Raw genomic sequence first — 72,089 nt, forward strand, 5'->3', positions numbered from 1 at the left:
AAAACCCCAAAAAACGATGCTCTCCAGGTGATTCTAATGCATATTAAAATTTGAGCACCATTGAATTAGAACAAGGGTGAGACTACAGAGTGGAAGACCTGAAAGGAATTTACAATATACCTGGTGAGAAATGATAAGGTTATGAAAAAAAGTTGGGGCCATGGTATAGGAAAGGCACAGATAGATTCAAATGAGTATTTCAAGTGGCTGATTCAGCGTGGAATAAATTATCACTTGTGTGGGGGGTGATATCTGGTAGGGAAAGTAACAGTGATCTACAGCTTAAAAACGGGAATGAGGTAGTGGGAGGAATCACCCAAGAGAAATGCAGTAACCAGCCACCCAAGTCATCACATTGTCTCTTGCTCTTGAAACCAAAGTTTTGAGATGAAACTTGATTCTCTGCTTCTGCTGGCAGGTGAGATTGGAGTTTCCCCCAGCTTCAGCTGGTAGGAGGGGTTTGAATAAGATTGCAGGTCTCAGCTGCCCAGAAGTTTTGCAGGTGTTAATGGTGAGCCATGTCCTCCAGTGCTGCAGAGACACCATCGATTTCTTCTTCCCTGTTCCTGTCTTAAATTTGAAGAATGAGATACATATACCAGGATGAGTGAGTTGTGAGAGTAGGATTTACTGAAGAAACAGAAAGAGAACTCTTGCAGTCCAAGAGGGGACAGGATAGCACATTTTATTCCTTTGAGTGTGTTAGTCTAGGGGTTTTTATAACACTTGGAGTCACTGCTATTGGTCCAAAATTATGCTAATTAGGGTTTGGAAAAGTACTAAGTTCTTGGTCAACTCTTGAGTCCCAACTCAAGACTCAGGTCTGCCCCACTTTCATTTTCTAGCAGCAGGTCAGAAAACAGGAGGTTGAGGTTGGTGGATCCTCTGTGCTTGCAGGTTCTGGGCTGCAGTGCTATGTGGAGCAGGCTCTTGCAACAGGCATCGATAAAGTGCCCAGGCCTGGCTACTGAAGGGTAGTAGGTCAGCATACCTTGGCACACAATGCCTCACGACCTGTGTGCCTGCATGGTGGGCTCCACATGGTTTAAGGCCATGCTTGCCCCTGCACTCCAACCCACCCGGGTCCACTCTGCTGCTCCCACTCTCCACTGCAGATTCTCAGCAGGGACCAGTAGGCTGGCTACACAGCTTGGCAGCCCAGCAGCCATGCCACTCTGACTCTACATCAATGCTGGCTATTATGTAAGTAGATTCCTGCCTAAGAAAGCTGTCCATAAATGATCTCCCTGTCTCATTGCACAAGCCAATGGAAACCCTAAGCTTCAGAATCACACACACACACATGCATAACTTCTAGGTACAGGCTCTGCCTCTAAACAGTTATTCACCGTTGCTGTGTCTGTCACTCATTTGCCAATTCAGCAGTCATTTCTCCCTTTCCTATACCAGAAAATTGGCCAGGTCTCAGGGTAGGAATGATGATTAGCTAAGTTATTCATGGCTACTGTTTCCTTTTGCCTTTGATGGGGATGAGCATGTAACTTAGCTCTAACAATGAAATGGAAGTGTAGGTGAGTCTGCTGGTTCTGGAAGTGTAGGTGAGTCTGCTGGTTCTTCCCGGAAGAGTTTTCCTTCTCCAGAGTTAGTAAACATGCATTTGCCTCTATTCTCCTCTATTACTTTGATGTTGTCATGTGAAGGAGTGGTGCTTGGATGTCAGACAAACGTTAGAACTGAAGGCCACACAAAGAGAACAGCAGAGCAGAGGGATTCCAATGAACTTGCCAAACTTGGGCTAGCCTGCCTTTTGTCTTTAAGACATTCTTAGTTTTTAGTTACTTATTGCCAAAGGCATTCCTGACTATTCACCTTTCTCTAGGAGACTAATAGGACTAGCCTCAGCACACCTCCCAGCCCTGGTTAAATGCTGCTTTTAGAATGTCCTCATCTGACCCATCTCTTCACACACTAACTTTACCTCTGTATCCTCTGAAACCCAACTTCTGTGAACTGCAAACTCCCTTGTATTCAAAACCTCTTCATCTCCTTGCAGCAACTGACACTTGGTAATCCCCAAAGTCTCTGTTTTTTTGTTTTTGTAGATTTTCAAGTAGAGGCTGGTTATTTGTTTTTCTCTATGTAGGCATTTCACAGCACCTGTGGGGGTTGGTGTCTTTCTCTGTTTTCATTTCCTCTAGTTTTTGTTGTTGTTGCTTCTAACAATTGCAGCTTTTTGAAACATAGTACATGGCCTCAGATATACCCACCCATTTCTAACCTTAGTTCCCATCTTCTATCAAATTCCAGGACACTCCTTCACATTCTTTGATGTCAAAAACCACCCCCACCTTAATTCTTGTTTTTTCTATTGTTATTCTTGACCTCAACATATTTGATGATGTCCATCCAACACTCTATTATTTCTTAAACTGCTCAAATCTAACACTCTGTCCTCCATCCTACTCAGCTGTAATTGTGGGGAAGAGGAGCATCAATGGAACTTGAACAGAAGGCGTCTGTATAGACCCAGCCCTCCTTTGAACTATACCACGATGCCCTTACAGTCAATAATTATGGAGAAATCAACTACCACATCTCTGCATTCAATAATGGCTGACTCTAGTAATGATAACGGGTACAAGTTGCTTTTGTTATTGTCTGAAGGTCAGGATATTCTGGGGAGAACTATCATGTAAGAAAAATCAATAGCAGCCTTTAAAAAATGTCAGCGTAAAATGCCATTCAAAACAAGTATAAAAGGTTAATGCCATTTTGAGTGTTTCAAAATATATTATCAGATGAATAGAAGCTACAGTGACATGTTCCCCATAAAAAGACAAAATAATTAGCCAAAGCTACTTAAGCATCTGAAGAAAATGTGTAAGAAATTCTGTTAAGCCAGAATGTTTTTCATGTTGTGTGCTCAAAACACCCATGTACCCCAGGTGCAGTGGCTTCTTATCATGTATGTGAGCATTCAGTAAAATCACCAGGGTTAGCATTGAGCCCTTAGGTAACTGGAGGTCAGTAAGGGACAGAGTGTCTGGTAAGAAATTGGGTAAAGTGTTTTTATTTGGAGATAATGATGGAGTCATAAGTTTTCTAAGGAATTAAATGAATACGCAGAAAACAAGTTCAGATATGCCAGGGCATCCTGAGACAAAGGATTCACACTGATCTTGGATGGTGGTGTCTTTTTGGTAACCATGGTGAAGTCAGATGAGTTTAAACACTAAGTGTAGGGAATTGCTTAAGAATGAGTCAATAATGAATCTCCTCCCCTCTTTGGTAAAACTGGGCTGAAATCCTTCAAAGTCAGACTTGGAAATATATGCTTGAAAACTTCAGTCACGTAAGTTTCAGCTAGAGTTGATTAAAGAAAAAACAATCCTCAGTCCCTTATTTCTAGAGGAAAAAAGACAAAGGTAACATAAAACATATAAAAGCCAATAAATCCAATAAGTCTCAAGAGCAACCCGGATTTCATAATAGCATTGAGTAACAAAATACATTGATTTCTCATAAGTTTATATCCAAAAAAATATTTCTGCTTGAAGATTAATAGGTGTAGATTTCATGAAGGAGTTCCTGATTGTTTAATGTGAGCTGATTCTACTAAGGATAATAAACGTATTACCTCAATATACTTCAGCAACTGATGATGCATCAAAATCTTGCTTTGAACTTAATGGATCTCAGGAGAGAATTATTTCCTTTCTCTTTCCCCATCCAACCCTTTTCTCACTGATGTTCAGGGGACAGAAAACAGAAGTCATCTTGTATCTTGTAATATTCAAGATGGGTACTCCACAGAAGGAAAAGGACATCTCTTCTCTGTGGTGGCAGCAATGGTTCTGCACTCTGGCATTTTCTCCCTCCCAATGTGAGGATCTCTATTGCTAACTGCACAGATGTTGTTAAATGCTTATTAAGCATAAAAATTGAAAATAGAATTTACATGGGGTTATGATGAAACTTCTATCATTTGATCCATGGGGAATGATTAGAATAAAATCTTACATTATCTACTTTTAGAGAAATAAAATGCACAAATCCAGATAATCTTCCATGATGATCAGTTTATTGGTTCCAGAAATAGCCTAATACACATGCAATCATTCTTTTGGGTAGTGAACGATGGATTTGGTCAAATTCCTTGGGCTTCTATATCCCTAATGCAGCCTGATTCTGTCTCAGTCTCAGGCATGGGGCCAGGCTGGCCAAGAGTCATGCCATTAATATGAAGGATTTCTCCTTCAGTTTATTCTCACTTAGCCACTTTTGGGAAAGGTAAGCTGTTGAACTTCGTGCATGAAATGTTCTGGAAAAAATATATGTATATATATATAATACTATTTAAGATAAAGGCAAAAGGTAAACATCAAGTGATATTTATACACAATTATGGTATTTGTAATATTAGCTTTTAAAACTGCATGCAGAATTAGATTACTTCTTTTTGTAGGGTAACACATATTCAAGTTGCAAGATACCTTTTCCATGGTTGGGGATAGTATAGTGCAGACAGAATGCTTGTCTATTTGTATGTACACAGGTGTATATGTGTGCACAAGATATAAAGAGAAGCACTAACAAACATGAGCAGCAAAATATGAAAGCAAATTATTCTGGGTATATGCCAGAGAAAAGTACCTCTCCCACTAAGAGAAATACTTCAGACTGAAGAAAAGAAAGCAAGCTCTCACAATCTTACATGATTAGGAAGAGAATATTATTTCCCATTTACTTCATTTCTCACAATAGGTTGCCATAAAAGGATTTCTTAAGAAACTGAGAAGTTGCAACTCGAGCATCAGAGTAATATTGTCCAAATTTCACGGAAAAGTTTCCTCAAATTCAGTTAAAATATTTTTTTCTAAAAGAAAAAATAAACTCTTGCATGACCTGAAAATAACTGAAATGTTCTGATTTAAAGTTTCATAAAATTTAACCCTTCTCTATAATGTAGTTTAGTTTCTCTTCTGTCAGAACCTTTTTATCTGAATAGTTTTTCTACTTGGAGACACTGCCCTCTGCTGTATCAGGCACTTAACTGCAGAAGGATTTTTACTCAAAAGGATGGGGGTGGGGGCAATTACTCAAGTGCAAGACTTTATTTTGAATATACATATAATTCATTACATTTAATTTTCATGGTGAATAAACTATGTATGGAAGTATACAAGGAAAAATAAACATTAGACATACCTAAGGATGAAAGTATACAGGCAAAGACATTATATCTATGAATAGGTTTAGAAGTATCATAAGACAGTATCCATTGGATAAGACTGAAAGCCATGCAAAACATTTATTCAAACCATGACAGGCAAGTGCAATCATTACAAGATATAGTTTTCTGTGTACAAAAACGACATGTTCTTTGGATTGAAGACAACATAAATGAGTGGTGTGGCTTTTATGCCCAAGACAAAAATCTATAAAAGTTAAAAAGTGTGGATATTGTTGTACCACATGTGATAATAAAAAGGCCACAGATGGAGATCTTCAGTTCAGTTTACAAAGAAAATATTGAGAGGTAGGGTAAATAAAATACAGGGAAATGCAATAAAGAAAATGCTATCCCTGCCTGAACAAGGAAAGAGCAAATGCACAGGTATTCAAATATCAGCTCCACGTATTGCACTGCATTCTATTTTCTCTGTTAAAAGGAATTAACTGTGCATCAAATACAGAGCCTTGACATTAGGGCAAATTTAATTTCCTTTTTATTTCACAGATGAAGGAAAGAAGGAATAGAGAACTATGAATGCTCATCTTTCCATTCAAGACACTAACTTTTAAGGGTTTTTAATATACTGCATTTGGCACCAAGGGTATAGGGATTTGAAGGTTAATTATACCCAAGCGTTAGAAAGCTGAAGTTATTTACCATTTTAAAAATCAAATGCTTAAAGCAGGCTTTTAAAATTGAGGGAAAAAAAAAGTTGATAAGGAAAAATGCAGAAAGATGCTGAACAAAATCTTCTGGTTCTCTTTATAGTTTTGTTTCCCCTTTTATTATTATTTTTTTTCCAAATTGCATTTTACAGTAGAAATGCAGACCACTTTGGATAGATATGGCTCAATATTGCTTGGTTCTCTCCTCCTAAGACATTAATTTCTTGCACTCTATCGAACAGAAAACCATCCCTTCTACGGGCATGAACTTCTGCCCAATGAGGCTCTTGCTGCAGCAGGAGCACAGAAAGCACTCTGTGGTTGCATGCCAGCTGAAGTTGTTGTAGGTCACGCGTTGCACTTCTGGATCGATGGCATTGTGGCATCCTTGACACACCTGCTCAGGAATAATACAAGAGAAGAGAGGAAAGTGAGAGATCAAACTGACAGTAACATTTTCATATTAGGACACACTAACACGTTTCTTCAGATGGTAAATTAAAACTGAGAATGACTACTTCAGAAATATACAACTCAGATTGAGTGACCTTCTAGCCTTTTAAAACAATAACCCTTAATGGGGATCTAAATGGTGAGCACTGTGAGAGAGATAAGATGAAGGCCAAACGCATGATTGATGCTTCAAAGATGTCCCTATGTTGTTGAAGGTAGAAAGTCTTGACAAGTTCTAAAACAGTACATTTTGGCATATTCTATTAGACTGCACATTAGTAATTATAAAGAAGTTTATGATTTTTCCTTGTGCATTAAAGCTTTGAGGTGGTAATTTTACCAATCTTACTGATCACACAGAGGATTATTAACACCACTAATTTCTAGATAACAGTAAATTAAAATCATGTTCAAAGTAATTAAGGACTCAATTAAAAATACTGGCAGTGTTTGAGAATAATGAGTTTGCACTAAAAATATAACTTGTAGTTAACTGGCTTCTATTCTGTCATAAGATCAGTCATAATATGTGCAAATCTAATACTATATTAGAGTAACTATATTGTATTAATACTTATATCCCCTATATTATTCAATATTATGTTATACTCAAATATATAAGATGTACACATACACATACATGCATCAAACACATTATTTTCTTAATTGAACATGTATGTAAAAAAATAAAAACTAATCCTCTGACATCTTTAAAGCACTAGACAGTCCATGTGGTTTGTTTAACTCTTTTCAATGAATGTGGAAATACAAAATCTTTGTTTCAAATATTTTACAAGAAGCCAATAAGATTTTCCAGTATGACAGTGACTAATCCTGGTCTCTTAAGGAATTACTGAGTGATGAGGGGTAGGAATGAGCGAATTGAGGAGGGTCATTTAGTGTGAACCTCCTTAGTTGAAAAGACTTTAAAATGTGGCTGCTGCTTAATGGATACACTGGTTTAGGCAGGGAAAGGAGGCCTATTACACATTCATTGAAGACGTGCAATATATTTTCCAGATTTTTCAGGTTTACATTGCTTCTAATTCCAGAGATTAGAGTTCTGTAATCTACAAATTATATCAACTCAGTCTTCCCTGGAAAACAAGGGAGATCCTTTCTTTGGATGATGGATACACTATTCCTGAATACTACAGATCAACACTATAATTACAAGCACACTCCTAATTTGTAGCTGTACCATGTGAATAAGTGCTTTTGTGTATATTTAATTTTATAGGCTTATAATTCATTCAGAATGTGGTCTTACAGTTTCTTTATTTCATATTAATAATTCAATATTTTTAAACTTGTTCATACAAGTTTATTTCATACAATGTTTTAATTGCTTGCTACTTTTTCCTCAGTTGAGTAGTACTATTTGTGGACCTATTTATGATGAAGTAAAACACACATTTTCATTTTGCAGAAAAAAGATATAATCACTATTTAATTGCATATGGAATCAAGGAAATTATTTAGGTTAAAAAACAAATAAATACAGAAATGGTGTAAAGAATTTAGGGTTTGTGATTTTATAAATTTAGTTTTACTAATTTTATTTGATCACCATTCACACCAAAGTCTTAAGTATAATTCCAGAGAAAATTTGTAGAACCCTACTTCTTCAAAACACTCAAATTCACTAGACACCAAGGGCCTGGGTGCTGTATAAGCTTTCAGAGAAATGATGCACCCCACCACTTTCCTTCTGGAATTGAATTGGCTGTATTTTTAACCCTCTCATATTGTAGGGTTTTTATTTCCTTCAATCCCCCTTCTCTGGTTTTATGTCTGTATTTGCAGTGCAAATATCAGGAAAATTGAGAAAGTAAACCTTTTAAAAGAAATGATGCCTGTTATAAAATTAAATAATTTGAAAGTACTTTTGTTTATAAAAAATTATATCTGTAGTGTTTTCCTTCCATTGGTTAGACACAATGTAATGGACAGGAGCTTGAAACAGCTGCCTAAAGAACTTTGCTCTGTTGAAACATTTATTCAGCTCTTATTTATTGAGCACCCACTATATTGTTCTAGTATTTGGAACAGAACAGAAGAAGCTCTCAGAGAGTTTATGTTCTAGTCTTGAGAACAATGTTACACATCCTACCAAAAAAAAAAAAAAAAAAAAACATATTATGATCTCTCCCACAGAGAAACAGTTGCAAGACATTTGTAGATGTTTTAGCTAAGTAATATATTAAGCTCCATAGTGATTTAACCTCTTGTTGCCAGGTAAAAGGAAGGTCCATGGTGATCCCAAAGTAAATGAGAAACAAGAAAATAAGTCAGTTACTCAAACAGTTCCCAAGTGTAGACACTGATAATGTGTAAATAAAAGAGCAAATTCTTGAGCTACTTACAGTCTAGTAGAAGAGACAGGGGAGCAATATTAACAACTACATATACCCTCCCCTCTAGAGGAACATGGAATCTTGCTAGAGAGAAAGGGGTGGTTGCTGGGAGCAGGCAGTCAGAAACTTTTCAGAAGTTTTTACTTCTGAAAAAAAGTAAATCCTCAACTGATTCTGGAAAAATGTGTAGGCACAGTCAGGTAAAACAAGGAGCAGGAGGATGTACCAGACAAACTAGTAAGAGTGAGCAAAAGACAAAGAACAATGTATAAACTAAAGAAAGCAAATAATAATGTGGAAAGATACATCTAGGTTGTTATTGCTAATAAAAAGTGACAGGATAGTCAGGAAAACGCCAGATCTATTATACAAAATCTTAGTGATCACATTTGCATTTTAGGAAGATTGTTTCCCATAATTATGGAAGATGGCTTTGGAGCAAGATGAATAACAGAAGTGGGGGGCATATTTGAAAACACTATGATAATCAAAGTGACAAAAAACTAACATCTAAAATGGAATAGCTGTACCTGCAATGAGCTAAGATACACACTGCTGAGGCAGAGTCCAGAGAAAATGAATGACTATCTGGGGCAGTGGGTTAAAATTGGCTGAAAATTGGCAGTGACATCAAAACTGCTTTCTTTTTTTGAAAAAAAAAATAGCACCATACTCTTAAGAACTATATAAAGATGTAATTTTATTCCTTAGCCAGGAGTCTCCCATGCTTGATGGCTTACAGGAATATTTAACTATTACATTCTCCTACATATAAACAAATACAAGTCTATCCTTCTGATACTCCTGGCCTAAATGCCCTACCATATATGGTCAAATTTTTACCCATTATCTATGTTACCAATCTCTTGGCCATTACACAATAGCAGTTCTGTGGAAGCAGAGTATATGCAAGAAAAATTATACTCCCACACTAACTGAATGTTTGGCCCACAGAAATCTAAATATGCAGGTCAAATTTTGCTATACTGAATCAATTCAATGAGGGTTAAAAACAAAAAGAAAACAAAACAGGTACTGTACAACTTCCAGGTAGCAAAAACAAAAGTCCTAGTGGGTGGCCCAATAACACACTAGAAATCACACAAGTTTGGAGGCTAAAGTTATGAACAGTTGCCAGAAACATTATTTAAATGTAATCTAACCTGAACCTATGAGAATAAATCAATCTTATTCCATTAAGGATTTTATTTTTTCCATGATGGTTTTATTATCAAGCAGCACTTATAATCTACACTGTAAACACACAGGTAGAACGAACTATTTTGAGATGGTCTGTAGTCAGTGCATGTACTGTTTTTGAACTGCTTGGATGTTAACACCCTGTAATGGGAACCACATGGTTTCTATGTAAGAGAAGTGCTATCTGCCTGACATTTGTGAAAAGTTTCAAAAGAGGCATCACTCAGGTTCTAAAGCAGGCTGAGGCAACCATATCCCTAAAAGGCTTCTCACCACAGCATGATTCTTCACATAGCAGGGCTTGCATACAGGCTTGTCATTGACCATTACATATATTTCCCCCGCTAGGATGTTGTCACAGTCAAAGCAGCAGAAGTGTTTCAGATGCCAGTTTTGGTTTTCGGCCTGGGTGTACTCATTGCTGAATATAAGCTGGGAAGAAGATTAAAAAATAAGATAAATCAAGCATTTTTCTTTGTGCTACAGATAACAAACAAAGCTAGGTTCTTTAAACAATAAGGCATTTAGATTTACAAGCAGATCAAATATTTTCTTGGGGCTTAAAGTTTGAAAATGATAACTTCAATTTGTGTTTACATAGTTCAAATCAATATTTTGTTTCTGAACAGTCTTTCATCAGTAAACACAATTAAGACAGACACCTAGAATGCATAAAGTCAAAAGTTTCTTTCATTAAACTTCTTTGAAGGTATGAAGCAATCAATATTTGGTTAATTTCTGCTGTCTTCTAGTAAAACAGCCATATAGGGGAAAGGAAGGAGCCTGCATGCAGGCTGCCTCATGAAACAAACCTCATCACAGCCAGCACATCGTGGTTTCTCGCTGTCACAGTAATGTCTGCCACAGTACAGCTTCCCATTTTTCCAGAAATAAATCATGTCAACCAGGAGTTCAGAGCAGGTACTGCAGACAAAACAAGCTGGGTGCCATAGTTTATCATAGCCAGCCCTTTCAGCATAGATGGCTGGGTCACCTTCCTTCATACTCAGTTTGCAGCAAAAGCAGGACTAAAAGGAAAGCATCAAAAACAATCTGGTCATCAATAGACACAGTTTCCTCATCAGTGCCAGCAAGAAAACAGAACAATAATTTCAAGAGAAATAATTTCTACTGAAATTATTAATTTGTCCCTTCAGATAAGGTATTAATATTTCTGTAAAATGGAATCTCTTAATTTAGGCTATTCAAAGCTCTGTCTTTTGTTTCCTGAATTGAAGTCACTTATGGCAAAAATCTAATAGTAATTTCCACCTCAATTTTACATGAATTCTCTCTACATTAAGAGCTTATTAGTATTTTTTTTTCAGAACTGAAGCTTATTAGTTGGTGTGTTAACTGGATCTATGAAAAAGATGTTCCATTAAGTTTAGTTCTAAAGCTTTACTCATTTATGTCACAATTGTCTTCTACTTTTGAGTCATTAGACAAAGACTTCCTCTCTGGAAGCAACTTAAAATAAAAATACTGGCTGACATTGCCACATAAATTTAATAACAAGTTTTAGTCATGTTTTCACAGCAAAACTGAATTAATCTAAGCATGTATTATTCTTACTTATGAGAAGAGATAAGCAAATAACAATTTCACAGTTCTGTTTTAGCATGTTGTTTTCAAGCAGGATGCTAATGCCAACTACTGTGGGTACATAATATTCACGATATCCTTAGCAACAGATAGTCAGAAAACTTGGCTTTAGACATAAACAGAATGACTCTTTAAAATAAGTCTAACTCAGATTTTCATTTATCATTTACCTCTTCTTTTTGGAAAAAGAGGAAAGGCCCACCAAAAAAAGTTCTAAGAAAGGGAAAAGACCTATAAAATATACTAATCAGACCATCAATGTGACCATTCTACTTACATATTGGTTTTTTTTGTGCTCTGCAGATTCATTCTCCATGGTGCCCACTGTTATTGGGGTATTTCTGTCCCCACCAGGAATGTACATTTTGTCAGGTCCTTGAGTGTCCATCTCATAGGGAAGTTTGACATCTCCTACTCCCAGAGCCTCGTTCTTGTATTTCTTCACAAACTGTTCCATCTCCTTCACCTCTTTGGGAGATAACTCATGGCACTTGGAAGGGTCCTGGTCATGTGCAGGGAGCTGCTTTGCCAGCTGCTTTTTCCGGTACTGTGCCCCCTCTGAGCCTGCCACTGGCTGCTTATCCTTAGGCAGCATCTGCATGTACTGTCTGGCCTGAATGACAGGGACCAATGTTAACAGGGATAAGTCCTGGTGACTAGGCAGTATAATCTTCTATAATACATATCAGAAACAAGTTAATTAAGAAACAGTGGGTTTTATATATGGGTAGCAGTTCATCCTTATACTACAAGTATCTTGAGATACTAACACATTAAAAATGGTATGGTAAATAAATGATTTAGTTGTGTAATAAATATATTTTTCTTCATGAAATTAATTTTTTTCAGTTTGTAAAAAAGATTTGGATTACTATTGTTTACTTGTGCTAAATATAATTGGGAAAAAACCACAAACTTTAGAAAAACTTGATCAGAATGGTTTAATGGTCAGCAACATTTTTATCATATAAAATGTGATCTTATCATGATATCTACTTTAATGATATAAGTAACCTTTCTAAAAGACTTCCAAATGCTTCACTTAGTTGTCATAATTGTGGAAGGAGCCTGACACAAATTCACAATTTTTGGCCTTACATAGTAAAAGAAATAAAATGTTGAACATTTTTTGTTCAGTTCTAATGATGTAAGTAATTCCATTCTTTAGATATCCTTTATCATCTTACGAGAAATCCTCTTAAGTTACTTGAGTAAAGAAGTTACTAGATAACAAAACATGTGATTTCATTAATTATTAGGATTGTTAGACCACTCTTTAAAGTGGTAAATATATTTAGGTAGTCAAAGAAATTGCACAAGGGATTTAGTCTTACTTTCAAAAAGATTCTAATGGGGGCCAGAAGTGAAAGTAATAGAAGCTACAGAGAATTAATAGATATGGGGGTAGGTGAGGTGAATTAGGTCAGTAAAGAAATTATTCTAAATAAAAAGCCCAAGAACTTGGATAAAGGGACTCCTCATGCCCCTATTATTTACCAACGCTTGATTCTGGACAGGAGGAGCCCACTCATAGGTAACAGTATTGATGGAGACATTCTTCTTGGCAGCAACTGGATTGGTCAATATCATAACATTGCGTTTATACATGGGAATTCCATCTGATTTTAGCTTTGCAATCAGGGTGGTGTACTTGGTGTCTTCAAAAAGTTTTCCCACTTTTCGGTCCTCTTCATTGCTCAAGAGGACATCATGCTCTTCTTGGCCACACTTGCAATTACGGCATATTTTTCTATAATTTAAGAAACAAGTAGGAAGTGTTTAACTACAACAAGTCAATAATAATCAAGTATCCACATACATTTATAGTTCACAAAATATTTTTAAATACATGCAATATAATGGAATGTAAAGGCAAGTCCCTTTTTTGCAGGGGAGAGATGTGTATCCATAAATTTAAGCAAGAAGGAAACATGAAAAACCTATGATAGCTTTATAAACTTCAATAAGTGAGATTATGGCTAAAAAGTGCATGCTCAAGGAGGCAGGTCTGAGGGTAAACCCATCAGTGTACCCTTACCAAAATAAATAAATAAATAAACCAAACCAAAACTACCCAACAAAATATTTCATATAATATTGTATGTTAATATTTCAAAGTTGTTGTGTTGTTTTTAAGTGAGAGGAAGGGAGATTGATAACTTTGTTTAGCAAAGACTATAATCCTACATTCAGGTTTATAGGCTTTCTCATTTCTTTTCCTGTACAATTTCCAATTTCTTTTCCTTTCCATTCCTTTCCTGTCCTTTTTCCTTCCATATTTCTTTTTTCTTTTTCCTTTAAATTCCATAAGGGATACTAGTACACAGTGAAAAAAATGGGTCCAGTTTTTGCCCTCTAGAACTTACTGGTGGGGAGACAGAAAATAAAAATCTCTTATACACATACGCACACTTCTATAAGTGATATCTTTCCTATTTGTGACAGGAAAGATAAATAAATGTTATCTTGAGAGAGTAATTTTGATTTGAAGTTGGTTAGAAATGGCCTCCTTAAGAAAGTGACATTTAGGTATCAAGGATGTGTAAAAACATAGGTGTGAACTATGTATGTTGTGTTTATTTGGGAAGGGGAAAAATGAGAAAGAAAAGCCCTCACCCCCAACATTCTGGTAGAAAAGAGGAATATCTTCAGTGGTCCTGAATTAGAAAAAAAAAATAAACCAAAAACAACAACAATGAACAAACAAAAAAATAACCCTTAGGTCCCATAACCAGAGAAGGTTGGTACAACTACAATGAATAAAATGGTTAGTAACAAGATTATAGAGAGGTAGGCAGGCATGAGATCATGGAGGGACTTGTAGGACATATCAAGGAATTTGCCCTTCAGTATAAGAGCAATTAGGGGACACTGAAAGGTTTTAGGTGATACAATAACACCAGATCTATAATTTTAAATAATGCAAAGCCTGGCGCATGGAAAATGGTCGAGCTAGAACACATCTGGAAGAATGGAGACCAGTTAACATGTTAATTGTGGATGCAGTTTGGAAATGCATGGTTCTTAGTAACAATGATACTGCAACTATTTTACGAATGGAATTTACAGTCAGATGGGCTAACGCTTTGGTCGAAGTAAGATGGGTTATAACTTGAAGTAGGGTATTTGACAGCGGAAATGAAAAGAAAGATATTTTAGATCTTCTTGTATTTAACTCTTTAAACTCTGCATCTTGATTTGGATGTGGTGATAGTTTCTGAAAAAATAAGCACAGATTTTTGAGATAAGTTGGTAGAAGGAATATTTAGTTTATGAACATAATAAAAAGAGGAAAAGATTTGTGGTAAGGGATGGGGAAGGTTGAGGGGAAAGTCTTCAAAACTAAATTATTTATAAGTCTGAAATGCCTATGAGATGGTGAAGATATCAAGTAGATAATAGAAAATGTAAATCCAGGTGTCTAAAAAAAAACCCTGGTAGAAAATGAAAATTTGGGAAGCAAAGAAAAATACATATGCATCTTAGTTTAACAGATCACCTGTATCCCATAGAGAAAGTACAGAAGGAAAAGTTATTCACAGGTATATTGACTGACTATAAACAAATGCAATGCATTAGCACTAAAAGTGTTTAACCCACTGTGTTGCAGACAAGATGCCTATACAAATCTTAAATTGAGTGAATATGCCACTTGCAGTAAAATAAATACTATGTTTAAAAAGATCTTTTGAGAAAGTAATAGGTGAATGATTAGAGCACTTGAAAATATGTTTAAATTCACTGTGAAAATGGTATTAACTTTATTGGAAAAGTTACTTTTACTAAATGTTCAACTGAACAAATATTACATACATAACTGATATGTAATATAAGAAATAAATTCATGAAAGCATTTTCAAGAACAAGGTTCTCATTTTATCTTCAGGAATGCACTATATTTCAAATTATCACTATTCCAAGATAAAGACACTGGGACAATATATACTTCACAGTAATTTGCATACATTGCACTGTTGCCTGATTTATGTTATATTTTGGAAAAAGTGCTCAAAAAGGCCCAACAAGGATCCTTCACCTGGGAGTAAGTGAAGTTCTACATATACTTGAAGTGGTTGAGAATCCTAACCACACTGTTTTTTCTAACACTCTATTTACTGGTTATGACTTGTTGGTATACATTCAAAATATTGGATTCCGTACTATAGGCATCATGAAGTTTAAAAATAGATTCAAGTACCCTCTAATGGAAAAAACAAGTAAGAAGGTCATACGATTACAGATTTAGATACAAATTAAATTCTCATTGTAAAATGGTTAAATAATAGTCATTGTTGGGATGAACTACCTGTAATCACTTGGCACAGTTCAACAATGGGAAAAAACACACCCACAGTAGAGTCAATGTGTCTCAAGTAAAGGTGGTGGGTAGCTGTATAACAACTTTAATGGTAGTATGGATCAAAATGACTGGTTGGTTTCCAAATATTTTACATTTTCTAATAGAGGTAAAAAATGGTATTGGCCTCTGTTTACTCAAGTAATTAATGTGTGTATTGCAAATGCATAGATTATTTATAAATTTGTGAACAAAGAGAAGAAAGATCTCATGAATTTGTTGGATTTCAAAAGAGACATCTGCTTAGCATCCCTAAAACAATGCAATTCAAGAAATCATCAGGAGGAAGAAAGTGTAACACTCCTGAATCTGCTGCTGTCCAAGATGATATCAGATTAGACAAGAGAAACCATATTATTTTCAAATGTTAAAAACAACAATGTCAAAATAAGCAATGTTGTGCAAAAACAACAATGTATTGTCAAAAATGTAATGTAACCCTGTTTGAAGGGTTTTGTTTGTATCAAAAATAATTCTTGAATAGGGCAAGAAAATCACTTCTTTGTATACTGTGCAATATGTGAAAGGATATCATATTGCATGATGTCCTATTCTAGGATGGCTAATGTATGTAAAAGAACTACATTGTTCTAGTTTCCTAATTATTCTTGATGATCATAAAAAAATAGATAAGCCTCAAATTATGGTTTCGAATCTATTTTAATACATCTGTGTCAAGTTTGTTAAAATCTTAACAGAACCAAAAATTTGGGACATAATGGGTTAACAGGTTTTCTGGATTTGAAATTCATATAAGTCATGGGATTTCTCTACATCAGAAACAGGAAAAATGAACAACTAAAAACTTAAATAAATCTTTTTGCCAAATAAGAAATTATCAAATAATGATATTTTTTGTTTTCTTAGAACAAAAGGAGTTTCTTAGAACTCTTTTCAGTACAAAAACTGAAAATATTAGATATGACTTGCAAACAGAGGAGAAGGGGGAAAGAAGGGGAGAAACAGAAGGAGAAGGAGAGATGGTGAGGTTGATGGGTAGATATGAACAGATGTGGGAGCATGGAGAGCCAAACTATTGTCCCTGTGCACACAATAATAGCCAGGAATCTTTACTTGGTAATAATTTGTTGAAGAATTATCATACTTAGTATAGCTATAAAACAGTCTTATATTTGGTTATCACATACTCCCATCTAGTGGAAAAGAGCATATTATCCTACTACAGTATGGTCTTTATTTTTGTTCTTCAGTTTACAAAAATTATGGAATTACTTACAAAACTATCACATTGCTTTTGGATCAATTTAAAATTATGAGCTTTTGGAAAAGAGCTAGGGGTAGCAACTTAGTTCCCAATAGATCCTTCTATGGCATGCATGCTAATAATTAGCAAAGTGATAGCCACATCAAGGCTATGTGATGAATAATAGACTTAGGCGGGAGTCAGGTTTTAGAATTTTAAAAACGAACAGTAAAAAACACAGTCTGCTGGTTGCTAAAACATGAACTACGAAAAGCTATAGCATGGCTAAATAAATAGTATTTACTGTGAAAGTACAAGATATAAAGGGATATATTAATCAATGATACAAGATCCATTGCTTCAACTGTTTTATTTATTTTGGCCATTCTTAGAAGGACATTCTGAAGAAGACTGTTTCCCTACTCACCCGTTTATTAACCCAACCTATCTTTATTAAGCAAATAAAACAGGTTAAAACAACAAGCCAACAGCAGCAGAGATAAGGAGCAAAAGAAACCACTAAAAAGTCATACTAGGCCCAATTATCAGTTTTCTAAGTAGGGAAAATCTGTAATAAATTTATTAACAATTTTAAATCTAGACTACAGTGTAGCCTCTTTTGTACCCTCAACTCCTACCTGGTGAGCTATGGAACCAGGGATGGTAAGAATCTGACTTGGGTCAGAAGGGTCCTTTTAGCCATCCCCACTGCAGCAGCTGGAATGATCACATCCTTCCATTGCCCTACACTGAAGTTCCAGTTCCACAATGAAAAGAGCCACCTACAAACCACTAAGTGGGAAAGAAACTTATAAACTCAGGACCAGGCACTATCTACTGTGGAAATCTGTTATTATCATTTATTTAGTTTAAAAAATTTCTATTTTTTTTTTCTTGTGTGGCTTTAGTCTACAGTATCTTGTATGTGAGGAAACGCAAGGTAGAACAGGGGATTCAGAAGTAAGTTATTTCAAAACAGCCCTTTTTTAATTTTCAAAAAGCTGTATAGATAGACGGGGAAGCTTTAAGGTGTGGGGGAGGAGATTCTTTATACTACAAGTTATTTGTAGAAAATGTTTAGTGCCTAATAAGCACACACGCTCAATAAGCCAAAACTCTATATTCAAAACTTTCTGTAACAACTTGAGAGTTCTCAGAGTTAAAACCGAGGGAGAGAGAACCAAACAAACTACCCAAAGTACTGCCCCAGAAAAATAGAGATTTACAGCTTGAAGCTACAAGAAGTCAAGCAGGTATCTGTTAGCCTCCAGAAAGAGATGTTTTTTTGTTTTTTTTTTTAGTACCACTATTCATAAAAATTATTATTTTTCCAGGCCAAATAGCAGAAACCAGAGTGCTCTTACTTGCTGCCAGCACTCATAGTGATTTAAACGCAAGGCCATGGCACTGTTACAAACCGTAATTTAAAAAGGCTGGAAGCTGCCCTTTTGTAACAGGGATATACATATATGGACTTGAGTGTGGACCTCTGTTATAGAATTCAACACAAGTATTAATCCATTTATGGTGGGGAATTTTTAGTTTTCAGCCAGCTCTAAACCAATTAGAAATTCTGAACAGATGTTTGATGTAATCAAGTACTACTTTATTTTGTAAAACGCAACTGTTTAAATACAGGTAACGCAAAACAATACTTCTATTGCTTCTGATGACAAGTAATCTATGGTTGCCATTAAACCTTCAATATTAAATAACTGGGTAAATTCCTTGAAATTTTGAGTTTGTAAGAAATTTCATAAATAATTAATTCTAAATATTACTTGGAAGCATACCCAACAGAGAGCAGTTCTTATGGGTAGGGATTAGGCTTCCTCAACATTTTGTTTTCCTCTGTCCACTAATCACTTGTATATTGAAAAAGGGAAGAGCTTCAGTTAAAGGATCCCATTGTCCACAAGGATGTCTATGTTACAAAAACCCTTCAGAGAAGACAGCCTGGTGTAGTTCAAAGTTCAGTAGTCATGAAAGGGAAAGTGCATTCCAGTTTCTAATCTGCCACATGCAAAGTCCGTGATAGGAAGGTTTTGCAAAGCTTTGGATTCAAACTCAGCTCTGCCATCTATCAGCAATGGCTGTGGTGAGTTATTAGGAGGATTAGGTACATTCAGGTACATAAAGTGCTGTGGTAAGCAGAATTCTATGTGGTCTCTATGACCTTTGCCTCTGGCATCACTCCCATGTTTATGTGGTGAACTGGAATTATCCAGGTGTACCTAATCAAATCACTCAAACCCTGGAGAAAGCATATTTCTTTTCTGAGCTGGCAACAGCAGAGGAAGTCAAAGAGATTAGAGGTCTGTACCTCAGAGAAAGGATTCTAAGCACTGCTGGCTTTGAAGATGGAGGGAACTGTATGTCAAGGAATGTGAGTGATGTATAGATGCAAATTTGTACCTCAATCCCCCAAACACAAAGAATCAAATCCTACCAATAACAGGAATGAACTTGGAAGTAGGTTTTTCCTCAGAGCTTCAAGATAAAAGCCTAATCTGGCCAACACCATGATTTCAGCCTTTTGAGACCCAGGGCAGAGAATGCAGCTAAACATTCTTTTTATTCCTCAAAACTTCTAAATTAAAGAATATATGGATATTGAGTTAATACACGTTTTTATGTAGCAATAGAAAACTATTACAAGTGCTATAAAGGAAATGCTTGCAAATATTTCTTATTAATAACTCATGGGCAAAAACAAATCACTTCAGCTTCCTTGGGTTTTAAGTTCATAAATGAGTTTTGACTAGCAAATACCATTCTAAATTTTTACCAGTCTAAGAATTCATTTTCAGCCTTCTACAACTATGGTGACACACCCTGAACTGACCTCTTCCATTTACCACTCCAGTCTCCACCCTTGAGTACTCTAGGTGCCCTTATCAATGGGGTAAGAAGAGGCAGCAAGCAGAGATCAGAGTGATAAAAGAGTGAGCTCTGGGTATTTATCTCCTGGTTTCCTACAATGTGCTAAGAGGCAAAATGATCTCTAACTTGGGAATATGTGAAAGCAAGAAAAGGAGGTGAAATAGACGTAATTGTGTCCTCTTCAGATTCATATGCTAAAGTCCAAAATGCCAATGTGACTATAATTGGAACTGGGGCTTTTAGGAGGTAATCAAGGTTCAATGAGGTCATATAGATAGGGTCCTAATTTAATTGAACTGGTGGCCTTATTCAAAAGGAAAATCTTTTCCTACCCTACACACACAGAGAGAGAAACACTATGTGAGCCACAGTGGGAAGATGGCTAGCTATACCCAGAAAAAGAACCCTCACCAGAACCCATGGTGTCACCTCATCTTGGAGTTTCCAGTCTTCAGAATTGTGGAAAGACAAATTCAGGTTTAAGCCACCATTTTGTTATGGCAGCCCAAGCAGACTAATACACGGGGCAAGGGATACTCTTCAAGAGGTAGTCCTTGACCTGTGATTTTTTGGTTCCTGGTGGTTTGAGGAAGGTTCTGCCTAAGCAAAGGAAACATGCAATAAGGCACAGTAATTGCAGGGAAGAGCATGCATGAAGTAGTTGAAGCACATAGTGAGGAAGGAAGTGAGAAAGGCTGGAAAAGCAAGCAGAGGTGAGATGCTAAGGTCTGCCATCAGGGGCAAAGACTTTGCCTTAGGGATTAAGTCCAGTGGAAACTGAGGGTTCTTAAAGTATGAAGAAGTATATAATAGTACCCATTTCAATACACCTTCCTGGTGGTTATATGGAAGGTCAACTGATAAAGAGGTAGAGGCTAATTTAACTCTTATTTTGTAAATATGAAGCTCAGAGAATCCTGGAAATTAAGTATTACTACAAAGTTGGAGGTGGAGGCTACATGGGCAGGGACTCCAGGTTTACTTCAACCATAGCAGTTCTGTGTCCCTTGACTAGAACTTCAGTCTTCATTATATTCTGGATGATTAGTATAGAATATTTTACTTCAACAACTGTACTGAAAAATGGCTGCATCTGGAGGTCAAAGGCATCATCCTTTGGTCTTCCAGTTATAGTGAAAAAGTCAGGGAATGAAGAATCCTAACAGTGAAACGTGCCTGGACTCATGCCAGGAAGATGACAGAACTACTAAGAGATACCATCTGCACAGACTACATCATTGCCAGTGAGGCTGAGACCAAGGACCAAGTGTTTTAGATTCCCAAACTATACCTAATTATTAAGTCTGTGCGATAAAACTAAAATAAAAATGTAATATCCATGCCATAGAGATCTGTTCCTTACTGATATATTTTTTAAACTGAAAAATATCAGATTATAGTGATCTGCAATAGCAAAATAATACAGACCAAATGAAAATCACTATAAGCTAAACTGCTAGAGAGAAAAAGCGATTATCTCTCAAGAATGAGCTTTAAAAATTTCATTAGCAGTTTCTAGCAATTGAGCTTAGAAAGATTATTTTAAGGTCATAAAGTAAAACTTATGCCCAGCAGAGGGCACTACAGTCCTCTGCAAAGTTAACCAGTAGGCACAAGAGAAAGTGGTATACAGAGTAAGAGCTAAAATACAGTCTTTTGTGTCCTATCCTAACTGTGGAGCCTGTATCCATGGATTCAACTAACAACAGATGGAAAATATTTGGGGAAAAAAAATCATCTGTACAGAACATGTATAGACTTTTACAAACTGTCATACATCATAATTTCCAGGAAGACTGAGATTTCTGTTGTTTTCACTATTTAGAACAATTGTGTTCATTTCTTAAAAAAGACTTATTAGAAACTTTTAAAGAACCTAACATCCCAGATTGTATCCTGTTATATTCTCTTTTAACCTATATTGTACATACCTATAATGGCTGATGAAACTATTTATTCTCAAGATTTCTAAGGAAATTTGTATTACAGAAGTGGTTGTCAAAAAGACGTTAATTGTTACAAGACAGCTGACATTCTAATATTGTATAACTGATCTTTTTTTTTTTTTCCTTCTAGTAGGCTGATTCTAACCTAACTTTGAGCATACATGTGAACCACCATCATGGTCTTGACAGTTATTAAGAACATTTATATTCTTCATAAGAACATGTTTCAAATACTGGTTTAGATTTATATGATACACAAAACTACTTTTAAAAAAAACAAGACAAAATTTATTTCACATTCACATTTTTGATCCACTAAACCTTGTCTTTATTATACCAAGAGACTAGAAATAAAATGTTTATTTCTTAATAAAAAAAAATTGGAGTGATTGAAAAATAAATCTGCTGCTGAAAATTTTGAAGATACCAAAATTAAACTTTTTTTCTGACAACTAGTATATCACAATTCAGCATTCATATTTTATCATTGATTACAAAAAGAGATGAGATGTGAGAAGTTGGCAGCTGTTAAGAATAATTATTAAATTAATTAACAGTCCTAGAGAAACAGTTCAAATTTTTTGCCATTCAGAAAAAGCATATTCAGTATTTTAGAAAATCTGAAAGATAGTAAATAAACAATTTTAAGGAGAGTCATTATGGTTCAATTCACTTAATCAAACTTAATGAAATGAAGACATAACAGCTATATTTTTGATTGCCTTAGAAAATAACAGATCTGCATCTTAGCAACTGTGCCTGAAAATATGTAAGAGGCTCGAACTATCTGTGGAAGTTCTGCTTAAGAGTGTATGTTACTAATGTTGTAGCTTCAAAACATTACCTCCAGAAGTGCAGTTCAAATCCTTCACATTTTTCTTTGCATTTTAAACAGGGAGCTCCAAATCCTTGCTCATGACCTAAGCCCATCTATTAAAGAAGAAAAACATGGAACTATTATTATGTTTCCAAAAATCTAAAGAATTCAATAAATTATACTTTTAATCCATTTACCATTTCTGCTGATATAACTTTCAAACAAATCTTGTATGAGTATCACTTTGTTTAGCCCATGATGACACCCAGGTATGTAAATGGCAACTCCAAGTACATAACATACTTTATATTCTATTGCTTTTTATCATGAAAAGAAAGACATCAAAATAAAACTATGAAAAATCACAAATAATGAAAGTTAAAAAAAAGTCATAAATTTATGTCTTTGGTCACTATATGGCCTGGACACAGTAAGTACTGGGAATACACAGAGAGCAGAACTTTGAAAGCAAGCCTGGCCCCAAATGACACATTTGGCAGGAAATAAGGAATGTACGAAAGATATTAGGAATCATAACTAAAATAATGTTATTTTATATTGTGACAAATATAATAATAACAACAAATATTTATTTAAGGACAGGAATAGAATATCTTGTTATTTATCTTATTAAAATATTGCAAAACTTCATGAAATGGAAATGAAGTAGGAAATATTTTTCTCCATTTTAGAGATGATGCAATTGAAGCCCCAAAAGGTTACAGAACTTGCTTAAGATCAAAGTGTCAACAAATGGCAAAAAGAGATTTGAGTTTAACTTCAAGGCCTGTGCTCTCACACCAGGGAGAAAGAAAGTGGTGGTGGAGGGGGTAATACTGTTGCCTTTATTATAGCAAACCATTATTTTTTTCTGTGCTATAATTAAACAATACCAAGAATTCTTGGTATCCTACTGACACATGCCTAATAAGCAGAAGGGGTGGGGGTACAGATAGAGGAAGGGCACACATAATGGCAATGTAAGCACTTCTACCAAGCTATCTGGAGTGAAAAATATCAACTGGCTTTGCGCATCAAATCGGCAAGTCACCAATGACCAGATTATCACATATTTTAAATGTCACATCAATGATTGTGACAGTTACTAGCTTGTGACCTGCAGTGGTAATTCAAGTTCAATAAATACTAGATCTTTCTCAATGTACACCCCCCTCCCCATAATTTACCAGGTTGTGTTTATCACTATGCAACCTAAACCACATTGTGACTTGTTCCTTGGAAGATAAGCTGAAGTGCCTGATGTGCACAAACTGACCATATCCCCTTCCTATAACTATGGGCATATCCAAAACCAGTGGGGTCCACCAGCTGCTTAGGAAACCCATGTTATTTTTAAGTCACAAGCACAGTCTCTACAGAGACCATAAGATACTCAGAAGTACAAGAATCAGTCCAGTGTCCAGCATTAACTAAACCTAAGTACCGTTACCATGTCTACAAAACTACCAATTTTCAAAAGAATTAAAATTTTATAAATTATATGTATACCTACTATCAGCCCTAAACCTTTTTTTTTAAACAAAATCAAACTGTTTCTTTGTCATCGATAACCACAGTTCATAATACCAAATACATGAGTTAAAACAGAGGGAAACTAGTTATTTGAGTTTTCTGGTCTTCTGTAAGGGAACACAATTAAGAATTTTCTCCATTAAAATATCTTTCACGAATGAAAGGAAGAGCAAATCTAAAAGGGTGTGTATTCTTTTTCAACCTGTTCTAGTTTCCTATTATAGGAGAGTTAATAATCCTGAATTCACCTGGAGTATGGATTTATTTCATGCTGTGTTCTTTGCAGCTCCTACTAAATTCTTAATCCCAAATGAAAATTAAGATTAATCACACAACCACATAACTTAGCTTAAATCAGTGGCTTTTAATTCTCATATGAGATCCAAAATAAGAAATACATTTTATCTCATGACAGGCTTACAGGAGTGCACACATGCACATGCGTGCACACACACAATAACACATTTATATGTACAAAATACTATATATGTGGGTGTAAAATTCTGAGATTTACTGACTTATATAATATCTAGAGTTAAGCTTACTTTTTCTCTAAATAAAATAAAATCACCTAAACAAATTATTCCCCTGCTTTCAACCTGAGCCACCTGGTGTGAATAAGACTGGGTTTGTTCACATACACTGCACATGTACTAGAACAATATGTCTTCTCTATTTCTGAATACAACTTAAAAGTTCAGCTAATATAACTAGAACCTCCATTAGACACCACAGCTTTTACAATAAGGTCTCAGTGTAACTCACTGCAGACTGATGAAGTCAACCCTACACAGGAGCAAGCTGTTTTTTTTTTTTTTTCTTTACCCACATTTTATCTTCTTATAATAGTTACCAGTTTATGGTGACATTTCATGAATACCTGCTATTCTAAATGTCTTACACATTCTTATTCTGGATAGGTTGAGGCATCCCTCTCATGTGAAAGATCAGGAAACTAAAATCCAGAAAGAAGAGATGATTTGCTCCTGGTTACACAGCTAGTCAAAGGTAAACCTGACCTAAAATTCAATGTCTGGCTCTAAAAGTAGACAACTTTCTGAGAGCTTGATAATGGCATGGCTTGAGTAAATTAGGGAAGTGGAGAAAGTTTTTGAACAAAAGATGCTTGAATTGAGATTGAAAGGATGATCAGCATCTAGCAGCCAAGAGAATACTGTACACTCGACAGCAAGGGAATATCTCATTCAAAGGTCATAGTGGAAGTCAACAAGAGGGAAGCACAACAGGTGTAAGGACCAGCCTCTACGGCAGTCAGAAAGTTTTGTTTTATTTTCCTTTTTCCAAGGAAGAAAGTAAAACTCCTGATGCCTTCCGTATTATGTCTGGGGCTACCAGGTTTATCAGAGGAAAGACACCCCCAGAGATGGGAGAAGACTGGTAGGGAGGAAGCCCTAGAGAACAACCATGCAATTCTGCAACTGGGGCATTCCCAAGCTCCACTGGCCTACCTTGGCCAGTGGCCCTCAGGGCAATGGGTAGGGAGCCTGGGAAGCCCCGACCTGAAAAAGAGCAGTAACTTGAGAAAGTGGCTCAGTAAGCATTGCTAAAGGGTTCTTTCACTCAGCCCTGCTTAAGGGCCTACTTATTGTCCATACAGGCTCTTTACAGCAAGGTTTGTGAATGCCTGGAGAAAATGCAAACCCACACACTTTCATCCTCCCCACGTGCTCAGACACAAAGAATGAGAAGACCTTGGAAATATCACAGATATCAAGAGAATAAAAAAAGAATGGAAAGAGGTCAGGGCAATATGATATTTTTCTCCTGGAAGTAATCTTGATTAAAAACAAATACAAGAACAAGAACACCTAGTTTTCAAAACCATTGTTGGTAGCTAAAGCAATTACAGAGTTTCAGACTAGTTAGAGACTTATTTTCCAAGGAAAATTTTAATCAGAGAAATTATTTTATAGTGCATAGCTGCAAAGCTTAAACATCACTGACATCCAGTACTGAAGATCTCTAATTTTATGTCATATCAGGAGAAAACTTGGGTATGCAAATTCTCTTTATCAACCTGTTAGGATTAAAAATAAAAAGCACAATACCCCTCCAGCAAAAAGGATTTGTGATTCCCACTCTACTATTTCCCTGTTCAGTGAATATAAATGCTTCCAGACTGAATTATAATCTAGAATGCAGAGGCTAAATCCAATATAAATTACATTGCCCAGTAGTAGACACAGTTGTATAGGATGAGGAAAAGTTCTGCTCTGCTCCCATCCCAACTGAGACAGTTGGACTTCTACTAGTATCCCTTAGCCAAATATGTATCAGATGAAGGAAAACATACTAATTCTGTTCTGTAGTTTCAGAGTCAGAACTGCCCCAGGCAGCTTGTTAAGGCCCATTCCCAGACCTTTTGGAGCAGTATTAGAGAACCTGGGGTCCCCAAACTCTTCTCAGTTTCTTTTCAGTTCAAGGATGTGAAGCACCATCTGTCCTAAGAGCTCCACCAATTTCTATCCCTCTTTCACTTTGTGTTCAGGATTCCCTGAACCCAGGATCCAGAATTCTTCTATCTTCAGCACAGACTACATCATCTGGTTGGGGTCCTTCTTTCCTCAAGAGCAGTAGCTGTTATTCATGCACATCCACATCTTATAGATCAGTTTCTGCCCAGGTGTCTGTGTTGGAGAATTCATGGTAAGGAATAAGAACTGGGAAGGTGTTGCTTAAGATATCCCAGGTCCATACAAGGATATGTGGGAGGGTGTGGAGAAAGTGGTGAGCTGAGAAAGTGTTAGCTACTTTTTAGTCAAGGCAAGCTAGATGTTTAGTAGATGAAGTGTAGTTCCTCAGACTAGTGTAAACACCAAGATATTGTGCTTGTATACAGTACTTACGTTGTCAGAATTAGCTATCCCAGGTATAAGGAAATGATCAAAAATTACATGGTTAAAAATACTAGAGAATTAATATAACAGAGGCCTTTGAAAATGTAGAAAAGTCAGGAAAACTTTGGTCTGGTCCCAGAATATCATGGGTGCCACGTTCAGTGATTTTGTAAGTCATTTTTCTTCTCTGGGTTTCATCTAAATAATGAAGGAATAAATTCGACATTAAAAAAATTTTAATTCTAAAATTCTGCCTGAAAACCATGTGTCAGATTAACTTTATCTTAGACTGTCATCCAGCCTGGTCAAAATTTAATCACTAGAGAATGATTATTTAAGAAAGCTAATATATTAGCAGCTCTTGTAAGTCAGAACCATTTTGAATTCAGTTTGGAGGAGCAGTCTGTAAAGTACACAAAGTAAACAAGACTTAAGCTGAGAGGGATATAACTCAGTTCTGTTGTATATTACCATTCACCAGCAACTGTGATCCGGTATTCCCCACAGAACCAACAGTTGGTGCCTAAAAACACATGTTTTTCATAAGCACACAAGTACCAAAGCTGTCCACCTCATACAATTTTAGTAACACAATCTGGCCAGCATCAATACAAGGATATGACAGATTAATTTTTCTTCTTCAGTATGCAAGAAAACAGGTCCTTTGGATTGACTATATTTGGAGAAATCAGTTACCCTTTGTGAATACCTATCAAGGTCCTCTGAAAAAGCCAAATTACTCTACAATATTCACCCTGAAATAATAGTCAAGACAAACAGGACTGTTTAAGTATCCCGACTTCAAAATGGCAGGCTTCAAAAACTGAACTTAGATCTCCTGATCTGTGCCTCCAAACACCCCCTTCCCCCCACATATTTTAGAGCAAGAAATGGGAATGGTATCAGTTTCTCCATATTCATAATTTCAAGCAGCCAGATAGGCTGGCAACATTTCAAGTTACCCTTCTGACCCAGAAGAGGGAATTGTATGTCAGATACTTTAAAGAAAAAGGGAAAAAAGCACTCAAAACATCTGGTATTTCAAACATAGTCTGAGTTGATCTGGAGATAATTTGGATCTGGAAGATATTATGCAGTATTCAGGGTGAGGTCATCTGATTCTCTGATTCATGCTGTTTTCATAACCAAATTTCCCTCTGGAGCAAAGAATCATATGTGGTTACTAAATAAGCAAGTGTTACCAAGATTCTTTAATCACCTTGGAATGAAGCTGACCAAGGTAGACTATGTGAAATAAACATATTCTCTTTCTCTGGGATTGTGTGTGTCAATATGCATGTATATTTATCTACCTATCATGTACACATGTATATATATAATATACATATATATTCATATTACATTCAGATCTAGCCAAAATAGATTAATCTCCTGGACAAAGGAACTACGTTTTTAAATCCTGTTAGCACATGGCTCTTAGAAACCTAGTGCTATTGGTGAAGTTTCTCATTCCCTAATCAATATCTTTTGATTAACCTGTGACTCAAAATTTTAAACTGTTTGAAAATTATAGTTCATTACTTACTGCCCAGTCAGTACTATTAAGATTTCATTAAAATAAAGAGGGGGGGGGAGTTTTAAATCACTTAAATTAAAAGGAGAAACATCCTTCAACTTTTGTAGTTTCCTAACTTTCCAAGGTTAAAAATATAAAAAATAGTTTATTGTGATTAAGAACTATGATTAATCATTCCTAATAAAGCTTGTCCACCCTCCCATCCCTCCCTACTCCCTCTCTCTTCCTCTCTACTTAAAAAAAAAAAAAAAAAAAAAAAAAAAAAAACAAACAAACAAACAAACAAAAAAAAAAACAAAAAACTTCCTGTTTCTCTCTGGAGTCTGAAAATAATGAAGAAAATGTTGCTGCCACTCACCTGGTCATCCAAGTGGGGGCCTGAAAGCCATAGCTGTGTGTAGGCATGCTTATTATGTTCTAAATTCTGGAAATTATAGGCTGCTCCCTCATATCCACTCGGGTGTTCATGTTCAAACTCTCACATGTCATCCACACTCCTGATAGATCCCTTTGTGTAATATCATGTTGTTATTTCCAAAATTTTAATAAAGCCTGAAGGTAATCATAACACTTCCCTTTTCAGATGCTTCTATTGAGTTCAATGAATTCTACTTTTCTCAGCATGGCAGAGAAAGTCCTTTAAAACCTGGTACTACTCTCCCTCCACAAGCATTTACATTCCCCATACCTTACCCTAGCAGCTCTCAGCTTCTAGGGGTGCTTTTCCCTTTTTCAAGGTCTCAGCTCCCCTTTTCCATCTGCCCAAATTCTACTCTCTATTTGGTTTACTGGCCTGATTCAAATTCAGTCACTCTTCAACTCTCCCCTGCAAAATTCTTCTGATTCCCACAGATCTTGGTACAAATCCTATGATCTGGTCCTTCTTTACTGCACTGATCCTTGGCACATCAATTTATTATTGACGGTTTGCTTTTTATTTCTATTTCAATTCCTGATGCCAGCCATAGTGCTTGAAAATAAAGTTTTCTCTCTTCATTTTAATTATCATGGCCTTTACCTCAGGGAACTCCCATTGCTTTTCACAACAAGGACTCCGGAAGGGGTGAGCTGACATTTTCTGAGAACTCATATTGCCACCAGACATGGTTCTGAGTGTCTTACATGGATCATCTCATTGTATCCTCATAAAATCTTAAGATAGTCCAAGATAATACTATTGTCTATATTTTCATTCAGATGAAGGAACTGAAGGAGAGTTCTGCCTGTTCTTAACTACTAGTGCCTAGAGATAAGTCATAAAATGGAAAGACCCTACACTAAACAAATATGATTTAGTGAATCATATTTTAAAAATAGGAAGAAGTAGAATTTTTAACTTAAGACCAAAGGATTACAGAATAATCAATTAACAGTCTTTAGTTGTCAATACTACTTATCCAGAAGTTAAAAAAAAAAATAAAATCTCCACTGTAGACCTTAGAATTCATTTCCCTCCCTTTAGCTTTTCTGTGTGAGAAGAAAAAGCCGAAAGCCCTATATCAATCTCTATCATGAATCCATCATGAGCCAAATGCACTGAAACATTTTTGTTCACACACAATAATAAACAACCATAGACATTTCTGTTAGGAAAGAAAAGGAAATCAGTTATCTTTGAGCCTAAATATTTTATAATAAATTCTATTCTGAAAGTACTGGGTCAATCTTCCCAAAACTTAAATGAATTAAAATAAAATGAAGCCCACCCAATATGCCTCTATGTTTCTTAAGGCAGTAGGAGAATATGGTGAAAGAGGGACTGCCACCAAGGTAATCTATGTGGGCCAGAGATATAATCACGTGGTAGCACATCACCTAAGACAACTATATGAGTTTGATAAATGTAGAGTTTTGGTGGTAGAGGTGGTGGCAAAAATATCTCAACCACCATTTGTTAAAACGCTACTACCCTGCCAGCTATAATACATATATCATCTCAATTAATCCATAATAACCTATGGGAAAGGGATTATCATCACCATTTCACAAATGAGGAAACTAAGACTAGGGACACTAAAAGAACCTCACCTAATTGCTCAGGTAGCAAGTGGTTGAGATTTGGATCTTGGCATATTTTACTCTAAATCCTGGGCTCTTAAACATAAAACCACATTTATTTTTTATTTCTTCAAAATGGGACTTTAAACATATGTAATAATCTGAAGAGTAATATTCCTAATCTGTAACTTCTGTGAAACAATGAATTTTGATCTGAAAGACTGTCAATGATCCACTAGCCAGAAGTTCCTCCTTCCCAAATGAAACTGAGGCTGATTAGAAGGCACCTGAACGTCTGCACACCATCTGACCCCAGTGATTAATTCACACATGAGGATCCTCAAAAGAGGAGGGTGTGAGTCAAGACAATTCTACAGTTCCTGATGAAAAACAGGTCTCTTAAAATGTTATAATGAGAGAAAAGAATTTTTAATAATAAGAAATAAATATGAAGGAATAAATTATATCTGTTGGAAGGTCTTTATTCAAAACATGAACTTAATGTTACTACCAGAAATTCTCTGCTATGTTATATGGGAAAAAAAAAAAAAAAAAAATATATATATATATATATATATATATATATATATATATATAAAATTTAGTAAGTCAAACAATATTAATGAGGTAAAAATGAAATATCATTTTTTCATTTTTTCCAAATCACTGAATTTTTAGATATAGAAACTTCTGTGTGGGTTACAAACTACTCCAAAACTTTGGGGTTGAAAACAAAAACATTTATATCTCACAGTTTCAGTGGATAAGGAATTTAGGTATAGTTTAACTAGATGGGCTGTCTCCTGTTTCCTCCATGTCTGCAACCGTGGCCAGCACTGCCTGCAGTCATCTTCAGGCTTATTCAAGGGAAGACCCATTTTCTCATATGGGCCCTCCCACATGGCTGCCTCACAATATAGTAGCTGGTTTTCCCAGGAAGAGTGATCTTCACTGAGAACATGGAAGATAGAACCTGCAGTTATTAATTTTGGAAGTGACACCATCACTTAACACATTTCATTTTTGGCAGCAACTGACCAGGCCCAGTCCATACTCAAGAGAAGGGGAAGACACAAGAGTATAAATATTAATAAATGGGAACCATCTTTAAAGTCTGCCTCCTTCATTCTCTTCCTGTTTTGGTTTTAAATATAAAAATTCCTGTTATGGTGAGGCAGAATTGTTATAAATGGAAAAGAGCATAAAGGGTGCTTATCTACCACCTTGCCTTTATTTTTTTGTTTAATATTGAAATGTCTCTTCACTCAAGTGGGCATACAATATGAGAAATTTGCTTCTTCTTTGTGAATGATCTCCTTCCCCTCAATTTGTTGTCTGTTCACCAAGGAACAAGAAAGTCTTCTAAAAGTTAGGGCAGAAGACAATTTTTAGCCCCTAAATCTCATTTTATATCTCAACATATATACATTTACACACACCCGTGTGTGCACATACATATACACACCACAAACCAGATTATGAAACACCAAAAAATACCAGGGTTGATTAGCAAAAGAAATTTCTAGAAAAAAAATTATGAGAAAATTTCCAATTTAATAATATGTCATGGTTCTCCTTAAAAAATATTGATTAAAACTTATTACATAACCCATCTGGAGATGAAATTAAGAAAAAAATACAGTACTTTTTTTTTTTTTTTTTTTGGTAGACAGCATGCCTTTATTTTATTTGTTTGCTTTTATGTGGTGCTGAGGATTGAACCCAGTGCCTCACAAGTGCAAGGCAAGCACTCTGTCACTGAACTACAGCCCCAGCCCCATGAGAAAGAGGAGGCAAGAAGACTTGTGTGTGTGTGTGTGTGTGTGTGTGTGTGTGTGTGTGTGTGGTGCTGGGGATTAGAACCCAGGGTCTTGTGCATGCGAGACAAGCACTCTACCAACCGAGCTACATCCCTAGCCCAGTACTTCTTTATGATAAGGATGTTGCCTGTTTCAAATTACATAGTGTTTAAAATCAGCAGTTCTTACCTTCCCAGTACCTTTAACTTACTCAAAACTTAATGTATTATTACAATATTAATAAGGGCAACATAATTTTGACTTTTGGCTTTTTTTTTTAAGGCTTCCACTGTTAAGTAAGCAAATGATAGAGAAAAAAATGTCTTCTGTCTGCTTTGTTTATGCTGTTTCTCACAACATTTTTCAAACTGACTACTATAAAATTAACTTTTATGCTGCTGAATAAATATCCTCCAATAGAATACCCCTTCTATGAACTCTACTTAGAAAAAGCCTCCTCCTGAATCTGTTACTGAAAAAGACAAGGCAAGCTGTAAAGATGTCACAATTAATAGGCTACGGTTGCTATTGAAATGACTTCTTAATTAGGATTGGTTCCACTGAAGGACTCAGCAATAACATGTGCTTATACACATGCCCTCAAAGCCTCCTACGTATTAGCTATAAAAGAGATTTTGAAAACCTGATTCTAATCTGTAGAAGTTCCTTAAAAGAATTTGGATCACAGCATTCCTAATTTGGTCTTGTGTCATTACATCCACAGCTGGCTCTCAACAGTGGGTACACAGACAGAGGTACATTAAGGGGACTTTATTAAGATGCAGTACTTCCAAAACTGAATACTGCCATAATTCTTGTTGCAATTAAGAACTACAGTATACTTTCTTCAGTAGTAACCCATTTGAACACACTGGTGAGATCTTGGGGAGGGAGATTGTACAAGGTAATCAGTTGCCACTTATTCCCTATCTCATTAGAGCACAAGCAGAAAAGAAGAGATTACAGATGTGTTTTCACCATTTGTGAAATGAAATAAAATGAAATAGTGAAAAGCCTTGTGGTATTGGATGAGAGCTCTTAGAACAGGGAACAGGAAAATCCAAGGGAACCTGGAAAGCTAGGCTCAATGAAAAGAAGACACAGAAAATGGGGAAAAGGGTACAAAAAGACAATCTGCTCATTTTCTACTTTTGCCCAGGATTGACATGCAGGGGCATTTGGAACAAAAATAAAGTTTTACAGCACAGATGGGGGTCTTGGAGACCAGGAAAGGAGGGAACAGATGCAGAACTCTACTGCCAGATACTTGTACTTGCTTATTTATTTACTGCTAGCCTTTCCACACCATCCTTCACTCTGGAAAATTGCAACTATGTTGACAGCACTGTACTATGGAAACATGACAGCCCTAACTACCTTTTGATTGATACATCTTCTGATTTTTTTTTTTTTTTGATGGATTACAGAAGTGATTTGGGGCTGGCTGGGGGTTATAGCTTAGTGGTAAACTGCTCAATTAGCATGTACCAGGCCCTAGGTTCAATCCCCAGCACCACCACAGGAAACAAAACAAAACAGATAAGTGCTTTGACTCATCACAAGTTTTGTCCTATATTTACAGACTATAGTACAAGGACTTCTCCACTAAAGAAGGTATACAAACATCATTTAGATTTGCCTAGTGATTCAGGGAAATTGGACAACTTTCAAAACATGCATATACCATTCACCTACAACTAGGATAAAATCTCAGTTGCAATTTTATTGTTGATGGAACAAGCAAAGAAATCAAAATTGGATTTATCTAGATAAGAAAGATATTCACAAGCTACCAATGATGTCACAGAAGCTAAAGTATACTGAGTCTTGATCCTTTCACATGCAAACAGAGTAATTCAGAGTGAGGAAAGTCTTCCCTAAGATTCCTTCTGGGGAGGTTTGCTGAGAAAACTTACACTTCAGCAATAGAAGGGTATCAGTTATGGTTTCGTGCTTAGCAAATCAACTCCATTGCTCTGGGCTTGAGGTGAAGCAGAAGATCATGGAAAAAAGGTGTGATGGAAAAAAAAAAAAAAAAAAAAAAAAAGCTGCCCTCATGGAAGCTGGGGAAGCAGAAAGAGAAAGAGGAATCAGGGACAAGATATAGTCTAAGGCCACACCCCTAGTAACTAATTTCCTCCAGTCATGCCCCACCTACCTATGGTTACAATCCAGTAATCCATTTAAATTAATAATCTACCAAATGAATTAATCCACTGATGAGGTTACAGCTCTCATAATCTAATAATTTCACTACATATTTCTGTGTTGCCTAACATACAAGCTTTTGAGGAGACATTAAAGATTCAAAATGTAACACCACCCTTAAACAAAGTGGCTTAAAACAATAACCACTTATTCTGTAGTTTCTGATGATGCTATTTTGCTTATACTTTTACAGTTTGATTCTGTCAGCTGGGTTCAGCTGGATGGTTTCTCTGGACAGTGCTGAGCTGACTGCATCAGCAATCACTCTTCAGGACAGCTGGCTTGGGGAGCCTCTGCTGAGATGTTTCATCTTTTTTCCACTTGGTCTCTCATCCTCCAAGGCTGGCCTTAGCTGGTTCACAAGGTAAAAACAGGGTTCCAAGGATGTAGGTAGAAGCAAGCAAGGTCTCCAGAGGTCCAAGCTTGAAACTCATACTTTCCACTACATTCTATTGGCTCAGGTATGTCACAAGGCAGTTCTGATTAAAAGGATAGGATAACAGACTCTAGTTTTAATGGGAGGTACTACAAAGAACTATAGTATTTTTGTAATTTGCAGTAGAAACTCTGAGGAAGATTCTGATCAGGAAAACATACCAATTCCCTATACTGGATCACTAACAGTGTTCAATTAGTGCTTCACCCAAGAACCTGATACAGCTTTGAATCCTCTGTATGGCAACTTCCACATGGTACATACACATTCAGGAAATGCCTTATAATTTTTAATTTCATCATAAAAGTTAAAATCAAGTAATCTGCAAATTAGTAAAAGAAAAATAATTAAATCAAATAATACATTCCAAAGTTACTGAACTTGAACTTTAAATGAATATTTCTTTGCATTCAATTAATATCTCTGCCATAGACTCGTGGTTGCTAGCATAGATTTCTTTTCTGGACTTAGATATGTGACTATTGTGACAAAAAAAAAAAAAAAAAAAAAAAGAGAGGCTTAAAAGTTAGGCATGCTCTTTACTGCTCCAGGTTTTTGCTTTAGGTACTCACTGATCTGAGAAGGTTGAACATCGTGGCAACAAGGTGATGTCAACCCTCAGGTCTAAGCCAAACCTAGACAATAGCAGCTTCAGCAGGAAGTTTCCTCTGCTTATCAGCATATGGACACAATGAATTAAAAAGAATTAAAGTTAAGGTGAGTAGATTCTCAGCAGTGGGCTAAGTACTAGCACAGTGATATATTTCTTCAATTCAAACCTATGCTTTGGGAAAAGTGTAAGTTACTAAATTACTACAGCTCTACTGGCTGTTTTTTTTTTTTTTTTTTTTAAAGAATCAAATGGAAAATGCCAATGTAAAACAAGGGTTTACTGACTTTTCACTCATGTACTTTTAGTTCATGCTATGTATTCTTCCTGTGCCATACCTTCTTTACCTAATGAAATCTTATTTATTCATAGGAGTTGTTTCCTCAAGAAAATACTCCCAGTCTACCCAATTAAAGCTAATTAGTTATGCTTCTGAGACTTTATAATAGTTTTTTGTATTCAGTTGTTGCAGTGCTATTCAAAATGCAGCAGTTCTCAAACAGTGAGTTACCAGTCCATAATGAGACATGTAAAGAAACAGCAAACAATTAGGGGCTATTAAGCACTTTGATAAAGTAATATCATGTCTGTTGCCTTTAATGAATTGGCCCTATATGAGTCTTAGTAATTTATTTTTGTTGTGTTTTTAAAATATTAGGCCATGATGGTTTTTCTTAAAAAGTGATTCCCCGTCAAAGAGAAAAGAAACACTGTATTATAGCACTTATTTCATCCTATCCAGCATTGTACTCAATTTACATACCTATCCTACCTATGTTTTTCCCCCTGCTTCCTACTTTTCTTCCCTTCTTTTTATGCCTACTGATGCCCACATGACAATGTTCTGAAGAATATAAGCTCATTAGGTGGTGCTGACAGACATGAAGTTTAGATTCGATAATCTTAAATTTAAACTGTACCTTAAATATTCTTTATGAAAAACAAAGAGTAACTTTTGTTGAGTTCCAGTATTTTTATGCAGACCAGCATCCTATGAAATAAAAAAAAAAAGAACAGACCCTTTATCTTTGAGACTTATCCTATCAGGCTGTCATGAAGATGTGCTCAGAATAAAAACAAAAAATCCACCTTAACATCTGCATGTTCACTTTGCAATACAGCATATCACTTCCTTATCACACAAAGCAAGGAAAGTTCCTGTGGCTTTGACTTATCAATGAACTCCCTACCAAGGCATTAAAGCTAGATTCAGCCCTCTTTTTGGCTAGACTCAATGTTCAGATAAGGAGCTATGCAACAGATACCCTGAAATTCTTTTTATAGTTTTTCTAGGTAATTAGCATGTCACTATAATAAATATAGAATGACTCATTCGGGGTTTGAAGATGAGTCAGCACTCACAGACTAAATACACTTATACAGTAGTAGCCTTGCTGTCATTTAGCATAGGAGACTGCAGCAATTCCCACTGACTAGCTTCTCACAAAGCTTCCTGCCCTGGAACAGAGCAGTGTCCCATTCTGAGAAGACTAAGTAAGGACCAGAGAAAATAGCAATTCTAAACTATGGTCTTATTTTTTGAATATGACCAAATAAAAGTAGTGACACTTAAATATTTATGAAACTATTTTAAATTTGACTGTAGCTCTTTCATAGAAGAGTCAAAGATTGTAGCTGGATAGTTGAAAAGTATGATGTCTTAATTTAATTCTCTGATAACAGTGTTTGAGGCAAACTTTAATACATGGATATTTACTCAAAGAACAGTGGTGAAGTTACAATTACCAAATTATTTTTAAATTCTTGAAAATATGAGGTTTTGAAATCTGCTTTTAATTTAATTAATCTTTTTCTCTTCTTTCCTCTCCTTAGGAAAGTTTATTTTGTAAATCATAACTCATACAATTTTCCTGAATAGTTCACCATCTTGTAAGAAGCAAAATAATTTCCTGTATGTACTGCATATTAATGATCTGATAGACAGACCTTAAAATTACATTTTCAGTTACCATGGCAGTAGTTACCAGACAAAACTTTGTTGTGACTGCAAACAGGAAATCCATGAATGATTCTTATAAGGCATTTGTAATCAAGAAGACTTAACTTGTGCACTTCATAGATAGCTGTAGTTCTACAGTTTTATCCATGTGCAATCTTTTTCACATTCTATACATTAAAATGGCTTTCTCATTTCTTTTCCATTGACCATTTGCTTTAGTGAACTTTTTTGTTGCTGTATTCATATAAGTTTTTTTTTTTTTAAGAGAGAGTGATAGAGGAGAGAGAGAGAGAGAGAGAATTTTTAATATTTATTTTTTAGTTCTCGGCGGATACAACATCTTTCTTGGTATATGGTGCTGAGGATCGAACCCGGGCCGCGCGCATGCCAGGCAAGCGCGCTACCGCTTGAGCCACATCCCCAGCCCTCATATAAGTTTTTAAGAGAAGAATCTTATTTGGTAAAGATAACTTTTAGAGATAAATGATTCTTTGCTCCTTTAGCTTTCTTTTTTCCCCTAAGTAAATGCCAAATGAAGTAATATATCACTCCTAGGCTTATTTGATCTACACTACTAGAGCAGTTTATATCTAGTTAAGCTTAACACATTCAAATACCCTATAAATATTATGAACTGACATAATTAAGTACTAATCCATTGAAAATTCACTAAGATTTATGAGGAAAACACAATTCACTATGTTGTTCTATAGGTTTCCTCACGAAATTCACTGTCATATAACACATATATCAAACCATTCCATTTATACATATTTGTATTTATACACATGTATTTTTAGATGTCTGTGGTTTGTGTGATTTTTAAATCCTGTGGAACATTATACTTGGTAGAATACTGATAAAATTTTCCAAAAAGAGTCACAGGATTTAGAGAAACCTTAGAAATTATCTGGTAACCTTACTGGTTTTTATAGGCATGAAAACTGAAATCCAAGTGGCCAACACCACAAAGTATAATAGACTCAGATCTAATAACTGTCATCCCAAGGCAATGTTAAAGATATACTAATGAAGCAAGTGAGAAGGCTGAGAAACTTACAACAGCTAGCTTTTCATACATTTTCATACATCCAGATGTTTACATATTCTGGGTATTATCTTTCCTAATTTCTAGACACTGATTTGGTTTATAGAAACAAAACAAAAACATATTTAAATTAGTATGTGGCAAAGTTTTAGTCCTTTCAGAGAAATAATATAGGAAATAGCGTTATTTTCCAATTTATCATTTTATTTTCACTAAGAAAATCCTATTCAATAATCCTTGTTTGTACACTGATGTATCCATGATGTTAATTACACTGCTCATAATTTCCTTAGAGCCTCATGAAATAGCTGATCATTTTAGTGTTTTCCAATGCTTCTCAATAAATGCTTTTGTATGCAGATTGGAAAATCAAAATAAATAGTTCTCCCAACATTAAGACTAATTAAAAAAAAACACACACAATTGGTGTATTCTTAACTCTCTGGTCTACCAATCGAATGACACTAAACATTTTGCAACGAGAAGGAAGTTTATCCTACTTATGCTATGTGTGAGGCTTTCTATCATCATGGACTTCAGAAAATAGAAAAGACTCTACAACCCACCCAGGGGTACCCTCTTCTGTTACAGATGCCACTGCTTGACCTCTCAAAACAGTCAAATACAAATAAATACTACAGCTTAAGACCATATTAAATAACTGAAAGATAGCATAACCCTTGCTCCCAACATAAATTGGGGAGATGAAAGAATCCTAGAAGATTCAATTTAGAATATTATTGGAGCTTAAACAGTTTCTTTGCCTATAAAATTGCCCAGAAATTCTTTTTCACAATACTTTTACTCTTTTAGACTTAGTCTCTGTCATAAAGGGTCAATAGCAACTTACACTAAAGGGTATACATATGACATAGATAAAGTATAACTAAACTTTTAAAACCAACAGAAGAGTAATTTTACTGGAATAGAAATCAGTTCCTCAAATATAATTCCTTTAAACAAGTGGAAATTTGAAATGTACCATACTTTATTTCTCTTTTAATAATAGTTATATTTAACATATTTAGTAAGCAAGATGGCAGATATATAAGACTCAGAGGCTAGGAACATGGATTCTCCAAACCATGTTTCCGGTTCATAGTAAGATTCTCTACTTGCAAATTAAGCTTCATTCTGAAAAAGTGCCTAGGTTCTATTTCATATAGGATTGCTTTGAACAGCCAACAAAATAACTACGTAAGCACTAGAAAATATAAATTCATCTCTCGAGAAGTTTGCAATCAGATAAAAGGTGAATTTCCAAGGTAAATAAACCTAAAGGTGGAGAGTGATAAGAATCCTAGGAGTTGCAGATAACATGCTTTGGGAATTTAAGGAAAAAGATTTGACTCTAGGTGGAACATGAAGAAACATTTCCTAAAGGAAGGTGCATTCATGTGTTAAACCTTGAAGAATGGGTACAATTTCATATTGCGGATGGAGTATGGGCACTGCCAAATAATGTCACAGGTAAATAGCGAGTGCAGTTAGAAAATTCTATGTCTACTCCACAGGATCATATAAGGGAACAAAATCATTAGAAACCCTAATTTATTCAAACTAATCATAGTAAGAGAAAGTGACTTCATATTTAATGATATAATGAATCACACCATGGGTTAGAAGAGAGAAATCTCCAGCTAAGGACCATTGTACTTTCTTCTGCACTTTAGAGTCAGAGTACCCACTTCTATCTAACACAAAGCCCTAGGTATGCCCGGCTCTCACTCAGTTCCCAGACTTGACAATGACTCTTGCAGCAAAAGTAGCTTCAGGCAGAGAAATCCACTATAGATTTCAGCATCTAGGTCATCAGGTTTGTGCCTTTCACTTCAATCAGAGGCTGCCTAATGGAAAAGACTCATTCTAATTTCTAATAGAAAGACTCTTTGTGGTTTAATACTTTTTCCAAATGTAATCACTTGAATCCACTATGCTTTTTTGGCTAATGACCAAAACTTTTAAAACATATTTGGATGTGGAAAGTGGGGATTTTTACTGACCTTTAATCTTTAAAATGCATCATTTTTTAAAAGTAAAATTAAAGAAACAAAGAAGAGTCCTAAGAAATGTATGCAGGATCCTACGAAGTATTAAATGAAAGAGATTACAAAAGAGGGAAAAAAGCAGTATGGTAAAATTTAAAGCCCTGTAGCAATTCCAGGCAATATAAGGGAAATTACTGAAGTTCTCTTTCTCTCTGGTATGTTTTTAAAGAAAAAAAGTGATTCTCATGGGAGAGTAACACAGAAAGGAAAGAGGAAAACAGCTGGCTGTGGGCCATAATTTACCATTCACCACAAAATGAGATACTGTTTCTGCTTTTCAAAAGCCATTGTTTTTTTTTTTTTTCTTTTTCCCAAGCAGACAGACTCTAGTTACACAGTCAATTAGATGAGAGATGAGAGATAGAAGGAAGAGATTAAGATGAGTAACTCAAAAGACAGGGCATGGACTTATAGTCAAATTCTGTTCTAAATATTACTTTAAAAAAAACTCTGTATCAAACCAAACTAGCTCACATCCTAGCAACAGCTCACTTACTTCAAACAAAATATAGCAAACTCTAATCCAAAAAATTCCATTTGAAGGTGGGGTTTAATGGTAATTAATCTAAATTGTTAAGAATGAGAATGATGTGAACAAGTTCTCTTTTTATAAACTTAAAATCCTATAACAAATCATTCACCTAGGTCATTGTGTGATAAAGACACCATCTGTAATCTTTTTTACAGAAAAAAAATAAAATATTTCATCTGCCTAGGGAAAATTCTTTATGAAATCAGCAATGTAATATAAGGGCTTTAGAAGGAAAATGCTATACATCTTAAAACATAAGTCAAATTTAGTTTCATTTAAATGACTGTACTTTATTTCTAACCTGCCTTTCTTCAACGTATGTTCAAATTATTATTTTTCTTGTATACCCAAGTCAAAAAGGAAGGGAACCTTGAAAACTAAATAGATACCTAAAAAAGGGTAAGTTAGTAAATCAATGATAATTGTACAATGTGTCTTTTTTGAGGCATGTTAGAAAACAGTTTCTAAAAAAATATAAGTTTATTTTTGAGATTACGGTTAAGACTGTGAAATGTATTCATGGGAATTCCAAACTGTTTTGTACTGGGAAACTTTCTGTCCAAGCCACTGAAAATTGAGTCTCTTATAGGCACAGAGAGGCAGTCAAACTGAATACCTTCAGGGTCTTTCAGTTGTTTCCAATTTACTAGTTGAGGACTCTGTTCTAAGAATCACTAGCAATGAAAAGGTAGTGAAAGGGGTATGTTAATGGCATGGAATTCTCTCTAAAGGCTATCTTTAAATCTGTAAAATCTCTCCTTCTTGGGGACAAGGTGGAGAGAAGGAAGATTACAGAGAAGGTTAAGATTCTTGGTTAAAAAGATATTCTTTAAATTTAAACAGGGGATGAAGAAGGAAAATTACATCATATGCTAAATAATTATAAGTCACATTTTGAAACTATAAAACTATATATAAATAGTAATTGGATTTTTCTTCTGAAAGAATAGATAATTTTTTTTTCCAGTTGTGGGGATCAAATCCAGTGCCTTGAATATGCTAGGCAAGCACTTTATCACTGATTTACATCCCAAGGCCCATATAATTCTTAACTCTGGACCTCTCCACTAAGAATTATTCTTTGTCTCAAAGAGTCTTTAAAACACTTCTGAGTGTTTTTTTTAATATACTATTTTAGGTTCACATCAAAATTGAGCAGAAAGTATAAAATTCCCATATTTCCTCTTTCCCACACAAACACAGCCTCCCCCATTATCAATATCTTACATCAAAGTAGTATATTTATGAAAACCAATGAAACATACTTACACATCACTATCTACAAAGTACATAGTCTACATTAGGGTTTGTTCTTGGTAAATTATACATTTTGTGGATTTTGACAAACATCAAATGACATATATCCACAATTATAATATACAAAATAGTGTCACTGCTGTAAAAATCCTGTGCTTCACCTATTCATCCTCAGGGTGTTGACTTTTACAAAGTAGTTTTTGAATCAATATTTATAAGCAAGGCAAGGCACCCCCAAATTTTAGACAAGAACTAAATTAAGTATTTACACACACAAAATCAAAATGAGTGCAATGATCAACAAAAAACTAATGGTGCATTAAGCACATGCTTTCAAGTGGAAAGCAGATTAGTCAAAAAACTGTTATTTAAAATAACTTTATAAATATCAAATGGGAAGAGAATAGAAAGCAACTACAGTATTCTTAAAAATTTGTTTTCCTATTCTTGGATTCCGTTTTGAGTGCTGATTTTAGTCACAAGAGACCAAAAAACTGTTTTTTCTCATTGCAAGTTTTTATTGTTCAACTTCCTAAACTAATATCTTGCATTTGCATACAGTTTCAAAAATTAAGTTCTTACCATAAAATATACTTAATGCTCTGGTCAGAAATTTGTCTTTCAGAAGACAAGCAAGAAAATTAAGTTTTTTGCTACTTTTCCCTTTCTCACTCTGCACAACTTCCTTCCCTATTTGATAAGAAACAGCTAGCTTAAATTTACTGCAGAGTAAATATGAACAATTCCCTGGAAGGAGACCTTTCACACAGAATGTTACACTGGAATGTGACATCAGCATTCTTTTTGGAGTCAAAGTCTGGTCCCCACCCTTTCTCCCAGGCTACAGGGGCTCCCTGTACCCTGGGAGTGGCTCAGGTAGGATTCTGAAGCCCAAAACCATCCAGCTGGAAACCTTCCCCAGAACTGAGCACTAGTGACAATCGCTCTTTGTGGCTAGCTGCAAACCAGGGAAAAAGTTTTCTTTGAGAGATAACTTTGCCAAGAAGGAGGCAATGTGCTTTGGCAATCAAGTAATGAATGATAAGAGCAAAAAAAAAAAAAAAAAAATCATCACTTTACAAAATAATCAGCAGTGGCGGGTGCTAAGAAAGTGCATTAAATCAGCACTCGCTCACTTTAGGGAACCTCAGGCAGCCAAGTTGTAAAGGGAGGAGGTCAAGGCTGTCAAAGTCGCATCAACACTCCTAAACCACAACGGCTTGATGAAGTTGAATTTCCTGAGACAGGAAGAAGAAGTGTCACGGTCTCGCCCGAACTCGCTCTAACCTCATCTTTTCCTTTTGGGGGAGGCACAGGCGTAGCTGAAACATTTTCAGGAAAAGTTTCAGACACCTCCAACCGTTGGGCGTGGTGAGACAGGAGGGGAGCAAGGTCCCGCGCCCGCTCGCGCTCGGACTCACTGTCGCTCCCAGGTTTCAGGAGTTAGCGAGGTTGCCAGGCACCTCAACCCAGAGGGCCCCGTACCTGGACCCGGCATCCTGGGGACACCGTAGACAGGGAGCTGGCTCGCGCCAGGCGGCCCGCGCGCCCCACCGCTGGCGACAGCCAGGGGGCGGCGCCGCCGGGGGTTCCGGGACGCGGCCCCGGCGGCGCAGGTGAGGCGACCGCTGTCGCCGCCGGCGACCTGTTACCTTCTTCATTTTGGTATCCAGGTCCATGTTGGTGTGTCAGACGGGTTCCTTCCTCCTGTCCGGGATCTCACGTCCAGGCTTGGCAGGCCTCCGCTCCACTGCGGGCCCTGGGGGGGGATCTGCCGGCACTACGGCGCCACTACCGCAGCCACCCACCCGGCGCCGTCGAACTTCCGCCGCCCAGTCCGCTGCAGTCGTCCTGCGGCGGGGACCGGGAACAAAGAGGCGCGGGCAGCCAATGGCAGCGGGGCAGCGCCGGGCCGCCGCCAATCACCGAGCGCCGCACGCACCTTCGCGGCCCGAGCGCAGTGCGGGCAAGGTGAGGGGCGGGGCCGCGTCTGGGGCGGCGCCCTGAGGGGGAGCTCAGTAACCCGCACCAGGCCTTGGCTTACGCGCTACGCACGGGTGGAGACCTTAATCCCGCCTGCCTGTGGCTGAAGAAGAGCTCTTACCATTCTGGCAGTTTGTACCTGTTTGTAGGGGACCCTTGACTCAGGTCAAAAGGAGTAGTTATCCCTACACTAACTTGGTTTATTTTCAGGGAGAATAATTCAAGAGATTTTGGAGATTGTTAGAGATTCCAGTGATGGGATTTAGGCTCTGATTTCACTATTGAGTTGTGGAAATGCCCTTTTCACGAATGCTTTTCTCCAAAGTCCCAAACTCTAGCAAGGGACCTTATCTTGCATTTTTCATGTCAATGAAAATTGTTAATATTGTTTTCTGAGCATCTGATTATCCGAAACTGAGGATGATGTGATGATGAGCATCTGTTCACTTCAGAAACAAGTTATGTCTTTCCTTTGAATATAGAGGCTTGCCCTTTGTCCTGCTATGTGAAATACCGCAAGGGGGCTCTTATTCCCACGCTTCTATGAAGCAGAGTTTCAGAGGTATCACAGCAACATTGGAGCCCCAGAGCTGGGCCCATTTCATACCTTCATTCTGGAGTAATTGCAATAAATATCAGATTGGTGAGTTTGGAATGAAATCCAGATATTGTTTTGTTCAATTCCTTCATTTTATAGAGAAATGAAGACCCCCCACCACCACCACAAATGTAGGGGCCTTTCTAGAATCTTAGGGGACAGAGCTAATAGTTTAAACAACTTCTCCAGGATGTTTTGGACTGGAAACGGCATTCTAACTACAGAAAAAGAGCAATTTTCTTCAGTCTGTGATAATGACAGAAAACGACAATGGCCAGATAGCAGGTAGCCTTCTAATATGACATCCACCTTTCAAAAGCAAAAACCAAACAAAATAAAAACCAAATTCCCCCCAAAACAAATACCCAACACAATGCAGATACAAGGCCAGATGTCTCTCCATTTTGCCTCTTGAAATTTGGTAGTTAAAAAAAAAATCAAAATTCATCTATCCAAACTTTCAACCCTTTGTTTTATTAGGTTATTTGTTAACTTTTTTTGACAAAGCATTGATTTATGATATGCATGTTTTTCCATATCCTATTAATTACTAAAAATAGAATGACCAAAATGGATAGTGATTTTTTTTCCTTTTTACTCAGTTGAAGTAAAATATTCTTCTTTCCCAAACCATCCTGATAAGTTTGAACCCTTGCATGTTGTGCCTAGCTCTTATAAATATGAGATCTAGCTATGACAATGCAATTTCTTCTCTTTCAAAGAGCTTAACAGAAAACATCCAGGAAAGCAGTTTAAATAAGACATCAAATAAACACTGTAACATAAGTTTTGTGTCATTTGGTGGAGTAGAACAGATGACACTAAGAAAATGACCTGGAAACATTTTATTTATTTATTTTTACTTGTTTATGGAACTTTATTTTAGATACTTTATTTTTTATATATGGTGCTGAGAATCAAACTCAGTGCCTTGTACATTCTAGGCAAGTGCTCTACCACTGAGCTACAACCCCAGTCTTGAAACATTTTTAACCATCATATTCTGGCTCTCATCCTTTCTTCCTTCCCAGCCCTCCCAGTGTCAGTTGTGTGGGTAGCATTGGCCAGGGTAGATGCTGGAATTTAGTGATTTCTATCTGAAATTACTAATCTGCCAATTATAGGAAAATATTCACATATTATTTGTAAATTACTTACAGGAAACAATTAATGTAGGTAAGTGTTGACTAGGAAAATTAGATTACAAGTCCTAATTCAGTTATTCAAGTGTTAGGCTGTAGAGATATTAAGGAGTTAGAACAGGCACAGTATGATGACTGGATGTAGTTGATGACAGATGAATGAATAAAAAAAGTGCAAATGGTTTTACCACACTCACCTTTGTGGATAGCTCAAGAAAAGAGAAACTGTAAGATGAAGGAAAGGGCTTTGTGTGTGTGTGTGTGTGTGTGTGTGTGTGTGTGTGTGTGTGTGTAAGGCAAAGGGTGTTAAGAGAAAAGAGTATGATTTGGAAATTGGGATATTAAAATCAAGTAACCAAATATAAACCTAAGAGATAAAATATGGACTGGAATGATGATTTCAGCGTCAACATCCTACATAGATAAATAATTAAAAGCATGGAAAGAAAGAAGCACAGCTTGGGAGATAGAAAAATGAAGGAAAAGATATCAAAGACAACAACTGAGCAATGCAGAACAAGATAAGCATAAACAAGAGATGAAAGCTAGTCAAAAGGAAAGAGGGAAAAATAGGAGTAAAATCTCAACAAGCAGAAAGCAAATTCAAGGAATTGCAAACGGTATGAAATTGTAGAGAAGGGTCAAATGTACACTGGATTTAATAAGAAGATCATCAATAACTTTGGAAAGTGTATTATTAGTGGAGCTGTGGATACGGGCATTACTTCATATTTCTCTCTTTTTGCCTACCAGAGTGCTTTGGTCAATGTTGAACTTGACTCCTCCACAAAAATGGAAACATCAACCTAATACATGACCCAACTCTGATGTTTCTATCAAGTAGAGAGGAAATCAATATATCAGATAAGGAATGTTCTTAAGATCTTTATCTTAGAAAAGTAAGTAAAAATACTAGATTTTACAGACACACACACACTAAAAAGTTCTTTATATGCACCAAACATAATATTTATGCATGTTAAATTCAGTCTGTAAGTTACAGTCTCTGATGAAGGAAATGTATTAAACATATATGTACCTTGCACTGTAGTGGACATTAGAGAGATTTAAAATAAAACATATGTAAGACATTTCCTTCATTCTTCAGTTTCTTACAGATTAGTTTGGGATGACAGGCATGTAAAAGTAATGAAGTGTTGCTGGTGGAGGGATGTGCCAACACAGGGCAGGGAGAGGGTTGTATTGGGGTTTGTAAAATCTTTAGAAAAGAATATCTCTTGGTTGAGTCTTGGAATATGAACGGTGTCTTAATTAAAACTCTTTTGATTGTAAGAAATAGGAACCCCTCTTGACTTAGTTTAAAAATAATAAAAAAAAGGGCTGGGGATGTGGCTCAAGCGGTAGCGCGCTCGCCTGGCATGCCTGTGGCCCGGGTTCGATCCTCAGCACCACATACCAACAAAGATGTTGTGTCCGCCGAGAACTGAAAAATAAATATTAAAAATTCTCTCTCTCTCTCTCTCTCTCTCTCTCTCTCTCTCTCTCTCTCTCCTCTCTCACTCTCTCTTTAAAAAAAATAATAAAAAAGATGGCATATCGTTTTAAAACTAAATAGATGTCTTGCAAAACTCAAGACCCAGACACTTGAGTTCATTTGTGACTAGAACCAGGCTCTTCATAACATCTGGAGCCAAAAGAACAACTCTTTCTCTGGTAACATATAGATTCTTTCATCTTGCTACTCGGCCAACATCAGCTTTAGTTATTCCCCTTTGCAAACTCGTTCGTATCTGTTTTTCTATACTCACAGACATCCTATAAAAGCATTCTCAACTCATGAGCCAATATTCCCTTAGTTCAAGCAAGAGATCTAGAATGGGCTTCCAACCCCTCCAAAAGAAAGGCTGTTGTTAACTCAGCATGGTAAATGTGAACCTCTGATCCAATGGATCGGGGCTTGCATTATTTCAGAAGCATGGAGGACAACACAGAGAATGAAACTTAAATTGACAGGTAGGGCATCTCACAGAAAGGAGTGAAAAGAGTTTTCTAAAAATCCCCTAAAGGCATATATCTCTGTTTCCAGTATTATAAGGAAATAAAGAAGAGGCTTAGTGAATAAGGAAAGAAATTGATATTTTTTTTCCTGTGGACATTGGAGGACTACTGACCATTTTCAAGATGACTTATACTTTAAAAGTCTACTTGTGCAAACATTTGTAGATGTTTCTCTTGTTGGGAGGAGTAGGAGTAACTACTATATAGGACAGATCTAAAGAAGAGAAGATTGATTAGGATATTATGGCCCAAGCCCACATGAAATATGAAGAAAGCCAAAGTAAAGGAGTGGCAATGAATGGGTATGGTGTCTGAGGGAATTACCAATAATATTAAAGAAGTAGGAAATACGGAACTTGATTGATCTCTGAAGAAAGGGAGGATAAGAAATCTATTAGGATTCCATTTTCCTATCTCTTAGGAATCTTTTTGGTGCTAAATATGGTAGGTGTAATTCAAACCTTACACATCCTCATGGATTTAGTTTCATATGTACTACTGATTTTTTTCTGGTGACCAAAAGAAACATCTTAACTGAAAATAACAGATGATTATAAGTACATATAAATTATAAGCATATGTCTCCACATACAGAGTAAACACTATGAACACCCGAAAAAGAGAATTATTGAAAAGCTTTCTCCATTAGTTGAAGATTTCAGAATAAAGATAAGGACACCTTTCTCTTCAATCACTAATGTGGTCCCAGGAGGCCTCACTGGAGAGGCAAATTATTTGTTAACACTTGTCATGGGAACTCCTAGGTGAGCCTGGCACAGCTATTATTGCTTATTAGCAGCTTGAATAAAAATCACAGGTTGTCCTACAGGTGTATCTTAACAGCAAACAGGTATCTAACATATCTCAGAACAAACCATCATCTGTCATTTTGACCAAATATTGAGGTTTGATTCAGTAAATAATGGATAAGCCACATGATAGATTTAGCACAGCTACTGAACAATATTTAGGAATTTTTGTAATAGAAAAAAAAATTATAATGTAATGGGAACAAATTGGAACACAGAATTGTATATACCGCATACTTACAACTATGCAAAATACTTTGTATAGGAAAGGAAAATGAATGAAATACACTAAAATGTCAGTAGTTTCTTTGATTGGTGTGTTCATGGTGATTTCTTCTTTTTAAATTATTTGATGATGCTGTGGTTTAGATATTGAGTGTCCACCGAAAATTTATGTATGAGATAGTGCAAGAAAGCTTAGAGGTGAAATGATTGGGTTATGAGAGTCTTAACCTAATCAATGTGTTAATCATTAATCTGCTGATAGGGGTTAACTGGGTGGTAAACTGTAGGCAGGTAGGGTGTGGCTGGAGGAGCTAGGTCACTGGGGGCTTTCTTTTGGGGTTTACATTTTGTCCTTGTGGAGCAGAGCTCTCCCTGCTTTTTGGTGGCTGTGTCCTGATCGACTTTCTTCCACCACACTCTTTTCCATGATGTCCTGCATCATTTTAAGTCTAGAGCAATGGAGTCGGCTTGGCCGACTGAAACTGTGAATGAAAAATAAACTGTTCCTCCTCTAAAATTGTTCTTGTGAGTTTTTTTTTTATCACAGCATTGAAACAGTTGACAAAAACACATGATTAGTATGATATATTCCTTAATGAAAAGAACTTATTTTTAGAATATGTTATTCAAAGCATTAAGCAGACAGGAAAATGGCAGTGTAATTTTCAATCTTTCTGAATACCTACACTAAAAATTTAAAACAGATCAACTAGTTAGCAAAACCAAAACCAAAAAAATGTTCAGGGACAACCTTTATAAGACAACCAGGTGACAAGTTATTCCATAAATGCCAAAACGCAAGAGTTGAGGAACAAATTATCAAGAGGCACAAGACACATGTGTATATAAAAAAATTTTGTTGCAGGGAGGGAAGGAAGTAAGGGGGTGGTGTCTGATGAAGAGGAGATGAAATATTCTTTTTTCAGACATTTATTTAGAGACAAGTTCTCACTGAGTTGCTTAGTGCCTCCCTTTTGGTGAGGCTGGCTTTGAACAACGAGCTGCTGGGATTATAAGCCTGTGCCACTACACCTGGCCCTAATGTGGTTAATTTTTAATTAAAGTATTTAAATATAATTAATACTTTAAATTTGACCTTCTCAGTCATACTAATGGTACTTCATATGCTTTACAGCTAGAAGAAGGGATTTGCATCAGGAAGTCCCCAAAGTGCTGCTATACTTTTTAGCACTTCATAAGAACGTGGAAGACCGAGTTCTTTAAAGTTGGATGACACTCTCTAAACCTTGCCTCACTGTAAAAATTTATAAAAAAAACTAATATCATGTAAAAATGAGCAGCAGAAAATTAATTAGGATCAAATTCCATACAAAGTTATCATAAGAGGAGAAAAGGAAAAGAAAAACATCCCAACACATAGAGAGCATCAAAAAAAATGTCCTCCAAAGAACAAAAACTGTGAATTATTATTTTAAAACAAGAGACATGAAAACACTAATGTATATAAAGAACTACATACATCAGAATTAGAAAAACTAAAAACTGTGGTGATAGAACTCAGGAAAGAATTAGAAATGATGAGGGAAGGGAGATAAATGAAGAATAAAGTAAAAAGAATACAAGAGTCAAAAACTGATAATGCTTAAGAGTAACAGAGGATAAAAAAGAAAGTTTTCTTTTAAAGAAAAAATGTATAACAGAGGGCTGGGGATGCGGCTCAAGCAGTAGCGCGCTCACCTGGCATGCTTGTGGCCCGGGTTCAATCCTCAGCACCACATACAAAACAAAGATGTTGTGTCTGCCGAAACTAAAAAATAAATATTAAAATTCTCTCTCTCTCTCTCTCTCTCTTAAAAAAAAGTATAACAGAGAAATTAACAAATATTGAAAACAGATAATAAAATTGGAACTTGTGGATTATAGGAGACCCAGAAGAGGAAAATCAAACCAAAATAATACATCCTAAATCATAATCCATGAAAACTTACCTGAATTTTAAAAAAAGATTTAAAACTTAATATTGAAAGTTACATTTCATACCAGAAAATATCAACTCAAAAAAATCAATAGCAAGATATAGTTTAGAAAATTACTGGACTTTGTAAAACGGGGCAAGGGGAACCCTTTGGTTATCTTCAGAATTTTTTTAAAGCATATGATTTATAAAAAAGAACATTATCAAATTTTCTATAGTGATTCACTAGATCAGAAGAAAATGAATAAGACGATTCAAGAAAGATACTGTGAATCAGGCATTTTATATGAAGTGGCTTTCAAGTATAAGAAACATGTTTTATCAACATGCAAAAACTTGGAAAATATTATTCCCATGAGCTCCTTCTGAAGAATCAATTGGGAATGATCTTCAGACAACCAAGAGATGTTGACATGAAGAGGTAGGCATTAAATATACCAATTTATATGGAACTAAGGTGGAACAAGACTAATATAGAACAAGGAGTGAGTATAATGTATATTAACTCTATACCCTGACACTATAGAACTAATATAAATAAAGTGGGAGGAAACCATATAAAAATTGAATATATTTCTAGTTTTCACATTGTTAGTTAGTATTAACATTTTAATCTGTTATGCATATAATATGAAATAAAATAAATAAATAGACTATAGTCTAATTTTATCATTTCCTATAACTTTGAGAAACTGAATCCTAAGTATAGAAGAAAGTAGAAGAGGTAAAAGTAAATCCCTAAAACTGAAATAGTTCTTAATTTGATTCTATCTATCTAAATTACTACCTCCTTACTCTATTTATCTAACTATCTGACTAGCTCTATTCCCAGAAAAAGGCTGCAGTTACTAACCCAATAGTGATAAACATCTCTGGTGCCTAATTGTGATCTTGAAATAACATTTCTCAGTAAGAGAAGCTCAGAGCTTCTTAAGAAAATGACTGATCATAGGTCTGGAATGTTTAAACATAGAAAAGAACAAAGAAGCTGTAAAAACACTGATGTCATGTTAAAAGTAATGTAACAAATATATGTTGGATTGAAATTCATGAAATATGTTTATGGATTCATAATAATATTTTTAAAAACTACATTGGCCATCTTCAGAGAATTATAGGGAACCAACAAATTAAAGAACTTAGCTGTGTGCCGTGGTGCACACCTGCAATTCCAACTACTTGGGAGACTGAGGCAAGAGGATGGCAAGTTTGAGGTCTGTCTGGACAAATTAACAAGACTTTGTGTCAAATTAAAAAAAAATAATAAAAATATGAAGAAAGAAAGAAAGAAAGAAAGAAAGAAAGAAAGAAAGAAAGAAAGAAAGAAAGAAAGAGAGAAAGAAAGAAAGAAAAGGGCTGGGGAGGTATCTCAGTGGTAGGGTGACCACTAGGCTCAACCCCCAGTACTACACGCACACACAAAATTAAATGTAAAATAGAGGAAAAGAATCAAGGATTTACCATTTATCCTTCCTTTCTGATTGGAACTGTATCACAATAATGAAATATTGTAAATAAGTAATAGAATATTACCATTTCATAACTCTTAATGAGTAAGAAAAAAATAAACTATTACTGATGGCTGCTATCATAAAAAGAGAGTCAATCAGACATTATGTGCCAAATACCTCTTGAAGGGCTACCAAAGAGATAATACCTGAATCTGTTCCAATCTTCATATCCAGCCATCAGGTGGCAGGAAATATCATGGGTGGAAGAATGTACTGAACTGCACCAAGAATATACCAAATCAGCAAAATTCAGATGGTGAGAAACTCTATAGATTAGATGACCCTAGTTTTTCACTGGAAAAATTACAAAGAAAATGAGATGATGGAGGGAGAACCTATAAAGTAAGAAATTTAAGAAAACACATTCATTATTTTAAGATGAGTAAGGATAAGACCAAATCATACTATTCAGCGATGCACATTTGAGTGATAAAACTAAAAAAAAAAAAATACATGCTGTAGTTACCATAAAAATTAGGGGGATTGTTATTTGTAGGGGCAGAAGTTAGTTATGATTGAGATGGAGTACATTAATTTATTAGGTACTTGTCAAATTTCCTAGAATAAGGGTTCCAGAAGGGCTAGAGGAGAGACTATTCTAAGCAGAAAATAATAATAAATATCAATTATGTTCATTATTTGTCTTCTTGTGAGTTTCTTATGTATTAATATATAAGCCATTCTGTTAGACTGAAGGCAAACACACACATATCTTTGAGATTATCCTTTTTTTTTTAAATTTTGTGTTTCCAGTGTGAGACTTTCATGGGCTACCACATTTACTATTCTTAGGAACACTTTTTTTTTTAATAGGGATTTTCTATGTGGCACACTCTTAAAATCTGTAAGGGGCTTTCTGCCTGTCTGAAATGTTACATATGAGTCAGTATGTCAGATATTGCTGAGTTCTTAATATGAGCTCTTAACTACCATCTTGGATTTAGTCTTTATCAGAAGTCATTTCTTAATTCTTAATTTAAAATCTTTTGCCATATTGTAATGTTGGACTAGAGATATAGGCTTATTTTAGAATCCAGAAAGTACCAGTCCATTTTTAACAGTATACAATTTAGTTCATCTCTTATTTCACGTTTTATCATAGACAAGGAAAATAAGCCAGGTGACACTTTCAATATTCTGCAATCATCAAGTTTTAGGCTCATGTTCTATTTTGTACATTACTACAGACAACAGTTGTGGCAAACTTAATGCCACTATATAACAATTGCTTTTTTCCTAGTAACATTCTCCATACTTTCCTTTAAGCCTTCACTGACAGTCTCCTTGAGTCCTCTTGGCTTTAGACAACTCTCTGCTAGAAATCACTTAGACTTTCAAGTAAGAGACTTTCTCTTCTCACTTCTGTCAAATGCCAATGCCACCTGTTTGTTCTATCTCACCCTAATTCCAGGCCCAAAGGATATTGTAGTAATTACTGCTTTATGACAAACCACCCCAAAGTTGGTGGCATAAAACACCAAATGAGTAGGCTTAGAAATTGCGGCGGGAATAAGGACAGAGCACAGGGGGGCAGTCATGTTCTATGATGTGTGGGGCTTTAGCTGGAGGTCTTGAAGACTGGGATGAGTTAGTCATTTGCCTGGGGGCCAGAATCATCTAGTGGTATCTTCACATATCTGTTTGTTAATTTTTGCCTAGGATTATCAGCAAGGATCTCTGTTTGTGGATTCTGCATGTGTTTTTTTTCTTGGACCAATTTGAATTTACTCATAGTATCACATCTGGATTAAAAGCATTCATATTCCAGAGAGCAAGGTGGAAGCTTGTGGTATTTTCTGAACTAGCCTTGTGTGCTATACAGAGTTAACTTAAGATATCTCTGTTGTTTAAACCCTGCACATTCCAAATAAAAGATGGGCTCTTGGCTGGCTCCTTGAAGTTAACCTCCAAACCCTTAGAATGTCCTATCTGTAAGACATTTAGGATACACCAGATAGTTTATACTAAAATGTGATTTATGGCAATGGCCTTAGATCATGCTTTATCAGTTTGAATGGGTACAGACTGAGTTTGGCCATATAGGTACTCTGTACTCATATTGAGTTCCTGGACATCAAGACTCAGGTGAGTTTCCCTGGTTGCCAATACTTCATGTGTCACATGTTTGCTGGAAGAATTAAGTGCTGTCTATACCCCTCCAGTGAGAGAAGATACCTGGACACTCATGCCTGATCTCTCCCTGATTCTTCCATATGCTTTTTTTTCTGGATGATGTTAATCTGTATCCTTCCATTTTGAAAAATCATAATCATGGGTATAATAGCTTTTCTGAATTCTGTGGGTCCTTCTACCAAATCATTTATTGAACCTTGTGAAAGTTGGAGGATCCTAGACATAGGAGAGACTTATTTGTGTTTCATGGTATCTGTATCTGGAGCTTTAAGTGAAAGACTTGAAGCCTGGGGGTGACTCAATTGTTGGGGACTAGAATTATGTGGAGAGGTGTCTTTACTGATCTAAATTGACAGTGGGTATTGATGAGGACTATCAGCAAGAACATCCACACATGGCCTTTCCAAGTGTTCTTTTGTCTACATTTGGAACCCAGTTGCTATGCTATAGTTTTAATTTCCTCATAGTATGGCAGTTGGGTCCCAGAAGTAGACCTCCCAGGAAATTAAGATGGGAGTGCATGGTATTTTTCTGAACTAGCCTCATAAATCTCATAGCATTACTTTCTTTAAACTCTGTTGGTTGAGGTAGTAACAATCTTCCACTTAGGATCAAGGGACATAGGCTTTGCTATGCAATAGGAAGAGTGTTAATATCACATAGTAAGTAAGGATGTGGTATAGCAGACATTTTTGTAGCCATATTTAGGAAGTACAATCTACCACACATGTCAGTTGAATCTTGTCATCTCTATCCTCCAGCCCCATTGTTTTAGTTTATTAGCAACAAGTTTAGTTTCTATTTTTCTCTTCTGTCTTCAACTTAAATACCTGTTTAAGGGACAACTGTTTGAATTGGTTTAAGCCTATTGAGGTTTTCTTTTGGTTTCATATGACAGTGAGAGAAGGGTGGTTGGAATTTCCTTTAAGGATTACTAAAGAGAGATTTGAAAACACTCTCTCCTCCCCTCCCCACCCTGCATTCCAGATCTATTATCTCAGAATAGCTTCTCCACGTCACAGTCAGGCAAGTCGTGATTCCAGACAGTTGTAGGTCATATCTTCCATAAAAAGATAAATGAGGCTTCTTTTTCTACAAATTCAATTTTGAAAAAAATGCTGGGAATGATCTGTGATCAGTCAAGTTTGCTCATTAAAAAGGAGTCATGTGGTGTTATTATTAAATTTGATCCTTAATAATCAGACAAATACTGGTACAAAATACTCATTTTCTACCCCAGATGCAACATTTTATGCTTGTATTGATAAAAAAAAACCTGTTGCACAAAAATAAATCTTAGTAGATTTATTTTTAACTTAAATCCAGTGAACAAAATAAATCATTTAGAAATTATTTAAATAGCAGGAAGAAAGGACGAAGTCTGTTTTCTCCATAAGTAAATGATAAATGGTAAGAATGATATTGAGTATATACTTAATACTCTCTTTGACAAACAAAGAAAAGGTGATGTAAAAATAGGATTATAAAATAAAAGTATGAGGCATTATAACATTGGAATTTATTGAGGTAATTGGCTGGGAATTCCTGTGTATTTCGGAATGGAGAATTTCACATCGTCTTAAAACAAACATTTCTTTGTGGGCAAATGCAGTGCTGAGTGGTATTTGTGGAATTACTGTCTATGGAAGCATGCTCCCTAGGTAGAATGATACCTTCTAGAAATAAGGAATAGACTTTTGAAAGTTTTCTCAGAAATAAAAATGTCTTTGGGAGTGTACCATGACTAAGGAACCATGAGTACCCTGCACATTTAAACAAATGTTACTAAATCTTAGAGTATTTTAGCTATTGTAGAAGTTAATTACATTATACATGATTTTTCCAGTAGGGAATCAGTACAGTATATCAATAGAGAAAACAAAAGTTGGCTTGAATGTGAGACAAAAGTGCCCTGTGCTATTTCTACAAGACTCAGAGCTCACAAACATTTAAACTCTATATTCGTTATAATCCAAAACCTTGTCTTAACAGGGAATTACTACCTATAATAAAATAATAATTTTACTTGGTAACATAATCATTCTTCTAGTTTATTAAATTATCATCATATATATATTTTTTTTACTTTCAAAATTAGAGAGATCTCATTTTTAAAACTGCCTTTCCATGCTGTCCCAATTCCTGGGAGCTCAATATGTTATGGGTTAATGGAAATGTTGTACTTTTAAGATTGCCTCTTAACGGTAATATAAATATGAGTCTCTGGTAAGCCTCAGTGTGAACAAAAGCTGCTAATTTATTTTTCAAAAGTTGAACCAGTCCAAAAAAGGGATGGCACCAGCCTATTGGTGACTATTTTTGTGTAGCTCTTGCTAGTTGGGTAAGAAGGAAAATCTATTACAGTTCTGAAAGAGATGTAGATTCTGTTCACTTAAAACTCAGGCTTTTAATCCCTGGATAAAATCCTAGCTGGGAATGCATTTTTAAAGATAAAACATTCGCTTCTGCTAAGAGGATGTAACAACTTCTAGAAGCCTATCATTTAAACACATGGATTAGTCAAAACAATGATGTGAAAGATATACCAAAAAAGGCCAACATGTTCTTTTTGGGTCTGTGAAAACTAAATTGTGCAACAAATTTTCCATCATATTTCATCTGTTTTGATGGATCACAGAAGTGGTACCAATGTTCATATGTACGTGAGAAATTCCAAGAGTATTAAAGGCAGATGGATTAATTGGTTTGCTTATGTTGGTTAAGATTTAGTCTCTCTATAACCTTAGAAAATAAAGACCTAAACAAAAGATTTGAAACTACATATTGACAGAGCACAGTGTGTATCTAAGATTATCAACCCAGAATGACCAGTACTAAGATATATCCTAATAAAACTACCAAACTTTGAATCAAATAAATAATTCCTTTGATCATCTTGGGAGAAAAGAATGTGAAAAGACACAAAATTAAAGGAACAAAAAAGTCTGATTAACACTAGTGTTAATTAACAAGGAAATGAAGTCATAATTTAAGTTGCAAGGAAAGAAAATGTTGATCAAAGACTTTTTCCCCCCTATGGTACTGGGAATGGAACCTAGACCCTCACACATACTAGGAAATGCTGGGTTACACTCACAACATGAGCCAAAGATTTCATATCAGCAAAATAGCTTTTAAGTTAAAAAAAAAAAAAAAAAAAGAGAGAGGGACTGGGATTGTGTAGCTCAGTGGTAGAGCACTTGCCTAGCATGTGTGAGGTTCTGGATTCAATTCTCAGCACCACATATAAATAAATTAAAAAATAAAGGTTTATGGACAACTAAAAAAAAAGAATTTAAAAAAGAAAAGGTCCCAGACAAACTGCTATTAGTCTGCAAAAATTTGGGTATATTTTTCTATCCCTGCTAAAGAACCTGTCTCAGAACAACTGACCCATCATGGCATGTGATTCTGGGGCAAAACATATGGCATCTTTCCTGAGATGTTCCTTATCATCAGGAAATGTCAGAGGGATGCAGTCTGGGGCTCACCCTATTAAATGTAGGGCCTAAGCTTTGTAACTGATTAGATGGGACTGTGAAGCTCTGCTCTGAGACCAGAAGTCCACAGCACATAAAGGGCACATAGGATATAGGCTGCCAAACCGTAGTAAAAATCACAGTGCCAGCACTGTATGCATGCCTGGAATTTTTGTAAAAAAAAAAAAAAAGAAAAGAAAAGAAAAGAAAGACCTATGCATATGATCTAAGATACATGTCCAATTTTTTTTTATCATTGATTCTGATTTTGATGAGTCAACAGGAAGTAAATTGTTAATTTCAGGTTACATTTCTCTGCCAACATCATTCCATTCAAGTTAATTCAACCTCATTTCCACTCCTAGTCAATATGGCAGGTAGTCAAAAGATGTAAGCTTATTTTCCTTTCTTTCAAGTCCTAGTGGGAAAAGAATAGGTAAGAAGTAAAACATAGTTAAATACTAATTAATTACTTAATTAATGTAAGGCATAAGTGACAAACAGAAAGTGCTATAGACATTAAAAACTAAGATATATAAGCATGTTTATGTCAACTCTACTCAATTTTATAGCAAAACACTGGAAATAACCAAAATTCCCATTATCAATGGAGAAGATAAATAACTTATTATATTCTCATATTGGAATTCAACATTCAAGATGATAATGGGCAGTTCTGTGTACCAATTAATATTATATATAATATTTGGTTGGGTCAATTAGGTAGCTCCATGTAGAAAACTATCCATTCCTTTTACCATACACTGATTAAATTAATTAATTAAGATTAAAATGAAATCATTTAAGTACTAGAAGAAAACACACAAACCTCTTTGGAAATTTAGATTAGGAGAGTCCTTTCTAATTGCTTCAAAATGCAGAAGCTACTCTAGAAGTGGTAAAACCAATTACCTTAAAGATTTTTTTTTTTTGACACAACTATCATAAGCAAAGACAAATGTCAAATCAGAAGAGAAAATAATTACTAAGGGGCTGGGGTTGTGGCTCAGTTGTAGAGTGCTCACTTATCATTCGTGAGGCACTGGGTTCGATCCTCAGCACTACATAAAAATAAAATAAATATCTTGTGTCCACCTATAACTAAAAAATAAATATTAAAAAAAGAAAATAATTACTCAGAATTATTATGCTAGAATTGATTTTTAAAAGTATCAGTAATCCAAGAGAAAAATGTGCAAAGAACCCAAAAATCTGGGCCACAGAAAAGATAGACAAATATCTATACACATGAGAAAAAAAAATGTGATGTATCATTATCAGAGAATTGAAAATTAGAGTGAGTTGTATTTTTCACCCATTTATCCTACATTTTATCCAACAGAAACAGAGAAACACAGAAGGAAGGACATAGGCTATTACTTGCAACAATGTGTTAGTCAAAAAGCAGAGAGTATCCAAGTGTCCATTAATAGAGGACTGTTCATGGAAACTATAGTAGATTCACACCAAGGGATTTTATACAGTTATGAAAAAGGGTGAGACGGTGCTTTCTGTGAGAATGTGGGTAGATCTACATGTGATAGGATATGTACCTTTTAAATAAAAAATGAGGGAAGTAAGAATACAGTTGTGTACATTTACTTTCAAAAGATTGGAGAGAAACTAAAAAGAGTGACTATGGGGAGAATGCAGAGGAGTACATGGGGGGCTTATAATAAGGGAGAAAGAAAAGCTTTTCAGTTTATTGTATATTGCTTTTTATTGCTTTGGGTTTTGAAGCATGTATATAACATCTGTTCACATCAACAGACCCATGATGACTAGAAGAAAGAGTGAAGTACTATAAAAAAATGCATATGATTGCTTTCATGTGAAGTTAAAAATAGGTGATATAACAGTTTATTATTTCAGAATATATACATGGACGATAAATACTTTAAAAAAACAGTGAATGATTAACACAAAATTCAGAATAGTTGAAGGAAGACAGGCAGGTAGAAAATACAGACAAGTAAAGAAAAAACAAATCAGTAAGGTTTCCTGGAAGGAGGAACACATAAACTTCTCCTTGAAAGGTGCAAATCTCAGTAAGTGTAGTTCATAGTTTAAACACTGCATACATACTTTTTATTGTATTATAGTTTGTAAAACATCACATACTCATGAGGTCATATGAAGTTTGGATAGGCAGAGAGAAATAACAAGCAATCAAAACAATGGAAACAGATAACCATGGCACAGAGGGTGTGAACACATTCTGTTACAAGACCTGTTACAAGATCTGCCTTGCTGGGCAGTTGCATAGGGTAGTCATGATTAACAGACCAAGAGAGTCACAAGGTTTGATTATAATGGGATTGTGAGCTTATCTAAAAAGTCAGCAAACATACTAAGACAGGTCTAAGACATACCTAAGAATTGAACACACCTGCACTTCCTTGGCCCTGCCTAATAATGGCTCTGGCCTTCATCTCAATTCTAGCAGTCACTGTAGGACTAACCTGCTCCATGCCCAGTCAGATAAATCCTTTGATTATTCACAAATATATTTTATAATTTCTATGTATTTGCAGAGTTTCTACATTCTTTTCTGTAACTGACTTAATTTCAATCACTGTAGTTGAAGAGCACACTTTGTCTGATTTTATTTCTTTTACATATATTGAGACTTGTTTTATGGGCTGACATAGTGTCTGTTTTGAAGAATGTTGTATGTTATGTTTGTGTGTATGCATGATGGTGTCCTAGAGGTCTTTGTGTCTCTGTTCATTTTTTTTTTAATTCTTTTTTCCTTTATGTAACCCCAGACTGCATAATCTTGTATTACCTGTTCTCATGTTTCTGACTCTTTCTTCTGCCTCCTTAAATTTGCTATTTAGCCCCTCGAGTGAATTTTCCATTTCATTGTACTGGGACAATCCCAGAATTTCTCTCTTTAATAATTTCTATTTTGTTTTTATATCTTCTACTTGTGAGACATTGGTTTTGTTTTGTTTTGCCTTTTGTTCCTTCTTTAAACATAGTATACTTTAATTCTTTTTTAACATCTTTAAAGTATATAATTTAAAAATTTCACCCAATTATGTTCAATTACATCAGAACTTCCCCTGAACAATTGTTTTCCACAGCTTCCCTCTCACCCCACCCATGCATAGGTTATTCCCCTTTGTTTCTTTCCATGTCTCATAATTTTATAGGAGAATTGGGCATTTTAAATACTGTGGCAGACCCAGAAGTCATATCTCCCCCTCCCACAAGGGTTTTTGCTTTTGCTGCTTGTGGTTGTTGATGTTTGTTTAGTGCCCTTTCTGATTCAATTCTGTAATGTCTGTATTCTTTGTCATGTGTGAACATTGATGTCTACACTTGGTTATCTTAGCAGTCAGCTGATCACTGAGTGGAAATTTTCTTAAATTCCTAAAAGCAGTATATCCCCCAGTCTTTACTGAGGAGCTGTGTGTGACAGAGTGTTTCTTTACCACAGAGACAATTTCCACCTCAGCTATAGCTTTCACTTCCCACTTGCAGAGAGCCTCAAGGTTAAGTAATAGTGAAAACTTAACAGCCTTCTCAGGTCTGCCCTGAGCATTCACACAGAACCGTGCTTGCATGTGAACTTCTAGAGCATCAGGAATATGGTAGAGCTCTCAGGGCCAACAGTGAACATCTTATTCTCAAGATTTTCTTTAAAGCTTTTTGTTTAGCTTATTGTTTTTGACAACTGTCATTTCCTATTGCAGGCAGCCAGCACATTCAACTATTGTGTCCGATTATTTTCAACAGATGCTCCAGGAGCAAGGCTGTTCACAAGGGGTTGACTTTGAGTCCCATCATTTAAAGACAGCCTTGTGGAGGGTATTCTAAGTAACCACCAAATGGTTCCACTAGTTACTTCTTCAGAAATGGAACTTGAATGGATGTATGGTCCCATTTCCTCCTCCAATGGTTGCTAGGTTGCAGATTTTCACTGTGATTATGGGTTGTTGATTTTCAAGTTTACTGTGGAACTAGGTTTGAGAGGAGGACAAGTTAAAACACCCACAACTTGCTGTTTCTATCAAGATTCAGCAGTTTTTCTTCAGTATGTTTCTCCTGGAGTAATTTGTATCTGATTAATTTCTACAGTTCTAAGAGTTGATTGTGATATTTTTTGGCCAGTGTTTTCATTGCTGTTGTGGAGGAGAAAATTTCCAAGTCCTTACTCTGTCACAGTTGTTGATACCAATTTATCAGACTACCTTAATAATAAAAATAAAGAGAACAGAAAGAATGATAAGAAGCAAGGGAGGGAATGCCAATAAATTAGCGTTGGGAAGTTCATTATTTAGAAAATGCAACATTTCTACAATGATGTAATGAACTTACACAGTGGGATGATACTGAAAGCTTTAAAGGGAACACTAACTATAGTGCTTTTATTTAATTTAAAAAAAACCCCACTTGTCTACCCCTTATTTTGTCATCTTGAACACGTAAGGAATGGAAAGGAAGAAAATAATATTCAAAAAGCTTCTAGAACATTCTGTACTACGGTGGGAATTTTCCAAATACCCAAAATTCTTTTACTGTAAATAGTAATAATTTCCGGAAATAAATACTTTCTGGGATACCTCTTTGTTGCTGTTGTCATATGCAAAGCCCTATTGATAGACAAGGCACAAAGTACTTAAAAAAACCAGAAAAATTCCATTTTATGATATCTGAATTAGTAGAAATAATCCCACAGTGACTATTTAGTTACTGATGGGACATAGCTTTGTTAATACTTCAATACAATAGGCCAGGCACAGCTTCAGGAATACCTTGTTGATTTATGAGTGATGTAAAACACACAAACACACACACACACACACACACACACACACACACATGCATACACACACAGACATACATGCACTTTACATTCCTTGATAAAGAATTGATTTAGGTAGGCATATTAGTTTTCTATTGCTGTTTATAATAAATGACTTCAAGTTTGATGACCTGAATAAATGCAATATATTATATTAAAATTTAATAGGTCAGAAGTTACAGAAGGGTTTCAATGGGCTAAAATCTAGGCATCAGCAATAAGTATTCCCTTCTGGAGTTCCCAGGGGAGAATATGTTTCCTTGCCTTCTCCAGCTTCTATAGACCACCTGAATTCTTTGGCTCATGTATTCTTGCTCTATATCCAAAGGCAGTATTTTAATATCTCTCTGACCCTGCTTCCATTATCACAGAGCTTTCTCTAACCACAGCTGGGAAAGGTTCTCTGCTTTCCTGAGGAAGGTGATAAGATTGGACCACCAGCATACTCCAGGATAACTTCCCCATCTGAAGGTCATTAATCTTTTTTCAAAAAAATTTTTATTGTTGGTTGTTCAAAACATTACATAGTTCTTGACATATCATATTTCACACTTTGATTCAAGTGGGTTATGAACTCCCATTTTTACCCCGTATACAGATTGCAGAATCACATCGGTTACACATCCACTGATTTACATATTGCCATACTAGTGTCTTGATCATATCTGTGATCGCCTCTTTTTACATGTCAGGTCACATATACACAGGTGTTGGGGATTAGGAAATGGGTATAGTGAGAGGACTTTATTCTGTCAATCGCAGTAGAGATAATCATTAAGCAGATTTTACGCAGATTCCAAAGGAGAAAACTGTAACTTTTAAACAGAGATTAGCTTGTCTCTCTTTTAACCCTGTAATCATACTTTCTATCACTAAGAACACATTATCAGACATTATATGCTTCCCAATATGATGCCCAATGTTATAAACAGTATCACATATGAAGTAGTCTTGTTAAAAATATTTAATCTACACCTAATTCATCCAATAGTTTTAACCTCCAGTTTAGAGAAATACAGGTGATAGAGGATCAATTTAAAGAATACTAGAAAGAAATGAGCAGACAAATCAAGGGGATGTAATTTTCTACATGACAACTTATCTCTTTGACAAATCTGTATGATGGAGGAAGAGGAAGAGTGAATATAAATTGCTTTAGGTTAAAGGACACAGAACAACCAAAGGTAATGAATGGTCCTTGATGGAATCTTGGTTTGAAAATTAAAGAAGCCTGGAAAGCATGTTTTGGAGGCCAGTGATGGTATTTAAACATGAATGAGGAAGCAGATGACATTAAGAAATTCTCTATTTGCTTGGTGACCATTTCAACAGTACTGGAAATATGTAGGAAAACACTCTTATTTTTTGGAAATGCATGCCAAAGTATGTTGATGCATCATATCCTTTATAATTAACCTTGTAATGGTTCAGAATAAAACATATTTTTAAGAAATAAATATGGCCAAATGTGAATAAGGTAGAATATGTGGATAACATTTTGTTATTTTTACTTTTTCTTTATTACTAAACATTTTAATGTTAGTACAGATTTTTAAAATCCAACCTAAAACAATACACATATCAAACATGCTCAACTGCATTATAACTAGTTGAAGACAATTAAGATGTCATTACAGAAATATTTTCTTCAGAAATAATTAGGAAAAGGAAAAAGTCATTCAATCTAATCTTTTCTCATTCTAGTAGTGAATTCCTTTAAAATGAATTTTCTTATTTTTTATTTTTAGAAACTAGAAAGAAAATTTCTAGAATCACAAAAATAGAGCTATGATAACATGATTTTATTTTTAGAAAGTCAATATGTTCTTAGTGTCTGATACAATACCTGACACATCAATCAACAGATCAACTATCAATCAACAGATCTTTGGGGTCTCATTGAACTTTATACAATCTATATATCAGATTCCAGTGTGTCCTTGGCAGACATCTGGTTCCAATTCTTGAAGTACCGAGAGTATGTTTTATTCACAAAATGTGAGAAGACACTACTTGGAGGTCAGTCAACCACAGAATATGAGTTACATGAAGGAGGAGTGACTTGATATCACTAGTCTGAACTTCAACTTAATCAAGAGCATCAGGCATCCAATAAACTACTCTCTTGGCATGCCTATTCTTGCTCAACAGATGTCACTGCAGGAGAACCCTTATAATGACAGGGCTTATAATGAGGACACCACCAAAGTGCAGAAGTTTTTGGACACTCCTGATGGCAATATAAAGGAAAAACAGCGCACCACAATTTTTTAAAAAAATAATTTGTTCAATTGGTTATTTATGACAGTAGAATGCGTTTTGACACATCATACATTAATGGAGTATAACTTCTTATTCTTCTGGTTGTGCATGATATAGAATTACACCAGTCCTGTAATCATATAATACATATAAGGTGATAATATTCGATTCATTCTGTTATTCTTCCTATCCCCTACCCTCTCCCCTCCCTTCACTCCCCTTTGTCCAAAGGACCTCTATCCTTACCCAGCCTCACTCCCCATTGTGAATTAGCATCCACATATCAGAGAAAACATTCAGCCTTTGGGTCTTTGAGATTAGCTTATTTTGCTGAACATGATAGTCTCTAGCTCCATCCATTTACCTGCAAATACCATAATTTCATTCTTCTTTAAGGCTGAGTAATATTCCATTGTGTATATATCACACATTTCTTTATTCATTCATCTGTTGAAGGGAACCTAGGTTGGTTCCATAGTTTCTGTATTGTGAATTGAGCTGCTGTAAACATTGAGGAGCTCACCACAAAATTTGAGTCCAGTATGGAAAAGTATAAATGGAAAATGAAGCCATTTCCTCTGAATTTCCTTTCACATCTCTGACATTTCCATTTCATTCTTGCTCTCTTTGAAAAGTTTGTCTTTCCTTAGAGGTTTTTTCATGCTATTCTTCTCATTTATATGACCTCCTTGAATATTCATGTCCAGTCACCAAATCATACTTTACCTAGGTTTCTCTATTGAGCCTCGTGTCTGTATTTCCAATTCCCTGCTAGATATTTCTATTTATATCAACATGAAAAATGAAAACTTGATGCCCAAACTTGCTAATCATGCATTTCCTACCTTGTGAAATGGTCCTGCAATATAGCCAAGCTAGCTGACATAGTCTTAGAAGAACCTCAAGGTTCAAAGAGTCCTGCACATTGGTTATGTACCAGGCATGTCCATCCATTAATATGTTGAAGGCTTGACTCCAGTGATCCAGAATGTGACTGATTTTGGATGTAGAGTCTTGAAAGCAGTTATTAAGTCAAAATGAGGTCTTTCAGATGGGTTTTAAAACCACAAGTCTGTTGTCCTTAAAAGAAGAGGAGGTGTACACTGAAGAATACAGAAGGAAGATATCCTGAAGACACAGGAAGAAGACAGCCAGCTTCAAGTGAAGGAGACAGGCCTTAAAAGGAATCAGCCCTGCTAACACTTTGATCCAGGACTTCAGGCTCCAGAGCTGTGAGAAAATAAGCTTCTGTGCTTATGCCACCCAGTCTATGGTACTTTACTATGGCAGCCTGAGCAAACTAACAGAGTCTGACTTTTTTTTTTTTCATGGTAATAGACTTTTCTGAGAAAAGAGACTATGCAAAAGAAAAAGCTATCAAAAATCATAAGTTTCTTGGTAAACTATGAATAGTTCAGTATGACCAGATTGTTGTTTTTAAAGTGGGGAAGGCACACAGGGAATTTGGGGGAATGAGACAAGAGAGAGAGAGAGGAAGAGCCAGGTTATGAGAGGCCTCCTGTGCCAAATAAAATAATAATAGAAATTGGGGTATGTGTGAAGACATTCTGGAATAAAAGGAAATTGTATTAGAGATTTCATAAATTTTAGTTAGATTCCTCCAATCAAAGTTACTCACTGGTGTACAATTCTCAGGGCTTATATCTGGTCCGGTTTTCTCTGATAGTAGGAGAATTTAATGAGGATAATTACCAGTTGTTCAAGGGATAGAGACATATTTTTAAGAACTACCTTAATCCTTTTCTCTCACAAGATGTTTATCTCTCCTAATAAATTTAAATATTTCTCATATTTGTGTCAATATTTGTTCCCCACTCCCTTATCCCAATAATTTCTTCTCTACAGTGTTTATGTCTTGATAGTATCTGGAATTAGTTCCAGCAAGTTTTGTTGAGTTGTGCTTATGTAAGCTGGATTTAGTTAGAATCTCTACTTTTATAAAGTCAGTATCTTTGTTTCTCAAGTCTTAGTATTTACTTTGCTTCTTTTTAATTACTGTTCACTTTCCTAACATCTCAGAAATGGATAAGTATATTTGTTTTCCTTTCTGTTGTCTCCATTGTAATAATCTCGACTTTCCTGTGGAGAGAGTAGAATTAGTAGTGAGCTGCAAATTCCATGAATGCCCTGTTCACAACTAATTTATTTATCAATATGTTCCCAAGGTCTTATATACTGCCTGATACATGGTTAATCATATATTTATTTTAAAGGAAAAGTAAAACTTGCATATTTACTCCAAGTATCTGTTAACAAGTCTTTATGATACAATATTCTTAAATTAGAGCATTACTTCAGAATCCCTGAGGGGGGACCATTTTCAATACACACATGAGCTAGTAATGCCTCAGTCTTGCTGAGTCTGGGTTTGAGGTTGGGGGTGATGGAGGTATGAAGACAAACGTATCATGAAAAAGTTTCCAATATGATTTTGATGTCCATTTCTAACTGACAGGGACTGAAGTTGTTTCTGCTTTCATTTCAGTCAAATTCCTCCTGAACTGAGTCAAAGGATACATAAATGTGCCAGGAAGTGTGAGAAATGCTTTGGAGGGACGGGAGATTTTGTGAAGAACCTCTCAGCACATTCTTTTGCTCTTTGTAATCATAGTGCTGGTCTTCACTGAGATCATGCCTTGTATTTTTATCCTTAAGGAGTCATTCTGGAAGGGCAGGGAAACTACTGACTGAGAATCAAAAGCCCTGGGTTTTATTTTTGGTTTTCATTTATTAGGTTTCAGCTCTCAAGCAAAATGGTTCTCTGGGCCTCAGTTTCCCCACCTGTAAAATGGGAATAATAAGGTCTACTTGAAAATATAAGTAATATGAATATTTGAGGAATGAATTATTCTGATTAACTTCTGTGATTGAGGAATGTCCCTTACTACTCTGACCTTTAAGGCATGTGTTTCACTTTAAAGACATAAAACAAATGGCTACTTGTAGAAGAAAATAGAGGTAAGATTTCTACTAATGGACTTCCAAAGCCAGCTGTCCTTGTAATCAAGACTTTTGCTGATTTCTCCTACTTTCACTGAAGTCAGGGGCACAGCAGCAATGGCTTTTGGTGATGTCTTTCCTATTTGTCCCTTTAGAATGTGTCAGGTGTCTCTGCTGTGGCTTTTAAGGTCTTCATATTAGCAAGTTTATGGTTTTTCATCACTAGAGAATTTTGTCTTCTATCCTGGTCAGAGAACTTCTCATTCCAAACAATTGAAACTGCTTAATCTGGTTTCTTCTGATCAAGAGGAAATGGTAGCAATGACAGGGAATATCATGGGACTCAAAAGGAATAAGTACCTTTGGGTCTCATAGGCATTTGCTGGAAAAGCAAAAGTAGTTGAGACACACCAAGAAGCATTAATATCCATCAGGTGTGGGATGCCTTGCAATGATGACTCTTTTTTAAAACAGGAATTTGAGATATTGAAGGATAGAGAAGAAGACCCATAAAAATCAGGGAGCACATATAAAATGTTGAATATTTGGTTAGGGAACTAAAAAGAATATTATGTTGAAAAATCTTATGTTAAATTTTATTTGAAATATTTAAACCTGATATTAGTATATTAATTAAATTTTGAAAAGTAAGAAAAAGTAAAAAATAATAAAAGGAATCTCTCATAATTCCATTATGCTCTTAGAATAATGACATTTCTTTGGAATGTTTTGTTTGGCCTCTTGCTCCACAGGCACGTATGGGGGGCAGCTAATCTTGGTTAAGGTTGGAGATAGGGCATCCATAGAAGTTGGTTCCTTGTAAAAACATAAGTCTTGGGGTTTCTTCCTCTGTGATAGTCAAGGGAGGACCTACTGTTATAACCTATCCAAGGTTTACTGAAAGATCCAAGGTGGTCATTTGTTTTGATCAACTTGGAATTTACTTAGGGCAGTTAAGTGGTGGGCCTGTTCCATTTCTTGTTTTTGACAGTGGAACATAGACATAGATATTGGTCAGTGCTCCTCTGTATACAGTATGTTGACTATTATATTGATTGTGTGCAAATATCAGGTTTTTGCCCCTTCTTTGGCATTTAAAGCTTCCCAGGATAGGAAGGTGGGAACAGGATGGTGAGGAGAAATGCTTTGGATGGGGAGTTTGCATGCATGGAAAATCCTCTTAGGATTGAACTAAAATACATCATCTCAGAGCCTAGGAGTTTTATTGGTCTAGGTCCCACCTACATCACCTGGTTGGGGCCACCTATTCCTCTGGTCTACCTATCCTTTGAATGGGAAACCCTTATCTTCTCTATGCATTCAGTCCAGCTCCATAGAAGGGAGATCACACTGCCTATGTTTGAGGATTTCTTACCCTATGCAGGCAGCATAACTCTGTAAGCACTTTGGGTCCTTGCACTTAGAACAATTCCATTGCCATTTGGGTCCCTTTCTGCTACAACTCAGGATATTGATGAAGATGGGGCCAAGTGGAAGATTTTATACCTAAGCTTTGGGAGTGGACTTGGGGCCTCTAGAACTCCTAAAGTTGGAGATGAAGGAAGTGGATATCTTTGCTTTATTTATGAAATTTTGGACCAATGGAGTAATATTGATGATATGTTATGGTGATCTGCAAGCTTGAATTTCTAGTCCAGAAAAACTTAGTAGACAGAAGAAGTGATTTTGCTCAGATAACAGCAGATTGACAAGAGAGGAGATGAAGGCTGCATGTTGGTGTTTTGGTGTTGCAGATGTTATATTGATTCCAGGTCAACTTATACCTATTGGAGCCAAATTCATAAAAATAGAAAATGTCCAACATAGAATTGATACATGTAATTGACATTAATTCTTTGGCGTGGATTGAAAATTAATAGTTTGATTTTTTTAAATTCAAAATATTGTTTTTTCTACTAACCACTAAGTCTTGAAATTCAATATATCACTAGTCTCAGTGTGTATGGAGCCTCCTCCTCTGATAGAGACAATTGAACATTGTTTCTCTATGTGAGGTATAAGTTGTTGCACTTGGCATTAAGGTTCCAAAGTTAAAGACCTTTGAAAGTTAACAGTATGGAAGAGTTTTGCTGCCACCTAATGGACAAGTAAAATATTTTCATTATTCTGAATAAACAATTCCTTTTTACCATCCTAAGCATTTATATACAACTGCAACAATTATTTTAACTGATTTACTTGAATTAAAAATATTTATTTCTCTCAATTTTAACATTCTTGATGTGTGCTTTGGATATGTGTGTTGTAGTGGTGGATATGAAGTGGATGTGATAGAACATGAAATTCATGTGGTTAGTTAGGTTTTCATTGAAGCATTGTACTGCAATTTGTTTTCTATGATTTTATTTCAGCTAAATTTAATAAAAGCACCATGACTTAATACATGAGTTTAAATATTGAGTTCTATTGTTTAAGAACTTGGGGAAATTCTAATAAAACTGAGTGAAATGAAGAATTAGTCATAATAAGAGGGGGTGCTGGGGAAAATAAATGGGTTGAATATTATATAAATAAAAGGACACTGTGTGTGTGTGTGTGTGTGCGCATGCACACATGCGCATGTGCACGCTTGACTACTGGTAAGGAGTGTATATTTGGAGTGAGGAATATTTGGCCACTGAGCTAAAAATATTCAAGGTTCCATTTTTTTCTGCCTTTACATAGTAGTTATTTAAAATACAGACAAGGTTTAAATTTTGCCTCTTTTGTTCACTGATGAAGAATGCCTGGCACATGGTCAGTGTTAATAAATAGGTTAATGAGTATTTTTTGGATGAAAAGAATGTATGTGCCTGCAATGACTCTAAAAAAAACAGAGGAAAAGGAAACAAAATTATTTGTAGTCCTACTCCTAACATGAACCACACTAATCTTGGAAAACATGAGATTTTATAACTTTCAGAGGTTAGACCCTTTCTTGCCTTTCCATCCCTCAGTCATCTGTGAGGGTTGCTAGAAGTTTGATTGCTGAATCCCTCGTCTATGTGTTTTCTGGATTATTTTTTCACATCTCAGGGACTTTCTCCCATCAGGGTTCTTCCTGTAGGCACTTCTGTCACCTGTGGGATCCTGGAGGTACAGTTGTCCCCATCTGTTACACCCTTATCTCACCTAACCCATGAAACCTCTTGGCCCTCCTATTTCTTCATCCCCCATGAAATTATCACATCTGTTGTTCTAAGAATATGCGACTATTTAACTACTTTTGGGACATTTTAGAAAAAAATACAAGACTGAAAGGATTAAGGTTAAAGTTCTGGTTAACATGGTGATTTCCTTTAATCTCTCAGGTTAAGGAACAGAGACTTGGAGGGTTTTCCAGGGATGGAACTTCACAGATGACACATCTCTACCTTCTCCAAATGGCTGGCCATTCTTTCCCTTGGAACTCCTGTCTCATCTCTAGTTCCCCACACTCCCTCATCACTGTCCATTAAAAAATCCACTCTATTCCTTTGGAAAAACTCTCCCACTTCCCACAGGAAAGGCCAACACTCTCTGGATATGCATCTAAATCTGATGTTCTGGGCTTCTGTCTAGTGGACATACATGTTCATTTACAGTACTTGAGATATATGTACATTAATATTTAAATGTGCAAGAAAAGAAGAGTAACTTATCTTATTTTGAAAACATCTATTTTACACACACCTAGTTTTGCTATGGGGTGGGGGAGAGGGATTGTGGGA

The 72,089-nt window shown here is 35.8% G+C and overlaps 1 protein-coding gene across 1 annotated transcript; it reads right to left on the reverse strand.

Moving 5' to 3' along the window:
* Positions 1-4,036: 4,036 nt before the first annotated feature.
* TES (testin LIM domain protein) lies at positions 4,037-44,471 on the reverse strand. Its single transcript, XM_081285684.1, has 7 exons — positions 44,161-44,471; positions 22,712-22,797; positions 12,975-13,227; positions 11,755-12,090; positions 10,685-10,900; positions 10,146-10,304; positions 4,037-6,259 (listed from the first exon to the last, which is right to left on the reverse strand). Exons 1-7 carry the CDS (start codon positions 44,185-44,187, stop codon positions 6,071-6,073), a joined length of 1,266 nt encoding a protein of 421 aa, XP_081141810.1. The 5' UTR covers positions 44,188-44,471; the 3' UTR covers positions 4,037-6,070.
* Between the last annotated feature and the right edge of the window lie 27,618 nt (positions 44,472-72,089).

Source organism: Spermophilus citellus (genome assembly GCF_964194105.1).
Source record: "Spermophilus citellus genome assembly, chromosome: 3".
NCBI classification, from domain to species: domain Eukaryota; kingdom Metazoa; phylum Chordata; class Mammalia; order Rodentia; family Sciuridae; genus Spermophilus; species Spermophilus citellus.

Coding starts and splice junctions, on each gene's coding strand:
- TES (XM_081285684.1), bottom strand. CDS start 44,187: ATGGACCTGGATACCAAAATGAAGAAG. Junction 22,798..44,160: donor TGGATACCAAAATGAAGAAG/GTAACAGGTCGC, acceptor CTTCTTTAATAG/ATGGGCTTAGGTCATGAGCA. Junction 6,260..10,145: donor ATGTGAAGAATCATGCTGTG/GTGAGAAGCCTT, acceptor ATTCCTGAGCAG/GTGTGTCAAGGATGCCACAA.